At 46.2% G+C, this 72,089-nt stretch overlaps 1 protein-coding gene across 2 annotated transcripts; it reads right to left on the bottom strand.

Moving 5' to 3' along the window:
• Window positions 1-6,385: 6,385 nt before the first annotated feature.
• Window positions 6,386-44,331, bottom strand: LOC126516812 (phosphatidylinositol-3,5-bisphosphate 3-phosphatase MTMR14-like). 2 transcript variants are annotated; one of them, XM_050166916.3, is made up of 21 exons: window positions 44,182-44,331; window positions 35,913-35,978; window positions 34,818-34,897; window positions 31,721-31,829; window positions 31,384-31,456; window positions 31,084-31,131; window positions 29,922-29,990; window positions 28,454-28,553; window positions 26,608-26,724; window positions 26,234-26,307; window positions 22,324-22,394; window positions 21,270-21,347; window positions 14,005-14,068; window positions 12,316-12,478; window positions 12,192-12,228; window positions 11,494-11,558; window positions 11,002-11,048; window positions 10,678-10,858; window positions 8,617-8,772; window positions 7,922-8,026; window positions 6,386-6,873 (listed from the first exon to the last, which is right to left on the bottom strand). In XM_050166916.3, the coding sequence occupies exons 1-21, from the start codon at window positions 44,296-44,298 to the stop codon at window positions 6,753-6,755; spliced, it is 1,941 nt and encodes a 646-aa protein (XP_050022873.2). In that variant the 5' UTR covers window positions 44,299-44,331; the 3' UTR covers window positions 6,386-6,752. The 2 variants fall into 2 exon arrangements, with proteins under 2 accessions (XP_050022873.2, XP_054919846.1); XM_055063871.2 differs by having other exon boundaries at window positions 31,721-31,825; window positions 34,814-34,897.
• Between the last annotated feature and the right edge of the window lie 27,758 nt (window positions 44,332-72,089).

Here is a 72,089-nt window from a genome sequence, read left to right on the forward strand (position 1 = left end):
GAGGTACGCCGTAGAGGGCGAAGTTATCGCATTTCGCGTTCATCGAAATGCGGCCGCCGTGGCCGGAATGTGATCCCGTGAGAATGTGCTTAACACCGTAACGCCATAATCATTATTTCACCATGGCCAGGTGCAAGAAAAGTTGTTTAATTGCGATGAACGTTGAAGCATACGTTAAGTAATCGACCGATTACAAAATGACACAAAATTTATTGAATGACAAGTAAACAAAGACATGTAATTTCTTACGCACAGCCTGCGCCACGCATCTCCGGAGCACTGTGTAACCTAGTGCTGTAGAAGAAAAAAACACTGTTAGCATTCTCTGTTTTCAAGGTGCGGTATTCGCATCGCGTGATTTTGCTGGAACTCGGAATCTAGCACTATTTCACATTGCTGTGCCATCAATAAGCATCAGTTGCCAAGAAGCTTGGACCGGTGGCGCCATCATGTGGCGGCACCGCAAAGTAATGGCATGTGACTGCTGGGCCTGGAGGCGCAGGAGCAGCAACAAGCTACGTTTTCTATGTTCCGTAGTAGCATCTAGTTTTCTTGCGATAGTTTTATTGCTATTCCTTAGAATATCAATAAACAGGACACTTTGGGCGCATTTCTGTCATCGTCGTCGCCGTGACGTTCCGTATAAAATCCAAGGGCGATAGCATCGTCGACGCGCGCCGTTTGCCATATGTGCGAGTGAACGCGTGCGAGGGTGAGCTGATGATGGCGGTTCATTGTCGCGCGCGCAAGGGAGGAAAGCTGGCAGTCTTCAGTGTGACGCAATGCACCGGTGGTTGGGGAGGCACGGGGGCTCTACTGCGACGGCTGCTGCGTGTGCGGGCCTTGAAAACGGTCTCCTACTGCCAAGCTTCCTCTTTCCAGCGTTTTGACAGAAACTTTCCGCGGTCATCGAGTGATGTGTTCATGTCTACAACTACGTGCCATTACTCCAAAGAAGAAACCCCTGCCGAGGAACAATGTGCACCGTATTGGAGATGTGACGCTTCCAGAAAAGGTGCAGCATGTGTTAGCCCTTGGGCCAAAGTTTGCCGTCAGCGCTGTGTATGTCGTCTATCACTGTCCTTGTCCTTCGCGCTGTACGTTATTTTTGATCACGAATTACCAACTAGCCCAAGAAACCACCCTTGTTCATGTCTGTTCGTGTGTGCGTGCGTGACACCATGCTTGTTAATTTAGTTAGGAAGCTGACGTTTACGAGTTCACACGGCCGATAAAGCTACTATGCTTACTTCATATAGCTGTCTACCAATGTGCTATCGAAATAGATGCTTCGCTTTTCGGGCGAAACTGACTTTTTTTTGCGTGCACCTACCGTCCCTCGCACGGCGTTGGAGCGCAGCTCGCGTGACGAAATGATCGTGTACACATCACTCTTCAGTGCGTCCTGGAACCATACTACGCAGAGAAATCTTACGTGAATATCTTGATGGGCTTCCGAGGCTAACCTCCATCCGCGTTATTTATCGCTGCAGCCCAGGGAACAGCATAAAATGAGACTTTTCGTCTATGATGGTTAATCTTATTGATGAAGCGCAAGCTTCTGCAGACACCACTGTCCGAAGAGGCGTCATTGCCAAGCGCTTGCGCTCGTATCCGGGTAGCCAAATGCAGATATCTGCATATATTGAGAGATTTACTGTCTTGCATGCATTCAAGGAAATTACTTCTACGGTGTTGAAGTTACATTCGGCACTAGTGGTGAATCGCGTCCTTCTTCATTTGCCGGTAATGTCAACATCAAATTCCCAGTGTAACAGATCGGAGTCGCTACATCGGAAAGGTCTCAGGACAGTTGTTGGCGTGCCAAAGACAGTTGCTAGAAAGAAGGTTTTGCCCGAGTCACATTCGTTCTCTCCCCACCTCCTTGCATCTCAACGTGTGCTCTTGCAGCTGAGCCGCCTCAGCAGGATTTAGGCACGAAGAGCCCGTTCCATAGACTTCGGAGGCAGATGGAATCTAGTGCTCTTGTAGAACTCAACACACGTCGTATACTTGGCGAGTAATTTACTAAAAATTTCGAAAGTCAGATGCCACCGTAGTCATATGAGAGTGAGGAAGGTCAACTTAAATTTCGATATGTATCGCACCAAGCACCTTACACTTGTAGCAAAGGAAAACCCTTCCTCGGTAGAGCACCTCTACAGAACATACAACAGCCATCTCTAATTATACATGGGCGGCTCTGTTAAAGGAAATAGAGCTAGTGCAACGGCGTAGGGGATACCGGCTCTCAATGTCATGGGCTGCCAGACTTAAAAGTAAGGGTTTTACGTGCCGAAACCGTGATTGGATTATGAGACACACTGTATCGAGTGACTCTTGAATAATTTTGGCCACCAGGGTTTCTTTAATGTGCACCTAAATTTAAGTACACGGGTGTTTTCGCATTTCGTCTCCCATCCAAATGCAGCCGCCCTGGCCGTGATTCGATCCGACGACGTCGTGCTTGGCAGCTAGCCCAACACCATAGCCACTAAGAAACCATGGCGGGTGCTGCCACGCTTGACCATGTCGTGTCTGCTGCAGCATGTGAAAGTGCCATTACAGCAGCCTTGTGGAAATCGGATTCGATCAGCCTGAGCCTGTTCTCTTTAGCGACTGCAAGGATGTGCTGTAATTATTACTGCACGGGCTTCCCTTTCACAAATAGATTCAGCGTGCATATAGAAGCTATTAAAGAATTGCAGAACATGGCAGTTACCATCTTGTTGCAGTGGATACCATCCCGTACCGGCGCAGCGGGCAACGAGGTCTAGCGTACAAGGCGATGTAGTTCAAGCCAACAAGGAAGGCTCCAAAGGACGCAAAAAAGAGAAAGACACGAATGCAGTCTTATGCTACTTCCGTCTCTTGTGGCATCCACCTCATCAGCCTTGCGTGAGTAAGGGACTTAAAAAAAGACTCGTGCCGCTCTCAAATATCGCATTCATACTGAGGCAGGAAAACTTGAGCTTGCCGCTGCGAGGCAGGACTCGTCCAGTCATTGTGTGTGCGTTGTCAAGATCTTGGCGACACTCAACATTACAAACTAAAGTGCCCTGCATTTCAAGTAGAACGTAAGCCATAATACATGGACTGAAGCGCAAGACGGCTCCACACTCAAATGCAAGATATCTTGTTCCCTCGACGACATTGGATATTTTGAGATACTTTGGCTCCTCTTCGATGTTCTCTGCGATACAAGGTTGAAAAGTAAGTGGTAAGCCGGGTGAATCGTCATGGTTTGAAAAAAGTCGCAGATTCGCCCGAAAGGCGAAGCATCGATTGCGATAGTGAATTAGGAGATAGCTCTACGAAGTAAGCATATTAATTTTACCGGCCGTACAAATTTGCAAACATTCGCTTGCTAACTAAGCTAACAAGCGCGGTGTTACGCGCGCACAGGAAAATAAGAACAGAGCTCGCTCGATCACCCCGGAAACTGTCAAAACGCTGGAGTTAGACAACGTGGCAGCAGCAGCGACTAAATTGTCCTTCGCGCTGTCTCTTGCTTCAACGTGAACTCTAAGTCGAAAGCACAGCGCATAGGATGCTACCTGCACTCGGCGGGGTGTACTTTGTCCACGCCGCAGATCGCTTTCAAGATACGGCGCCCACGCGACCGCGCCGTATCAACACCACCTAGTTAGTACAAGGACTGTTTACTCTGATCCATGATGTCACCATACCTGGCCCGAAATTTCCATTGACAAGGCTGGCGTGATGAAAGCGATGACGTCAAAATTACTGTTGCCTACTTGTGAGCATTCCCATTAGATTCTACGGCAGTCGGGCCAGGTAACATGACGTCATAGATCGGAGTGAAAAGGCCTTGTGCTATCTAGGTAGTGTGGGCCGTATGCAGCAGCAGCCACCGGAGTTGAACGACCCCCCACTCCTCCCCATGCCACAAAGCGGCGCTCTTCCGGCCTCCCTCCCCACCTCCCTGCGTTAGACTGAGCAACTATCGCCGGCTGACCCTCGCGAGCTGTCACTCGCACATACAACGTACGGCGATGATTTTATCGCGTTTAGACTTTACACGGAACAACACGGCGACTGCGTCAACGATGGCAGAAAGAAACAAAAGGATGCATAGAAATTAGGGCAGGGAGGTTAACCGGAGGTAGTTCCGGTTGGCTACCCTTCATAGGGGAAGGAGTAGGGGGACAAAAAGAAAACATGAGAGGGGAGGTAAACATAAAGGCAAGCACATACAAACTGCGTGCACTACAGAGTCGTAGGGGCAGCGTTCTTAAAGTCTTTCGTGAAGGCCCGCAGACCGCGGAAACCTTAGTAACGAGAGTAGGACCTTCAGCATGGATGTCCTTTTGGAGCACTGACCTAAAGCGTGGAAGAAGTGCGCTTAGAGTGTCTATAATTGCTATGGCAATAAAATGCGCAACGTATTGGACCTCATGTAAACTTGTGCGATACCTGCTGTTAGCTGGACTGAAGCCGTTCAGGCAGACTCGCGCTTGGTAGGTTCACCAAGGCTAATTCCACCTGCAGCAAGCAACACGCCTGTTCCGCCTGTTTTGTGTTGTCGAAATACACCATGGAACCAAATTCAAACAAACATGTTGAACTTTCGGGTGCTCGAACAGTTGACACTTGCCTGAAGCTGCTGAGAACATTCAGTTTCATTAGTTTTTATCATGGCCTCATCAGATGGAACAGCGGAAAGGAGCATATATGAGCTTTCTTTAGGTAACGGCGAGTACATTTCTAACGCTGCCCTGCTTTCGCATAGTTGTTCGAACAAATCAAAGCCGTTCATTCGCAAGAGCTTTATGTTGCAAGTAAATTGTGTGCATTATAGGGGTTTGGAGGAAGATCCCACCGCTGGCATAAAGTTGTAAGCGTTGACGGACGATCTCGCCGCTGCCACCAGTTGAAAGAGTTGAAGGTCGTAGAGAGGAACTTGGGATGAACTAGGCGTACAGGGTTTATTTACAGTATTTACATTTTAAACAAGAGATACATTCGACAGTCTAGCGTGGCTCCCAAATGGAGCACGCAGGACGAAGCATACAGCATACGAGCAGGAAGCTTCAAACCCGCAGCACAGAGCACAATGACGAGCACGAAGCTCACGAGCACATTGAAGAGCACCTTGACGAGCACACCCTAGCAGCCGACAAACAGCTGCTTATATCCACTCAGTTCTCCCTAGATCCCTAGGTGAGGGAAACGGCCGTTCACTGCCAATTCGTAGCGTCCAACGTCATCGAAGTTTACCCACCTTTTTGGAGCAGGAGGAGGGCTCACGCACACAAACACACACACACACACACACGTACGCACTTTAGATTCCTAGAACCCGAGTTGAGCGCGTCCTCGTAGCCAGGTGGTCACGCCTGACGCCAGCCGGCACCTCTATATTCCAGAGCTGCCTTTCTCCTGTAGTCCCCACGAGTGTCAGCAGACTGCGACGAATCCTGCGGCCCGAGGAAAACGTACTGCAAAGCACCCTTTTGTTAGGGAAGCCCTTCTTGCTGCAGAGAGACCATGAAGACCCGGCAAATCGACCAACAATACATGGGGTACCAAACGTGGCCAGCCCTGCTGCCGTCACCGATTCTCGGAAAGGAGCGCATGGTGGATTAACGCTGCCGTAGTCTCCAGTTCTCCGAAGGATGTTCATGATCGGTTAGCGCTGTCGTCCTCGCTGGTTCTCTGAAGGGCGCCACCACCGCGAATCGATCGAAGCATGTGCAGCGGGCCGAGATAGCTTTGCAGAACAGTAGCCGTGCAGGCCGATCCTAACGGCATTCACCTCCAAAGGTGTGACAGCTCCGGCTGAAGCTTGCATGGGCATCGGAGACGAACACGCGCATTAGTCATTGCTGTGCTCTCAGTGGCTCAGTTTCTTTTGTAGAGTATATTTTCTTCCCTCGCGTTCCCAGCCTTGGCTGCGCTGGGACAGTACAGTGCAAACGATTGTGTGCACTGCATTCACTGCGAACGACACTTAACACAGCTCCGCGTATTCACTCACTGTCAACGCCAGCCCATGATGCCCATCGTGCTAAGCTGTCAAGCAGACCGCAAGACTGAGAAATTTGCAGAGCTTTCTTTTTTTTTGAGCGAAAGCCACGATTTAGTTATGAACCACGCCATAGTGATGGACTTCGGAGTTATCTTGACAACCTATGATTCATTTACATGGATCTAAATTTAAGTACGCGAGCGTATTTCCATCTTCGCCGACGGAATCGGCTAGGACAGAAGGACAGATTGAGGGTTTTTGGTCTTGCATTCACTGGCCTATTCCTTATGCCCACGCAAAAATAAGCTTTACAGGTTCATTGTTGTATCCTACCCCCTTCCTCATTCTTAAGATAAGGACATCTAGGCATGGAGGGAATTCTACAGGCACATGAAAAGTTTGCATGCATTTATTGAAGCAAAGTGGATAACACACAAAAGGTACAACGAAGCCAGGAAATGGCAAATCTAGCAGAAAAAATACGTATACATCGTGAACGAATTAATCTGTCGCAGCTGTCACGCTGCCTTCTTCAAATGCCACCAGGACTTAACGCACAATATTAGACGGTCACGAGCCTTAGAGCGGTGAAAGTAAGAACTGCAAACAATCTTGCCGAAAACTTCGGTAGTTCACTCCATGTACACGTGTCGGACTGCAGCTATGACCGGGCGTGTCCAAGTGCTGAAAACAGCACAAACTGTTCTGGTGATGACGGGCATGGTGGGCTCGGAAGCAGATGTGGTAGGCGGAGTTTGCCTCATGTTTTAAGATAGAATTTTCTCACGAGACGGCGGATCTCTTGCAGCCGCTCGGTACGACGTTGTAGCACGAACTCGATGCTCCGTTTCTTCTGGTCCTGGCCACTGTCGGTGGCTTCACTGAAAAGAGTGCTGTGATTATGAAGAGTTATACACAATGCTACGAAGCTTGGCATATGCGTATACGAGGAACCCAAATCGTTTTACGAGCCCTAGACGCTGGAAAGCATCTAGGGCTCGAGCTTTGCAGTGAAGGGTGGGTTCATCAGGCGTGAATTCGCATTAAACCAAAGTGGCTATTCTACGCTCGCGACGTGTTCCTCGTTCCCTGTGTGTCGTGCATTCTTCGCCAGTATGAATCTCGCATCAACAGCACTACACTAGTTAGAATCCGGGTGAGAAATATTGTAAACACTGCCGAAACGTATCCGACTGCGAAGTTGCTGTTCGCTGCAAACAAATTAAGGAACTTGACAAGAAGGTGCACCCAAATAATCACTACCTTTACGCAGTCGAGGAATACAGATATTTAATGAAAAGGAATAGGCTATATTACAATTACACTGCTTGGACGCAGGGACCGCATTATCGATCCCTCTTGGACTCCATTAGGTCAGCAAATCTTTTTTCATTCATTTAATCATCCTTAGTCACCCCCATCCCATACCCCTGTATGCCCTGAGGCATTTACCCTCGCATTAAAAAAAAATGCTATATTACTGTGACGAGTGGCAATGTGTGCAGAATGAGAATAGTGAACGTTTGCTTGGCACAGCTGTGAAGGAACGCACAATAGAAAGCCTCCTGCAAGGTTGTATTGTAGCGTTTATAAAGGGTCTGGCATGAAGACCAGAGTAAGCGTTGCCTGAATGGTGAAGCGCTCATGGTTGCAAATGCGAAGTCCAACTGAAACCATGAATTTTATAAGGTGTCTGCGAGAGAGAGAGAGAGAGAGCACCTGTTGTCGTTTTAAGTTCCTCGCGGTAAACGAAACAGGTCATGGCGGAAAATGCAGCTGTTCACCGATACTCCTCGACACATGTAAACATAAGTTGTGTCGGTAAGGAAACCGATTATTGGCATTCACAAAGAAACAAAGGAGCAGAATTAATGCACGACAAAATTGCGCAGCAATCCACAATCCTCGAATGGTACAGAATATGCTTACATGCTTGAGCAGCTTTGCCTAGATAAAGAACGCTGGCGAGCTGCGCTTTCTGGAGATGAAGCAGAATCTGTGGATTCGACACACTCGATCATGGCCCAGGAGCGCCTGAAATACGTAGAGCAGCAGGTGATGCTACTCAGTAAAGGTTCTCTTGAATGCAGCGCTTCAGTGGCTACTAATCTGGAAAAACGAAACTGTTGGGCAATGGCCCGGTGTGGTGCGCGAATTAAGGCCATGTAAACTGGGGTAAGAGCGCCTTGGTATTATAAATAAATGAATTTTATTCCATGCAGTAGGAGAAATAGCAGACGTCAATGCTCAGACAGTTGAACATATAGAGAAGGCCGCACATTTGGAAACTCGGATGAAGCCGCGGACAAATGGCAACCACAGCAGGTAACAGCCGATGTCAGCGCATGGCTGAATCTTCTAACACAGAGGCAAAAAGGTCAGCTGCATTCGTATTACAGTTGAACATTGCACCCTAAAATAGGTTAGTGTCGCACGCAGTCCCCACCCTCTGCCGTCCTGCCATCCTGCAGTTTTGAAACCTAGAATCTGTCAAGCAAACGCCTGAGAAATCATAAAGAAGGCTTCGAAAAACTCTGGGCTGTGTTGCAGCTGGGGAAGCCATAATTTCTATCCCTCTCTTTAAGCAACGAATGGCAAACGTTAAACGCCATGCAGCAGCTCACTCTGAGTGATTGCTTGGAGATCCGTTTGCTGGAGATAGCGAGGCCTGCGTAGGGGCCGTACTTTCTACTGTCAGATGTGTGCCATTCGACATTTCCAGATCGGATGAACTGTCCGCACCGACGGGGGAAGAGGACGCTCCGATGACGGGCTGCTTCCTGCGGGAAAAGTCATCAAAATTAAATTATGGGGTTTTAGGTGTCATAACCACGATCTAATTATGAGCCACAGCGCAGTGAAGGACTCCAGAATAATTTCGACCACCTGCTCTTCTTTACCGTGCACCTAAATCACAGTACTTCTCGCATTTCGCCCCGTCGAAATGCGGCCGCCGTGATCGCGAGTTTACCCCGCGGCCTCTTGCTGGGCAGCCGAACACCTTAGCCACTAAGTAACCACGGCGGGCGGCAAAAGTAATGCGAAACACGCTAGAGCAATGTTCAGCAGCGGAGACATGAATTTGTGTATTACCGAGCGCTGAGAAAGGTACTAGATGCAAGGGATGGTGTTTGGCGAGGCGTGGCTATGAAGGCTCGAAGCGATATTATACCAGCAGCTGTTAAAACAGTGGTGACATGAGCGGCGACCTGATGGATCCTAAAAAATTTTACGCATTTGTTTCCACTATCAGACAGCGTATGAGAATGCTGTGAAAAGACATTTTGCCGATAGCACACAAAAGTATATGAGGATTCAATATTGTAGTAAATTGCTGGCGCGAATGTGGTGTTGAAGGCGAATGCATGAAACAGAGGCAGCCCTTCTACACTAACTTCAGTCACCGCATGTGTAACCTGTGCCAGGCTAACGCTAGCAAATAACGTGGTACCAATGCTTGACACCATGAAATAAAGTAACAAGAACGCCACTACAAAACAGGCACACCTCATCAAGAGCAGTAGGAAGTGGTTACGTATGGAGACCGCAGGAAGGCCTGTCATGGCAAAGTTTTAGGTTCTGCGCACTAAACAGTGAAAGACCGGTTGCTATAGCGGAGGAAAGCGCCACAACAATACAGCGCTCTTCATCCGGTTACTGGCTTCGAGAATGGCATACCACAGTGGAAGAATTTATTTTGTTAATTTTGTGAGCCTCGAACACCTTCACATTAAACGGGGCATTTCGTTCTCTATCATGCGCTATGTCGAAGTGCCACTGTGTCTGCGTTTGTACTCGGCCCGTTACCAGGAAAACAAAAGTCTGCAGTAACGGTGTAGCATCAAATTTCGTGAGTACGGAACCGTGAATGCGCGGATATAGTTCGGCTTAACCTTGGGGGGTGCGCCACGCACGGGGCAGTTGCACTACGCCAGGGGACTATTTCTTCCCGCTCCTTTATGAATGCGATGCCAAGAAACAGCAGCAGCAGCCGAGAAAAGTGGACGCTCTACAGCGTAGCGTCATGAGGCACCTGCAGCGTGGCCTGCGGGTTCGGCGGGAAGGGAACATGTCTGAATAGTCTATGGTGCATAGTAAAATGGTCGGTGACATGCTGATCAGTTTGGGTGCACTGAAGAGATTGCGCCGACTTCAACGAATAAGTGCAAGCTCGCCACAAACCGGTGCGCATGCGGCGCTGCGGCATCAGCTGGTCCTCGCGATGCAGTAGGGCACGTTCAATGCACCTAGCTATATCGGGCGGTGAATTTTCGGTGATCTTCGCGTCGCCTGCGTGACCTATCAGACTTCGCTGGCTGATGCCTGGCACGCAGACCTAGATCCGCTACTGAAGCGGCGTAAGACGGCGGCGTAAGACGGCAGCAGATTTCGCAAACAACCGTGAGGGGTGTAATAAAGTTTTAGTAAGGACCATATTATTTATTTTGAAAACATACACATGGCAGGAAAGGGAAAGAGGAGCAGGCGGGCAACTGCTTACACAACCTCTGCCTACTCTTCAGAAAGGAGGGGGCATAGTAGTCTTCGAGAATAACACAGACAGCCATTTGAAGGCTGAAAGCGACACAGGTCAAATTTAACACTGTTCGAAACGCAGTGGCTCGCGCAAGCAAGCCGAATTGCGTCATCTCACCAGCGTATCACGAAGGAAGGAAGCAACTCACCTGGCAAATTGCGTTGTACATGGAACCTCGTCTTCGGAGAAACCGAGCTGAATAAAACTACTTGAGGCGCTGCTGCCACTGGTGTCCATTTGCGTGGCTTCCGCTTCAGGAGGGCATGAGGTAATTACAGGAATAGGGACTCCTGCACAGCTGCTTGCACTGGTTTCGACAGTATCCACCCCTGAAATTCCAAAGTTGGGACAAATCCTACACATCGCGCTCGAGCAAATCTCACAATTCCACAGGAGTGCCCAGCGTAATTTTCCTCCATTAGAGTAAGCACGACTAAGGACGTGCCGCACGTGGCGCTATTCTTTTACTGACCTCGAGTTGGTACTTTGGGGCTTTGTATGTCCACTTTTGGCTTCTTGCTGAAAAAGATAAGGTGGGTTGAAACAGCCTTCAGAAGTTTACCTTACTATACTCGCGGACAACTTTTTGTGCCAATGTAGGGAAAGCTACGGACGCCTGTCTGCCGCCCATGTGTTACGTCGCCAAGTATTCCACCAGCGTTTGACAGTGCTTTTGGTTGCTCGGAACAGACGCCGAATCGACGCAGCTGCACGTGCGACGGTTTCGTGTTTGCTCAGACAAGGAAGGGAAAAGCGGCAAATTAAGTAAACTTTTGCAATCAGCGGTGTGTTTTATCTTATTTAACTGTTGCTAATAAGGTGTTTGTTTTCTCTTCCCCAGCTTAAACTAGGGTGAATGTAAACATGGGGCTCTTCTCAGAAGCGCTCTCACTTGTTCGCGCTTTGCCTACGTAGCTTCCCCTTCATTACCATAGAAAGTTGTCCGCGAGTATAGATGACTTACAGTGTAGCCACTGAGAACGCCTGGTTGCCTATTTGCTTGAGGATATCGAAGCAGAAGTAGAATATCTGCGTGTGAAAAAAAAAATGCAGTGAACATATTTGATGTGACAAAGCAGTTGAATCTTCAGTGCCAGCATTGAGGCTTCTGGAGTAGCCCGTACACATGCCCGCTATTCTGGCAAAAGTCGGACAGTGGAGTATCAGCCAACTTCAATGATCCCTCTAGATACAGACTTCAAACAGTGCGTTCAAGCGGTAATAGTAGGATATATGGCCTCCATTACCGACCGACTCCAGTTCCACCTATTTATGCGGTGCAACACCTAGCAGAAATCACATGGCACGAATGTTGAGGCATAGCGCTGTGGTTGGCGCGTACTTCGACTAAGTGCACATTACCAGATGCTTATGTCGAATACATGTGTGGCAAAACTGTCACAAGACAGCAAGTGCTCATTTGGCTTCCCTGTGCAGGATACCACCGCCGTAGGTAGCAATTACGAAGGAGTCGCACAACGGCATAAGCACAAAGAACGGCCAGACAAAAACACAGTTTCAACATTTGCGACAACTGTCGCGCTATGGCGTAGCACTGTCTCACTGCAACATGCACGCTTTTAACTTAGTATTATTGCGGGTGACTTCGCTGTGCGAATTCTTGATGAAACTACTTTTAAGTGAGAGGTAAAGAGAACTCGCCTGTTCATTCTTCTGTATCCGATTAGGTAAATTGTGACTGGAAAGTAAAAGAAGGCAATGAAGGACAAGAAATGCACACGTCTGAGCGAAAGCAAAGTATTCGTGTCAAACAAAATGAACTTGCCTGAAGAGAAACCAGTCATAAGCGACTGTGAGGTAGGCCATCTCCAACGGAGATAGGTTCTGGTGGATCTCGTTGTCGGCCCACATGGACAGACGGAGCAGTGATATGAACAGTGGTGTGCGGTCCCAGCCAGATATGCAGTGGACCAGTAGACCGGATTGACCTAACTTAGGCCAAGTAAATACGTACGGATCAGTCTCCCATGCGAGGTTTATTTGAAGTGTAACATGAGCCTCTCCGTACGTTGATGTCCGGAGGCGCAAAAGCGCGTATATTATTTAGTAAGAAATGTTTTAAAATGACGTGTCATAATATGCACATAGGAAGTATATGAAGGACCAGCTGTTTAACTGGTTGGTCCATAATTGACATGGTAAGCAAGTATGCATCAAATGCGTCGGTCCCGTGTTTGCCTGCCCTTCTTTACCGTGTTAAGGGATCAGTAGAGGTCCAGTAAGCGAATAGATATTTCGACAAGTGCTTTTGTGGATAACTTGGCTGAGGCCTTGTTCAACAAATCACTGTTGATAACTTCGTCTATCTGGCGCACCGGAGTCTTTATTTTGCTACATGAACGACTATCGCGCGACACAGGGCATGTTTGCCTTGACCTACGAGCGGAATTTACGGATGAAGGATACACACCTCGGAAAACAAAGAAATAAATGTGGAAAATCAAACGATGAGAACTTGAGTCAGAACGACAGCTGTCCACCTTCGATCTTAACTCGGGGTTTTTTGTTTTTTGCACAAAGATGGCTTCGACGTTTTTATTCTGAATGCAGGGAATAGCTAACGAGAAGTATCGGCACAACCTATCTTACGAGGAGTACCTAAGTTAATGCGATTGCCCTTCAAGCGACGTACCCTATTGCTGAAGACACCTATATTTAGAACCTGTATTCATTCGGTTCTATGCGAAATACACTGTCTTCATATGGTATGGCGCTGACGCCATGATAACGAATGTATGACGACGACGACGCAATGACGACAGCATGGTCACGATAAAATTACCAAGAAATAACGACGTCGACGGAACGATGAACGCGGTGGAACAGTTTCATGGCATTTTTGAAATGGTACGACGACGGCATGACGGCAATGGCATGTTGGCGACTGTGCGACGAGAATCGGATGACGAAACTGAAACTACCATGAAGGCATCAAGATGATGGTGTGGCAACGAATGCATGACGGGGGCATGATTTCGGTGGAATAATGGCAGTATGATTACGTTTGAATGACTGAAGTATGACGTCGATGCAACGACGAATGACTGCGGCAATTGTGTGACTACGATGACTGTATGACAACGATGGAGTGACTGTATGATGAAGTTGTAATGACTACTACGGTATCAGGACGACATAGCCGCCTAAGCTAGAAGAGAACTTGGGTTACTCGGTCGTCGTAAGAGGCTACATGAACTCGAGCTTCGAAATTTAAGGACAATGGTGGTTAGTGGTGACTACGATTGTAATATACACGTGCAGCACAGCCAATTACGTGCGAAGTCAAGTGGTTAGCATTTCATGACTTTACACGTTTTGAAGTTCCATTTGCAATTGCGTCGGGTCGTGTTGCCCAAGTAAGGAATTATGGCTCGAAAAACATGAAATTAGGAAATGCGTAGGCCACATACAATGAGCTGCGAATGGCATTTGACAGCGTAATAGTTGATCTTACCGTTTACGACTGCCGCCAGTAATAACCTCAGGTAGTTTGTGGTCAGTGTTTGCAGGTCCCAGTCCTGAAAGAGGTAGGAGTAGGTGGTACTTTTGCATGTACGTGCATGTTATTTGATAAATACTGTCAGCCTTGCACAGGCAGTTACAGGAAGTGGGTTTCGAATTGCACACAAAAGCACATGGTATACATTTGCATAAGAACAACATACAGGCACAACAAAACAAATCATTAAGTCGTGTTAACAGAAAAATGCAGGACAAATGGCGACATGATGGAGTAGCTTACTATTACGCTTACCAAGCACACAAATAAAACGAATATGACTTGTTACTGTGCGAGGAAGTAAGATTCCAGTTTCGCCACAGAGTTGTCTACAGAGCGTTTCGACAACTTTACGTGGCAACGCGTTGCAGACCATTAGATCTCGGAGAAAAAAAATGTTTGAATGATCTCGCATCGTGTGCCGTATGACCTCAGGTGCTTATCATGGCAACTTCTACTGGAGTGGTGATTGGGTTGTGTGAAGTGCTCACGTTGATCTATGTTGACACAATCGCGATAAAGCATGAGAAGCAATTTCATTGCTGCCACTCATCGCCGACAAGGAAGTTTAGGTATTCCTGCTACATTCCAAACAGAAGTCGCACTAACGTGACCAGAATACATGGAATAAAGGAATGGTAGTGTCATTTTGGATGCTTTCCTACCTATCTGCCACGTGTACATGATGAGGGTGCCAAACTATTCTGTCGTATCTTAGGGTTGGTCGCATGAATGTTTTGTAGGCTGCCAGCTTGACATGTGGAACAGGTGCCGCAACCTACTTCCTCCGTAAAATCCCGAGTGTTTCGAAAGCTTTCGCGCGTATATTCTCAATAGGAACATCCCGGTTAAACGTACGTCTAATGGTTAATCCTAAATATGTTATGGCATCTGATCATTTGAGATCAGAACCCATAAATTTTTAATCAAATGTATTAATCAACTTCCTATGGAGCATACTCATTCACTTGTTATATCAGGGTTAATTTCCGTACCCCACGTATTGCACCGTCGAGTGATTTTATCTAATGGTGAGTTTAGTTGCTTCTGGACATCTGTACCGCGCACAGAAGTGTACACCGCGAGATCGTCAGAAAATATTCACACTTTTCGGCTATTCTCCACCCAAGTGACAACATCATTACCATAAGAATCAATGGCTCTAACAGTGACACCTGCGGTACACTGGAGTATGCGTCAAGGAAATTGACTGAATATTGATTGTGACAAATTGCGTTGGGTTGGACGGATAGTCACTAATCCATGCTATTAATTTTGAGTCTATGCAAATGGCCCCAAGCTTCTCAGTTTAAAGCATACAACGCGATAATGTGCCTTTTGAGAAGTCAATAAATATAGTATCAATTTGAAATCGTAAATTACTGAAGCAAAGTTCTTTGTTCTTTGAAAAATGGGCTACTGTCGGTAGTCATGTTCTAAAGCCGTGTTGCATTAGATGTAACCGAATGTTTTGTTCTAAATACGTAACGATTACTTTGGTAATTGTGTGCTCCATCAGTCTGAAACAGTAACTTGCTTGTGATATGGGCCGGTATTTTCGTACAAGTGTTTTCTTTATGGATAAGGGTCCCTTATGCGCATAACCAATGGCCAGGAAGTGTAGCTGGTCTGAATGGCTCAGTAAAAGTAACAAGGGAGTTAACCATTGAGCATACCGTCAAAGAAACTTGTTAAATACCTTATCAGGACCTGGTGCACTTTCGTTATCAATTTTTGAAAGTTCAATACACACACCTCTCTTTGTAACAATGCCTGGAATTAGGATAAGGCTCAGCCAAAGGCGTACTTGTAGGCGATAAACGTGTGAACATCGATTGAAAATAATCAATGAACTTATTCGCTATAATGCATTCATCTGGGAATACTGACCCGGTAATTTCTAATCTCAACGTTTCCTCTGGTTTCGACATGTAACTCAAACATTTGCAATTAGCTCATAAAGCTCATTAAGGTAAAAAAAATATTTCTTGCACTCTAATTTCTTACTTGATTTCACGAGAGCACCACTATATCTTCGCGGTTATTGTTCCTCTTTGCGGCTGCCGTTTAAGGTGACTTACCCAACGCGTCATCCAATGGGACCTTCGCCTAGCTCTTGAGATTTGATTGTGTAAAACTTTTCGGAATGTGGAATTGATTTCTTTACTTTCAAGTATAGTTACCAATGTCGTAAGTATCGAGTAAAAGGTCGTCTATCACTCCCTGTAACAGTCAGCTATGTTTTCATCAGCAGTTCGGCTATAGTTCAATTGGGATACGCGAACGCTTATGGTTACGATTGGTGCTGCAAGTTACGAATTGTCGGCACTAAAATTCTACAATCCGATATGCCTTCCATGCTAATATCCGTTCATAACTATCCTGACAAAAGAGCCAGATGCAGCACTGAAGAGATGGTTCCCTGCACGCGTGTGAGCTCTGACATATTGGGATAATCACAAAATAAACATTGTTACGGTGCATTTGGACAGGACCGTGCGCGCAAGAGGGAGACGAAGAGGAAGTGTTAGGCTGTCTCCTGGAGCTGCGACCTTTGTACCATCCTGCACGATTACCGCTAACTTTTCCCCATGTGAATAGTTGTAAATACATTTGTGCATCGGGCTGCCTCTTCGTAACATTTCGTGGAGGTGGGGGTAATGACTCTGAACGGAGCTTCGCAGTGGCCGCCGCTTGGGTTCTTCACCGATGTCGCAGGAGACTGAGCCTTGTTCGGCAACGCCTGCGTCGATTGTCGTACTCGCGCATCTGCGTGATCCAGGAAGCTTCTGCGGCACCGATGGTGCCGACTGGAGACGTACGAGCGGGTGAGCAGCCACAACAAATGGGATCCCACAGGGATGCTAACGAGCATAATTTTTTTTACTTGGCGGGAACTGCGCGAGTGTGGTGTCAAAACCACGAAGAACTCCGTGATTAGGATACCTGTAAGCAAAAGCTGGCCAAATCTCTTCGTGAAAACCACTGGGTCGGAAAGTCGTCGCCAAGAAAGAGTTGGCATCACGAGTTCAGACGTCCACCGAAGGCTACATACAATATGTGCTGGCACTCTGCCCCAAGGACGACGCTGAAATGCCGGAGTCTGAAAAACGCGGGCATGACGCCTTCAATTTACTCATTTGCAAGAACTGTACTTCGGTTAATGACATGTTCATGAAGTGCAAGCGTTTCAAGCAGTTGAAAAACCGTCGTATTTATTAGTCATTTGAACGACTTCCCAATACGGCGGCAAGATCGTCTTGTGAAACCCGACAGGACTCTCCTTCGCGGCGGCTGCAGTCTTCAGAGCAGCTGACGAAGATCATGCGCCTTGAGCTGGAAGCCTTGTGTCCAGCGGCTCTGTACCAACCTGTCAACGATACATGCGCTCGTACGGTTCCCCTGGTTCAGGCTATTGTGCGCCAAGAACTCGCCAATGTCGGCTTGCAGTCAGTTTTCGCCGTGACCTGTTCCCGACCAACCGAACGTCCTTCGCTCGTGTGTACTCGAAATCAATCAATCCCTCCAGGTTATCACAGCACAGAACACCGTATGACTAACATATTTGCGTCAGTTGTCACCGCGTTGGCCACGTCGCCCGATACGGTCGCAACCACTGGTCCTCGATGCCGTTCTCGAACAGCACTAGTCCAGACGGCGGTATTCGCCATATCCAGCCGCAAGCCGAGGCGAACCTCTACGCCACTGACGGTACGACCGCATGGCGCTGTCGATCACCGTCGCCGAGCAGTCACCAGTCCCGCTCGCCGCAAAGTCGTCGCCCGTCGTCCAGGTCACCCCAGTCCCGTCGCAGTCATTCCGACCTGGGCGCATACCTTGGGAAAATTAAAAGATGCAGCTCCCAGAGGTGACGCTGCATTATTGACGTCGACGCCAAAGCCTCTCACGCTGCCAACCAGACGCAATATTGTCGATGTAGAAATTGACAGTGTATTTGTCCCAACGCTTGTTGATGCTGGAGCCCGCATCTCGGCGATGAGCAACCGTCTTTATTGCCGCTTTAAGAAAGTCCTTACACCTGCCGCATCTCATGATATGCGGGTCGCTAATGGAGCAATGCCCCATTATGCTTGGCAAGTGCACTGCACGAATAATTGTTCGTTTCTACACTTCTGTTTTATTTGCTGTTCCCATGACTTGATCTTCGGCCTCGAATTTTTATCGGACCGTTCTGCACTGAGTGATCGCGCTGCTGGCCTCCTCCTGCTCGAGCTGCATATTCACTGCTGTGATCCGAAATCAACTGAGCCTCTTTCATGTTTTGTAGACTTTGTACGGTTGCCGCCTCAAGCCTCCATGGATACGCCTTTGAAGTGCTTCCCATCTGTTTCTGACGGTGACTATATGCCGACTCCTAATGTCAATGTTCGCCTGCTACGCACAGTTGCCCTTCATAGCATTGCGACTATCGCCGATAACCGCGTATTTCCTCCCGTTTTAAACTTTGGTTTAAGTGTGCAAGTTACCCGAAAGGCATGTCACTCGGCAACGCTTGTCCCATCGACGATTGCACCATCTCTGTATAAGATGTCCCGTGCTCGTCTGCAGTCACCTGCTGCCCGATCAATTCCGCAACGTCCGACCTCGACATATTTTCGAAGATGATCGCTGAAGACCTGCTTTGTTGTGACCCATAAGACTGACACCGGTGATGACACTGGTAAGTCCTATCCACCGACGACCTTAATTATGGAGTTTTGCGTGCCAAAACCACATTCTGATTATGAGGCACGCCATAGTGGAGGGCTCCGGAAATTTCGACCACCTAGAGTTCTTTAACGTGCACTTAAATCTAAGTACGCGGGTGCTTTCGCGTTTCGCCCCCATCGAATTGCGACCGCCGCGGCCGGGATGCCGACGACCTTATGGCGCGTCTCATGCAGAACGTTATGCTAGCCGAGCTGAAGTACACAAGATGCTAACCGAAGTGTAATTGAGCCCTCTTCGAGTCCTTGGGCTTCGGCGTTTGTGTTGGTCAAAAAGAAGTATGGCAGCTGGCGATTTTCTGTCCACTACCGTGAACTAAACCAGGTCACGGAAAAGGGTGTGTACCTTCTGCCGCGAATTGATAACGCTCTCGACTGCCTTCACCAATGGTTCTCTTCAGTCGACCTCCCATCCAGTTATTGGCAGATTTCGGTTGATAAACGGGGCCGTAAGACCGCTTTTGTAACACCGGATGGCCTTTACCAATTTAAGGTTGTGCCTTTCGGACTTTGCAATGGCCCAGCAACTTTCGAAAGAATAGACTCCTTCGGGGCTATAAGTGGTACACCTGCGTATGTTATCTGGACGATGTCATCGTATTTTTCCCTACGTTTGACAGCCACCTCGGTCGCTTAGCCACTATTCTGAATATCTTCAAGGAGGTTGGCCTTCAACTCTTCTAAGTGGCATTTTGGACACCGCAAAGTCAAAGTTCCTGATAACCTTGTTAGTGCAGCCGGTATACATCCTGATCAGATTCATGCAGTCAAGATCTTTTCTTTATCCTGCTCAGCAAAAGGTCTACGCGCCATCGTGGACTTATGCTCCTATTTGAGCAGCTTTGTTAAAAATTTGGCGGATATGGCCCGGCCACTGACTGACCTCAACAAGAACACGGCGTTCATTCGAGGCCGCGAACAGGCCGACGCCTTCGACACCCTCATCCGCTCGTTAACAACGCCTGCGATATTAGGCCACTTTGATCCATCTTCACGAACTCAAGTTCGCACAGACGCCAGTGGCCATCGCTGCTGTCCTCGTCCAACAGCAAAATGGAGTCGAGCGCGTCATTTCCTACGCCAGTCGCCTCTTGTCCTCTTCAGAGCGCAATTTTTCCATCACCGAGCGCTTAGAGCTGCGTTTTTCGTACCAACGGTGAGTCCTTCCCAGTTTATGTCAGATAAGTTGTAATCACCGGTTAATACTACCGTAGTACCAGAAGTGGTTTTATTGTGCAACTAATCACACAAGTGTGGCGGATATTCCTCAGGCGTTCCTGGGCATCTATAGAGTAGCTCCTATGAAGTTCAAGTAGTCATTAATGTTAAACGAACACCAGGTGCTCTCGTGGTTTGTTGTGCCAGTTTCTCGCTAGAAAAGTAGGCGATTTCTTATCGCGACATCTACGGCATGTCCGCACCCATTTGTATAGAAGTGCGCCCCTATTTCTGAATCATTTCTGGATGGAGCCAAGTGTCAGTAATTATTCCATCCGGAGAGTAGAGAAATAGTAGTTCGAGTTCACTTTTATTACCAATGCTACGGGCCCAAAAACAGTAACAAGACCGGTGCAGTATTTTCGTTACATGAGGCGGGTGAATCAGACAGGTAACAATGTACCATACATCTCGTATGTCCCGACCATCCCGTACGTACAGTTTTATCATTCACCTTCAGTTTGCCAAATACAAGGGTAACTTTTCTGCAGTCGGCACGATTATCTGTGGCTGACTGCCACAGCTTTGAGTTTTTCACCAACTTCCGCCGAGTAATCTACCGATATAGATAAGCTGCTACTTTCAACTTGAAAGCATTGCGCAAGACTGACGACTTTTCTGTAAAATCGTAAAAGCCTAACTGGAGGCACCCAATTTTCTTTGGGGTCAACTCAGTGGACACGCTCATTAAAACCTACTTCGATGCCCAGAAACTCTGATGGCGTCATGTACAACTCTCCGCTAGAGTGATACGTTAACTTCGCGATCAGTCTCGTTCAAACCGTAGATAATATTCCTGCCATCACGGTTCTCTAAATTAGTATTTCTTTTTAATTAGGTGTCAACCTGTGTACGTAGTGCACTGGCTTGCTACGCAACCGCCAACTTTTTCATCATACTGTTTTAACTTAGACAGTGATGTGTTCGCATGTGATAGCCTACGCTGCAACTCTACAGTCAGTTTTTTAAAGTCTGCAGTCTTAATTGCAGTGATCATTTCGAGGAAGTCGTCTAGCTTATCCTGACTGCGGTTCTCCTAGGCGTCACCTTTGAGTTGCAATAGTGAGTTGGCGACATTAATGGGCTCGCAACAAGAGAATAGCACATGCTAAAAATAGGTTTGGATCAAACGGGTGCCCAGTTAGGAGGAATTGAAATGCTCAGCGGTTACATAGGGCACGGAACTTACGGCCCCAACAGACACTGCAGACTTCTGTACCGTTGTAACACTGTAGCCTAGCGTTTACCGTGAGTGTAGCGAAGGGTCGCACTTGCCTTGTACTTCGCCCAGTTAATGCCGAGCTCCGAAGAACAACCGATTTCAGGAACTTGCAGCTCGACGTCCACAAAGTTCTGCGGATAGAGTAAGCACAAATTCATCATAAAATAATCAAATACATGTGAAACGCTCTCCAATCTCGCAAATCCGTATGTTCCAATTATGTTGCCAAGGCAAGGGAAAAGAGCCAGTAGAGGCATTGTATTGGCATCAGCACCTAAAAACGTCCCCTGTTAACATCGCAGGGAGCGTTACGAATTTTAATTGAGAGGTAAAACTTCACATCGAGAGCACTGAAATACAGCTATCCCGAAATTCGATTGAAGCATGCCTGCAGGCGTGCGTATTGTCCTTATCAACAAAACATTCTGATGCAGGTAGCTTGAGGCCGCAGTAAACCGGGCACACGCAAATTTGCGAATAGCAGAATGTCATTGTGTGCTACTGCGACAAATGTAGCGATTGTAGTGGACGTAGCGGCGACAGATAATTTAAGGAAAATTTGACTTGATGCCGCGTACACTCGAGAGGTGACAAGCACTAAATGCGTATTAATGCCTGACAAACGTTCCTGCCCATATTCAGTTCGGCGTTGGTAACAAGCGTGTTGAACGTAATTAAACAAAAATAAGAACAATGAAACTTCTGTCGGAATCACGTTACAATATAACATACAATACAAATTGAAAGTACAAGATCGCCCATTCATTTTTCATGCGAAAATAACATCACAAATACATACAGTAATTATTGTTTCCTTCCTTTGCTTTTAAACGCAAGTTTTGAGCAATTCAATTGGATAAAGCTTTACATTTTGTTAAGAATGATTGCAGATTGAAAATTAAGCCTGTTTCCCGTAATTAGTTTTTATTTTCGGTGTGCATCTTGTGATACGTGGAAGGCTGTATTGATGAGTTGTTTCCGCATGAACAGAGATTTCGCCTTGACCTTGCTGAATACAGCAAAGTGCCTCCATGCAGTAGATCTGATCAGCTCTGAGCACAGTACTCGGAGAAGGGAACTGAGCGCAAGTTTGGAAGCATATCGCACCTGTGACCAGTCGAAGCGCAGGTTTCTTGCTTTGAAACCGTACCTTGCGTATGGCTCGAAGAACTCGCAACCTGGAAAGGTCGTGAATAGGACAGTGGGCATTGTGTACAGGAAGACGAATGAAGAAGAGATTGCCTAATGGAAAAGCGGAAGAGCTTGCTTAAGAGGATAGGACAGAAGGACTAAAGTGAAAAGAGATAAAAACTGCAGACTTCAGTATACTTGACGTGTTGTAGAAAACGTTTGTATGACCGATGTAAATTGTGTATCAAACGGAGAAGTAGATATGTGCTGTAGTGTTTATAAGAATAGGCAAGAAAATATTTGTAATAGTGAGATAGATTGAAAACTAACTAAAACCCAGTGGCCACAAGGATCTATACCCAGTGGCCCCTGTGGCACGTAATTGATTGAACTATCACCGGGATCGAGACATTTAAACCACCGGAGACCCGCAAAGAAAAAGTACTGAGAAGAATGAGTCGATTTAACAACGGCCTTAGTTGGGTTGCTGCGCGTGCGATAGCGAACAGTGAAACAGCGTGAAGTATGGAGTTGTTGTAGGATGCATACAAATTGAACGTTGTAGATATGCCTGCAACAACTATTGAACACTTCCAACAGCAGAATTTCAATGAAAATTGTCTATAGTGCCCCGTGAAGTGCAGAAGGCTCGCATCAGCGAGGGCATGAATCATGTCCGTGTCGAAATCAGCAACGCAGTAACAAATATCCAATGTTCTTCCAATAGAGAGAGAGAGAGAGAGAGAAATGAAAATGGAAAGTTAGAGAGGTTATCCATGGACGTTCCCGGTATAATCATGAGCCATTCCACTTTGTCGCGTGTTACACAGCTTCGCTGGTCATTGACCTTGACTAAGATAATAGAATTTTTAACGAAGGTTTGAACACGTTTATTGTCTTGGTCAGTGGTCATAGTGACGCAAGGTACACGCAGACGTTTATTTCTATACATTCGTTGTACACATTCATTATAGGAATTTGTGTTTTCATTCACGATATATTGAGTAAGAATATTTGAGAGCGAAATCACCGCACCGACTGGTAGTGGAAAAGTGCCCCAGCACCTTCGCAGAGGCAGGGGCCGTATGGAACGCGAGCATGATGAGCGGCATCGGAGCCAGCTGTAGAAGACGGCGACAAACGCGCAAGCATTGGCACGAGCCATTGCTGATGATAGTTTCCGCTCGCACACAAAAATTTCATGGAACCGGAGCCATAAACACCTTCGCTTTAATAAAGAGTCATTCGCTAAGAGAGTCAGTCGAAGAGGAATGTCCAGTCTCACAAGCGCTCGTACATTCCAGTAGCCTTCAAGTGCAGAAGGGCTATTGTAGCTTTTCGCATGCAAGAATGTACAGACCATGGATCCCGGGATCTTTCCATCAGAGAGCACCATTGTCTAAGAGGCCGAGTTTAGCTTTATACAACGTTGTTGAGCGTCAAAGAATGGGCAATGACACAGGATGTACTCGAGTCATCACACCCGCACAAATGGCGCGCCGTCATTGGCGAAGGTTGTGGAATCGTTCCCCACCTCCGGCAAGTTCTCTCTTCATCCACTTTCATTTCCATTAATTTATCGTTTCTTTATTTCATTTATTAAGCACAAGTAATTTCCCCTATGTTGTCCTTGGTGTCAGTGTTTCTTGGCTTCTTATGATACGCCACACTGTTGGTCATTGCTATTAGGAAGAAATGGGCGTGTGGTTGGTTGCTCCAATAAGTAATGACAAAATGATTGAGCTGTCTGTAAAACAAAAATGTTACATAAAGGTGGAGCTGCCTTCTGCAGTTAATAGGCTGTGAATGTAGTAACGCAAATAATTTGATGAGAATATAGTGCGATTTTGAGCCTCTCACAAGTCTAATTGTGCAAGCTTGCTGCGACGTTGGCGAGTAGGCACGCCGACGCACGGTGAATGCGTCTTGACAGGACTATCGAACTTGGCCAGGAATAACAGACCTACGAATAGCTAGCGGAATTATTCTCGCAAATATGTACGCCTCGATTTCAGGAAAGTTTTTAGAAAATGGAAACTGGCGTTCATGCGACATGGCCGCAAAAGCGGCGGAAATCGTCAGTACCATAAGTCTGACTTGTTTAGTCCGTGTCGCTTAAGCGCTGCGTTTCGTCACTTGAACGTCATTGCTCGACTCCTTCGCATTTTTTCTCTGGTACTGTAGAATACGCTGAAGAAATTTGCGAGAGCAACAGTATGGGCTCCAGTAAGTGGCTGTGGAATACAACTCTCAGCGGGCCAAATATACACTAATACTGTAGGTGCTTTGCTTCCGACGTTTCGTATGGTGTGCGAGATAAGCGAACTCATTTCATGCGAGCATAGCAGCTGTTGTCATGGAGCAACCCTTTGCAATGAAATTCGCTAAGTCAACTGCCCAACCGCCACTTGAATGTGCGAGAGCGACTTGAATGCCCGAGGACGCTGCAGCTCTCGACAAATTTCATGCAGTTTTAGAATTCTTGCGCACTAAAGCCAGCTTCATTGCCAGCAATACCTACATGTCTGGACATCCACTGAACAATTAGGGATACAACGCGAAATAATATAGCAAAGTCTGGTGGCAACGGCGAGTACACCGGGGCTCTTCGTGCAAGCAGATCATACACCTAGGCAGATATGTGGAGCGCAAGGGCCATTCATGGCGAAAGAGCGCCAAGAAATAGCGTATTGTGCTCGATACTATTACTGACAAATTGCGAGGTCGCTCACAATGTTATCGTGGCTGTGCAGGTGCCTAAGAACACTGAAAATTTTCACGCAGTATAATAATCACAATGGAATCCCCGGGGTTTCCCTTGCCAAAATCGGGCTCTGATTATGCGTCACGCTGTAGTGGGAGACTCCGGATTAGTTTTGACCACCAGGGGATCTTTAACGTGCCCCCAATGAACGGGACATGGGCGCTCTTGCATTTAACTCCCATTGAAATGCGGCCGCCACGGCCGGGATTTGATCCCACGACCTCGTGCTTAGCAGAGCAGCACCATAGCCGCTAAGCCGCGGTGGCGGGTAAATAATGAGAACGACTTGCGAGATGATCTCGAAACCTAAAAAGATATTCTCTGAAAGAACAATACTCTGAAAGCTATAAATGCCAGTAGTAGAACTGTCAAGGCAGACATGAAAAACCCTATTTCAAGCCTCTGAGAGCTCTCATGTTCTTCAGAAACGCAGTGACGGACTAATTAACAGGCGGCATACCGTATTGGTAATGTGCAAAATTAGCGAAGCACGAGGAGACGAGTGTGGCAGAACGCTGGCGCCTTGTAGTTCTCGCGTTATAGAAGACAACCGAGAAAGGAATCAAGACAACATTTCACGTTTGTATTGTTAAATTGAAAAAGGGGAACCATACTTATAAGACAACTGGGAATTGCAGCTCGTTCGGTTTACGATGGGCATTCTGAAGGTAAAATTGCAGCTTTACAAGAATCGGACTAAAATAGAATTTTTCGCATTTTTAAACAAGGGACCCGTACGCGCTTGAAAAGTCAAACTTTATTCTTTGGTTGCGTGTAGTGAGTTTATCTCCGGGGAAATACACGAATTGAAACATCACAATCATTGCACAGGTCATCTGTAATAATACCCTGAAAGAGCTAAGAGAATAGCGCTAACTTGAAACCTGTTGAATATTGATGTCATGAATGTGTATGGATTAGCGCTCCCTTCATAAGCGAAATTTGGTGAAGGCACGATATCAGGTATGACAGTCCTTGCCTTACATTTTCAATGTTACGAAATAAGGGACTTCTTGAAGCGACAAGGATAGTAATTCTGCCTAGTTTGTGCGACATACTCCAAGTGAAGCGCAACAAGCAGACGGAGGGCACAACAGTACAAGTTGGAGAGAGAACACTTGCCTGGGTAAGGGAGCTTGAAAATTGTGAAGTCGCGGTACCGGTTGTACTTGTCAACCTTCTCGGAGGAAGTCACCCTGTGATGAAGTAAGGTTTTCCACAATGTTTAAAAAAAAGCGCTAATGACACAGGACACAGAAAAGAGAATGGGACACACACGGCGCTGTTAAGGTTATTGTTAGAGTAAGCTTGTTAAGACTGGCAGGTTGAATGCGAGTGTAAGGGAAATTTGTCATTTCTGTCTGTGTCGTGGTCCCTGAAAGAAGTGATACAGCAAAAAAGCGCACTGCGTACTGCACAAATATCTGCGCGAAAGTTGCATTGAAGGACCATCATGCGGTTTTGGCTCGGGGAAGAATACCAGAAAGGGGACTCACTTCACATAGCATTTTTCCTTTTTGCCTTCAACCATCAAGTCGCAGATGTTGTGAACGGACAGCGCTTTCAGCAGCTCGATGTCAACCTTTCGCAGTTCACCATGCAGCGATGCATCTCTGCGGAAAAGTGAGAAGCTGTGCTGGGTCACATAAGGAATTGCGCTGTGGTGTGCCGTCCAGGCTATAATGGACAACTGAACGCAAGGGCAGTGCTCACAACTGTCGCCTTTACATGCATGGTGCCAGCCCGAGTGGCGATTCAGCAAAAACTGGTATCGGGTGCAGCGAGTGGCCTTGAGAGGAGAACCCAAGGTTGAAGTTGAAAGTTATTTGCATCATCACAATGCGGGAACGCTCGGGTAAAAAGTGAAAATTCACTTGAGAAGCGCCCGAGCCCCCATATACAAGGGATACAAAAAGGGCTACAATATACATTTACAAGGCCCCCATATACAAGGTATACAAAAAGGGCTACAATAGACATCTACAAGGCATTTTATCTGTTTATCATTGCGGGTAAACTTCTAAACTTAAATTATGGGGTTTTCGGTGCCAAAACCACTTTTTGATTATGAGGCACGCCGTAGTGGACGGCTCCGGAAATTTCGACCACCTGGGGTTCTTTAACGTGCACCTAAATCTACGTACGCGGGTGTTTTCGCATTTTGCCCCCATCGTTATGCGGCCGCCATGGCCGGGATTCGATCCCACGACCTCGTGCTTAGCAGCCCAACACCATATCCACTGAGCAACCACGGCGGGTCAGGTCAACTTCTAGTGTTATACAGTGCAATACAATACGAACAGCTCGAAAATGATTATTAATACATAAATATACTAACAGCAGTGGTAAAACAGTACTGACATCATGTAATGAAAAACTCGTATGTTAAGTATGCTGCACATTCCCACATGAATCTCTTGGAAAATTAGTCTGTTCAACAGAACTGCAAGTGCACGACGTAACATTTGCCGCCCATGCTCAGTGCGACCAAATGGCACGTACCAATGCTCTTTACTGCGGGATGTATATACAATTGTATTCGTTTTCAGCGATGATATGCTAAGAAATACATGCTCGCAGCTATATACAGATATTTTGTATCTTATGCATAGAAAATACTCGTAAAGTTTGGGCATGGGAACAATTTTAAACTGACGAAACAGTTCAACAATGTGTGCATTGTAATCAGCACTAGTGATATGACGTCACGCCTCAAAAGAATTATGCGGTTTTACGTGCCAAAACCACTTACTGATTATGAGGCCCGCCGTAGTGGAGGACTGCGGAAATTTCGACCACCTGGGCTTCTGTAACGTGCACCTAAGTCTAAGTACACGGTTGTTTTCGCATTTCGCGCCCATCGAAATGCGGCCGCCATGGCCGGGATTCGATCGCGTGACCTCGTGCTCAGTAGCCTAACATCATAGCCACTGAGCAACCACGGCGGGTGGCGTAACGCCTTCTTTTGTAGCACATGCACTTTGCTAATGCTAGACGATGTGGTATTTCCCCAAACCATAAAATAGCTAAGATGTTATGTTATGTTAAGATGTTAACTACACATTATGCATAATACAACAGAAAAACAGAAATAGGGTTACTGTGTCAGGAATTGCCACATTTACGAGTATCAGAGTGAAGTTGAAACTGACAGGTGCAGCAGCATTAACGTAGAAGTGCGACCAAACTGAACCGGTTTAAATTATTTTACGACAGTACAAGGTGCACATATCTTAAGTTAGAGGTCAATAGGCTTGCGAATATTTCGATGGTGTAATAATGTTCAGAAAGTTGCATTGAAACAAAGCGGCGAAGCTTCAAGTTGTATTGCAAGTTGCTCACTCTTCTGATGACTGCTGGGTGATAACAGATGGTTGACTCTCATCTTGCTGGTGACCGGAACTGGCGGTAGCATCGGAACTTTCGGACTTGTCTGGGGAGACTGAGGAATTGAAACGGAGTATGGTCAAACAATAGCGACTTCTTAGAGGTTCACGTGATAGGGCGTAAACAGTAGGGGGTACGCGAACACTTGAAACTGCACCATTGACGCGAAGCTAGACTGTCCAATGAATGTTTCGCATTCATGTGCGACTACAATGATTTCTAAATTTTCTCCTTTTATATTGGTCCTGAATTCGGTTTGTATGACAAGTTTTCATGCCTGGGTAGTGCTATGTGTATAGAAAATTAACGGGACATCTCATGTGGTATATAGTTAATAAGTTCGCTATGTGTGCACAGGCGATGCTCGAGTCGCGAAGCGGCAAATTTATGCACAGAACCACAAGGCAGGAAAACTGAATAGCCTGAAGTTGCAGACAGAATATGGCCACTGCCGACAGCACAGAACCGGGAGACTAGATACCCGTACAGAAATATTAGCTCAAGATAGCTCAAGGCCCCCGGAACTTCGAACCCCGATACGCGCATTACAGAAACCACTATGAACTGAAAGGGCTGCAAGGCTTCTCGTAGCAGTTGAACATAGGACAAATCGGGTGCGTATGACGTTCCAGCAGGTTTATGCATGTATGATTGATGGCCTTGCTGGAAGTTCCTTTCAAAATTCAGTTGTACAGGGACCCAGTGCAGTTGCAAAATGGCCATGCAATTGTATAGGATACGTGATACGAGAATATGCTGGAGTCTGGCAGTGGGGAGTAAGGTGTGCTGGATGTCACCAAATGCATGAGTGTCAGGAATGAACACCCCCCCCCCCCCCCCCACCAGGGTAAACCCTAAAAAGAAAAAAAATATGGGACTGCAGTCGAAGCCAGTCAAAATGGTACAGGAGATGGGTAAGCTAGTAAAGATCAGTTTCCTGTAATGGAATAATGCAGACCTTAATCAAAGGCTCATTGCGATAGCTGTTTAATTCAACGCATCAGTTTTCTGCAGCGCCTCGGCTTAACAGTGAAAGTGAGGACGCACAACACCTGTGCTTAGTATGCGGCATCAGAGCGACCCAAAATCATGGGGAAACGTTCAGTGAATTGAGTGACGTAAGAGCTTGCCGCGAAGACACGGCGGACATGTTGAAACTAATTCAGACACCATGAATAACTGGTCTGCCTAAAATGAGATCAAACATTATGCTGTAAACACTTTTCAAAGCATGCTGCCGTACAGTAATTGTTGGCCCGAACTGCCCCGGCAGTCGGAGTAGCCCGGAAATGAGACGACGACGTTAATTAAAGAAAGGGGAAAACCTAGAGTTGAGATTTCAGTGCTTCAAATGTCCCTGTAGTTTAAGCAATCAAGACACACCCGAAACACGTGTTCTGTGGAGCAAGAGGCTTATACTTGCCTGATGACTCTTGTGAAGCCTCTTGGCTTGACGTTGCCGTGCTTCCACCGCTGTCTGAAGGAAACGCAACTGAAAGTAGAAAGTCGAGTACAGGAAGTAGCATGTACAGAATGCATGTCCTGAAGTATCGTTATGTGGCCGGGAAAGATGAAGCCCGAGAAGTGCGGCCACTTCTAAAAGTTGTGCGTTAAATTGCTGCGAAGCAATTTTTATCGGCGCACATTGACCTTTTGAGATTTCGGATAGCAGAACGGAGGTGCTAGAGCGCCTTAACACACTATTTGATAAGAGTAAGACAACGCAGCGGATCTGTTAACGTGGCTCCTGTGAACGTGTGAGCTAAATGTTGCGTTGCATGTAGCAGCAGATTTGCAATCTCGTGCGTCAAAAGGAGTAAAAAATTGCTTTCTGTCCTTCGCAATGTCGTCATGCAGCGTTATCACAAGCAGCGAAGCCCAAAAGAGCTATTCGCCGATTTCGGTATCGCGACAACATTTTTAGTAATACAATTAAAGTTAGTTTAAGTGAAAAATATATATGTGTGCGATCTCAAATCGCCAGAACAGCCATTTCATCTTTGCACTGCCGGTCTACCCACGACAATTGAGCATTGCTGCGTTTGCTGCGCCTGAGCACCGAGATGAATACCGTAGCGCAGATGCCGTAGCGCAGATGCACCACGAGTCGTCTAGCCACCAAGGTGTTCAACCTTTGGGCGAGGTCAGCAGACCATTGCTCCCTTCAGACTCTTGCACTTGCCCTGTTTACATTCCACTGCACTAGTGGAAATGAAAGGAAATAGACGTAGTTAATCGTGCCGATGAGCGCCTTTCTAACTTCCTTGTGCATTGAGGATTCAAAAATAATTGTGGCAAGAGATTCGAGAAGTGTCGTAATGTAATAGAGATAATCTGCTAGTTAAGTGTTTCAAGCCCCTACAAGCCAGGGATGCACAGTCGGTTGTACGACGCTAGGTGTCATCGCCAGGATGTCTGGTACCAAAGTAAAGCAATTGTATTCATACTTGTTTGCAACCGAAGACACACCCTGAGCGCAGCTGTAAACACAACATGTTTTATGTGAATTTATTTGCTAGTCTAGGAAGTTGCGCATGTGAAATCACTCCTATTACAGAATGTGAACATATCATGAGAACACTTACTCTTTCGCACGGAATCCAATAATTGTGTGCCCAGGCTGGCTGAAGCCCCTGCATATATGAAGGTCGTTGTAGAATCAAATTGGGGCGAAAAATTTGCATCGATCAGGGGTGCTGCGAGTGTTCGGTATGCAACGCCCGCGCTAAACATTAGGACAATGAGCGTTGATAGCGCTCGTCGGCTGCACCATCGCCGAATAAAATTAATTTTCCGAACTACGAAAACTAGCGCTGCTTGATCAGCGTAAGAAAGGTCTTGTCAAATGACTACGAAAAGGGGGCAACAAACAACTCAATCCTTACCGTAGACGAACTCTGTCACAGTTCGACCGAAGATCTCCATTCCTCCAGAAAGCGTGGCTGACCTGCATATATGCTAGGCAGGAGTAGAAAGGAAGATGGTTAATAAAGTGCTTATATTTGGCGGCATGCACATAACTACTCATACGCATACGCTGCCAAGCATAAGTAATGGGATGGGGTTTGAAATAGAGTAAGAGAATAAATGAAATAGTCCTCAGAACACAATGAAACATTGTATGTTAGAATAGAAGCTTGCTGCATAAATCTTGCCGGAGTACTTGAGCTTCCACGCGAAGCATAGGATAATGTACACGCTCACGACAAGAAATCTACACACCTTGCCGTCATAAAGGATAACCGGAACGACGAAACGCGTCCGTGCCCTGGCAACTCGAGCTTTCTCCATGTGTTGCCGTAGTTCTTTGGCACGTCTGTCGGTACTCTCCCTGCACAGAAGCGCTCTGTTACATCCACAAGAGAAAATCGGGCTATGTAGGGTGCAAGAAACTGTTAGAGATGCTTGCGTACGCGTGCGTTGGACTGGAAGTTGTAAGGGAAAATTTTTATAGACGTGTTCGTTAGAACAGGAACAGCAGCCAGTTCGTGACTATTCTATTCAAAGAGGGATGGGCTGCCCCTGCCGTCTAATAATCTGAAGTATAACGATGGAGAAAGAGTGCCAAGGACTCACCGGTGCTCTGGGCATCTCGCCGTTATGCAATTCTTTACGTTTTCTTTTTACTAGTTCTGTTGAAGTACCTTTATCAAGAACGAGCTAAATGCTCGTACGATCACTCGAACAGGGTCAGTCGTCTGCTTTATCGCTCATTTTTAGACGACGGGGCTTTGGAAGTGCGGAAATGCTCAATTCCGGGAAGAGCTCAACGCTGGAAGTCATGAACTCGGACAGCGAGTACACCGTAGCTATTATCGCCGCTGAATGAAGAAAAAGATGCGCCGGATCTCTACTCGGCAGTTTTCATTGAATCGTAGTGAGCAGGAATCTCATGGTTTCTTACGTGCCCTTCTCGGCGTCACACAACATGAACGCCCTAAGCAGGCAATTTCTAACAGAATATTTTGGAAGTGTGTCCCCTTGGCAAATCAACTTGATCAGGATCAGCGCTCGAAATAATATCCTCGTCATACATGCAAACACATTTTGCAGGAATTGAGCCGTTAAACGCTATTTAGACATGAAGCGCAATCCCCATTCGCTCCTTTATTTCTTGCGGGAAGGAGACGACGACTGGCGATTTCTGATAGGGAGCTTCAAATAAAGTATGCGGCGGTAAGAGCGAAAAGCATCTGCGGTGTGAATGCTAGTTCTAAGCAGAGCACTGACTGGATTGTCTGATTGGGCTGCGTTGTCAATGCCGGTGCTGCATCAACAAACAGTAGTGGCAGTCGGGAAGAATTTCAACGATATCGGGCAAGAGTTGGACCAGTGGATAGCGCCCTCAATTTTTAGCGGAGCCCTTGACCTTCACCAAGCCATCAATAGCTAGATATAGAACATGGGCATATGAAAGTTGGGTGAAAGGTTATCAATGTCAACATTAAGTTCACATTACTAAATTAGACATGCCATGTCACTTGCCTTAAAACAACTTGCGCTAGATGCAGTAACGAAGGCATACTTCATAACAAGCTTGCACGACGCTATTGCCAGCAGACAATACGAGGCTGCAACTTTGCGATACAAAAAAAAAAACTCCGCAGATATTTTTGTTCGTGTGCATTATCACAGTGATTAATAACGCGAATTTTGTGCGCACCTTCCCAGACATTAGCGACCGTGGCCGTTGCAGGTGTTGTGCTGAGAACCTCGTATTACAAAAAAAAAATGAATTAGATGTCCAATCCAAGGGTCGGGCTTGGCACCCCAACACAGCAGTCCGATGCTTGGGCCATTGGCCACAATCGCACATGAATTTTTATCGTGACAACGCGAACTAGCTACAACATGACCGCTGTGTCCTGGTTATAGTGATGATTTCCACACAATGGCACATAGCAACGACGGGGCAGTGGTCATGAAGCGGGAGGTACTTCTTTATTCTGACTGTACATACTGCAGTGCAATAAGCACTATTGTAGGAGGGGGGCAACAGGGTAATATGAACAGCAAAATACCATACAGAGATAAGAATTATGTGCCAAGACCCTACATCTTGAATGGCGGATGCAACACTTCGGATAGTTATAAACGAATACACCCAGGTAAGGAATTCTAGTCTTCTCATGAACGAGTGAAAAAGCTTAATATTGTTACGGAACAATATGTGCGATCACGAAAAGGCGAGCAGTGTAAAGACGACGACGATTATAAGCTACCGCGGGCTGTTGCCTCTTGGCCAAGCCCAGCGTGTTTTCTTGTAAATATATTTGTACATAGCTTTTCGTCTGCGTCTTCCTACGTAACAATATAAATATGTTAGTGCATGCAAAGTATGGCATCACGTTTTAAGTTGTGATGTCTCGTCGGTGACTCTGGCGCGAACTAAGTATAGTTTTTTGAAAATCTAACCGAGGAGTTCACAACGCTGTGCAAGAAATCTAATGATGTTATGCGGCCACGTGAATAGGGCGAAGCTAAATTCGAGGAACTAAATGCAGAAGAGGCTGAAAAGTCATAACTATGGCAAATCTTACCGCTCTTTTCTGAACTGCTTCTAGCCTGTTAATCTCACACCGTTTATAAGGGTTCTAAACGACAGATTTGTCAACAGCAGGACGGATTAGAGATTTGTGTAGCAGTAGCTTAATATCTTTGGGAGAGTTATAGTTTACGACGTAGGTAAGGTATTTTTTTAGTGCTTTGTCACATATGCAGTAAATGCGCTTAGACCATAACATGTTATGAGTAAAGAATGACACCGGTATACTCGTACTCTGATACCCTACCAACTGCACGGTTATTGAAGGAGTAATGAAAAAGTGAAGATTTGTTACAGAAGGAGCTAAGAACGGTTTTATCAAAATTGACGTTAATTTTCCAAGTTTCGTGCCAACTGCAAAACCTAGCAGATGACTCCTGAAGGCTGTAATGGCCATTAGAACAGTGAATCAGTTCATAAAAAAATGCAAAAAGGCGAATGTTATGAGATTTTCAACGCCGGGCAAAATAAATGAACACAAAGCAATATGAGAATTGTCACACTGCGTACCACAAGTGCTCGAGAGCAATCTTTTTTTGTAACTCAAGGACAATGAAATAAGCCAACTTTTAGACTTTCATTAACAGCTTCACTAAAGCTTCACTTGACTAGCTCCAAAATGTGCGTTGGATCTGCATAACTTTTTTTTCACTAATGAGATTCTAGCTAGGCTTAGTCATCTTGCTGAAAAAATGACGCCAAGTCGGCACAAGAAAACGTCGAGTACAATAGGATAAAGACAGCAAAAATAAAGCAGAACAGATATGAACTTGCCCGTCATCAGCCGGAGGCGCCAGGAATACTATTTTACTAGGATAAGTGGCACTCAATGAACCGCTTTTGTTGTCAATGATCTGTAGGAGAGAAGAACAAGAGGACTTAAAACATGCGTTTATAGCAAAAATGCTTGTATTGAAGTCAAATTATTTTAAATAGTCTTCAGTAGCGAGTCAGCACCATTTTTTCGTAACGGGCAAAGTTCTAGCCTTTCTCGTGGGCCAATGCCGAAGACAGCGTCATCTAAAATATGGGCCGATATATGTGCTATTGAGTTTGCGCCACTTGGGCCACCAGCGGCCGTGGTGTCCCGGATGCGACTTTACAATTGCTAGTAAGTACAGCGGGGCGTGGCACTTCCGGCGGCGCCGGACGTGTGTGCGCATGCGCGAGTAACAGCTGCTGCGACAGAAAATGTGGGGGCTTTTGCTCCTTGAATATATGACTCCGCCCAGACACTACGGAGGAGACGTTTCTTAGCGCGTGTGGTATGCGCGTGTCCCTATACGTGCCGGCATTGCGGAGTGGGGTCGAATTTGTTTACGCTTGGATGCTGGCTGCCGGAGCGGTGAGTCAGTGGGCACGTTAAAATAGAACGCCAGTAGCACAAAGTAGTCCAGATTTTTAGACTGCACTATCTCCATGATCGGCTCACGAAAGAGGCTGGAAACCTACCCGATATTCTGAAAGCGGCGACAATTCGCGAAGAATTACCGCTTGAGAAATGGCATTCCTATGCTTCTACTACCCTCACGCGAGGGGTGACGCGATCGAGTGCCGTGCGAAGCGACTCCGCTCCATTCTCTCCCAACTCGTTCAGGAAGACGGTGGGCTTGGTAGACTAACTGGAGGTTCACGCGCCTTCGAACTTTGACAGTGGGCTCAACAGCTTTCGGACCGAAGCTGAAACGAAGCGAGTTAGTCCCAGCCGCAGTGTTTTGGAAACTCAAGCGGGTGAACTCAAAGGTCTTGCAATATGCTGTCAATTAGATTTTTTTAGAAGTAATCGTGGTTTCGGCGCTACGACTGTAGGTAGTAGGTGCTGGTGGCTTCAAGATATGCATTTGTATATTGAGACGATATTTTCCCTACCTTGACTGTATAGTCTTTATCAAACAGCTCCACGCATATCCGCTGAATTTCATCAAACGTGGAAACCTGGAAAGCAGAAAGACAGTGGAGGGTGAGCTTATTAAGAAGCATACTGTGTGCGCAGAAAAAGTACCCGCCGGCGAACTGCGGTCCTGTAGTCACACCAGCGTTCAACTCCTGCTTTCGTCCAGCTGGTGTGCTCATTCAGTACGTTCGCGCGAGCCGTGCTGTGTACTATAGCGCGCAGTTGACTCCTGCACGATGGAGGTTAAATTACAAATCATGCGGCGACTCTGGAAATTACACTTAACAGTATAGCTGAAATGGGACACCGCTGCTAAGAATTCGAGCGGCTGGGGTGCAACAATAAAAAGTAGGGGGATATTCGTGCAGCCAAGCTTGAACTGTCCGGATATCTTAGTGCTCTCGCAGATGGCTAGTAGCGATTGAGACAGCAGGTTTAGAAATTTGACGTATCAACGCAAGGCGTAAGCAGAACATCCAGGTATTATCCTTTCAAAGGAACCTGGGAGGTGGTTGCTGGAATCGGGCGGGTAAAATAAATGCGCACAGCCAATTCCGAGTGAAAGCGTCTATACTCGCAAGGAGATGATTAGAAAGGTTGGAGCAAGATATGAAGTTAAACGGAATTGTGGAGCACCGGAAACCAAAGTACAGCGATGGCATCTAAAGAAAATCGAAGTCAAGCGTAAAAACTGAACCTGTTAAATTTTACTTTCGGCAACGCTATTTTGCTTTATTGAGTAAACGCTTTCGACAATTCACTGAAAATCAGGCGTAGCATACGCTTTGAGCGGTATGGAGAACAGCAAGGAAATATTGTGAGCAGCACACCGTCGTGGATGCACAATTGATCTACTACCGGCTACGAGTGAACCGTTAGAGCAGCCGATATTCAGGCAACAGCGAGAGCCTACTAAGAATCCAACTGCTGTACGGGATGAGTTTTTAAGTTGTCCGGAATATTTCGAAAGGGGCTTGCGTCAGATAATATAATTCTAAGAGACTGATATTACTGGCACGAGAAAGCGGAACACGTTCAACCAATTACCAAATATTCACCGATCAACCTTATTTACCGCACACTGCAATTTACGAATTGTAGCCGGTGAGCTGGCAAGACGCATTAAGTTAGTTATTTTCCAGGATGACACCAGCTTCAAGATACTCCCCAAAGTGTGGGACGAAATACATGGGCGTTGCTGTTACTTTCGTGTTTCAATTAATGCATAAAAAAGGCAGATTATGGGTTTTACAAGTTAAAATCACGATCTGATTATGAGGCACGCCGTAGTGGCGGACTCCGGAATAATTTGGACCGCCTTGTATTCTTTAACGTGCACCTAAATCTAACCACATGGATGTTTTCAGATTTCGCCCCCCAACGAAATGCGGCCGCGGTGGCCACGATTCTATGCAACGACCTTTCACATGACCCGCTGCCCAACAATGACGGCAGGTCAAGAAAGGGTTGTTAAAGAAAGAAGTGAAACCACAGTGCATTTTTACGGCGAATTTGATGGCGCATATTTCCAAACTAGGATTATTCTGTAAAATCATTCCAAATGGGTACGCCTTGCAAACTCAGCCGCTACAATTCGTAAATCGCAATGCGTCCCGTAAAAAAATAAAAAAAATCAAAAATGTTTTATTTCCAACAAACCTGTTGGGGGTCCTCCAGGCGAAAAGCTGCGACATACAGCTTGAATGTGCCTGAAGGCCCTCACATGGCAGCAGTACAAATACAGTATACAATGCAATGGGTTACATTTACAATAATTACAAAGATCACATTTCAAAAATTTCTTTACAATAATATGCTCTAAGCTGTTTTCGAGTCAAGGTATTTGTCATAACAATTTCTTTCCCAAATTTATTGAACAGTGAAGGCAGCGTGTGTCTTAGCGACTGCATGAGGTAATTTGTACGCCTGTACGGTACTAACCACCTGTCTTTGCTGCGGGTACGCGCATCACTTCTGTCATATTCAAGTCGTGACGTATTTTTTAAAAATATTTGAAACTTTTCGGAGCCAAAGCAGAAAGAATACAGTAGCCTGTATTCGTAAATGTTAGTTACTTGTATTATGGTATAACTTTCAAAAAGTTGCGCAGTAGAATGGAAATAAGGTACATTCGCTACATGTCGAAGTGCTCGTTTTTGAAGTTGAAGAAGCGCATGAAGATTACGTTTCGTGGTGGTAGCCCATACAAGCGCACAATAATTCAGATGCGATTGAAACAAGGCATAATATATGTACAACTTTACTTTCTCTGGGAAAAATGACGGCAACGGGACAATGCACCTGCGGCAGATGACAATGATTTCATAATTTGTTCAATGTGATATGTCCAGTTCATATCTTCTGACAGCGTCACGCCCAATACTTTGTATTTGGTTACAATCTCAATGAGCGCGCCATCCAACAATAATTCTTCATTTAAATAAGACCGCCTGCCTCTTGCCTTGAACAATATGGCCTTTGATTTGGAGCTATTAATTGTTAGAGCGTTATCACGAGACCAACTCGACAGTTTAGAAAGGATACTGCGAGATCTTTGTAACAGATTATCAAGATCATTGTCAGAGACAAACAGGCTCGTATCGTCAGCGTATAGTACAATGGATGTGTCACTTATTATTCCAGCAATATCGTTTACATAGATATTAAACAAAATCGGGCCTAAAACGCTACCCTGGGGCACACCTGACTTAATTTCCCTATATGAAGAGCAGTATTTTTCGATAGCAACGCACTGCGTCCGCCCAGACAGATAAGATTGAAAGAGCTGATTTGCCACGCCACGGATACCATATCCTTCTAGTTTACTTATTAAAATTTGATGACTTAAACGATCAAATGCCTTGCTGTAGTCAATAAATATACCCAACGTTAGTTTGCCCGCATCAATATTATTAATTATTAGTTCTTTTTGGCGTAACAAAGCTGTTTCGGTTGACCTGCCCCAGCGGAATCCGTGTTGACAATCAGAAAGAATGTCATTCTTCGCAAAGAACTTGGTACTGCGTGCAGAAATCAGTTTTTCTAAACCCTTAGAAAAAGCGGATAAAATGGAAATAGGCCTATAATTCCCCAGGTCATTTCGGTTCCCACCTTTGAAAATAACTGACACCCTTGCTTTCTTCATATTTGTTGGAAAATGTCCAGATTCTATAACAAGGTTAAACACAAATGCGAGATGAACTGCGATGACATCAATTACAAATTTTATAGGTCTGATTTGAATGCCGTCTGCATCAACAGCATTGCCGTTTTTTAAGCCCAAAAATATACGACAAATTTCGGCATCGTCAGTAGGCTCGAGAAAAATGCTGTGCGTACATCTCTTAACAGTAGTACCACTGACCGTGTTATTTGATGATGCCGTCATGTTCACAAAGTGTTCATTGAAACGTTCGGTTAAGAGGATGCCCGAAACCTTTTCATTATTCACGGTTATCTCACCCAAACTGCGATTCACATTCCCCTGTCTGATTGCATCATTGATAATTGTCCAAGTCTTTTCTGGATTTTTTCTCTGCACGGCTGCAAAAAGGCTCTCGTAATAGTGCTTTAGCTTTTCGCAGTTCTTTATTTAGTGTATTCCTTAACTTCCTAAATGCAGCGAGATCACTTTGCTGACGCGTACGGAGAAATTTATTGAGCATCCTATTTTTTTTGTTAATCATTCGAACATGCTGTGGTTGCACCCACGGCTTTCTAATGCGTTTCTTTACCTTTCCTGTTTTAAGCGGGAAAGACAAATTGTATAGGCGACTGAATATGGATAGAAATTCATCGTACGCTTGACTAGCATCTTTATTGTTATAAAGAGAAGACCAGTCTGTGCGCAAAGCAAGTGCGCGAAAGTGTTCCATATTTTCGCCTGACAGGCATCTGTAGCTGAACGTGGTATCAGGTAAAGTTCTTTCGTGAATATAAAATGAGCATATTATGAATATCGGACAATGATCACTGATATCATAGCTGATAGTCCCGGCTGTGTATATCTCTGCACCAGCGTTAACAATGAAATTGTCGAGACCTGATTGACAAGATGGTGTCACGCGAGTAGGTGTCGTAATAACGCTGCAGAAACCGGAAGATTTGATTACATTAGTTACTGCACGAGTTTGAGCGCTTTCATCAAGCACGTTAATGTTGAAGTCACCACCAAGAAGCACTTTGTAATTGTGAAAAGTAGCATGCTCTAATAGCTTTTCAGTAAATTCTAAGAAATTAGATATATTACCAGTAGGTGGTCGGTACATCACAACGAACAGGTTATTGTCAGATTTAACGCTTGGCACTTCGTAATGTGGCGTGACGCAGGTGAATTCCTCAAGCACATCACACTGTATGCCGCGCTTGACATGCAATGCTACACCGCCCCCACGTTTATCGGTGCGACTAATAAAGAAATGTCTGTAACCATCTATGATCAGCATTTCACTGTGTTCCTGATACCATGTTTCAGAGAACATGATAATGTCAAATGGAAAAGTAAACTCGGCTAGAAACATAGTTACTATGTCGTGCTTATAGGCAAGTGAACGCGCATTCACGTGAAGCGCGGAAATGTTTTTTGCGTGTGCGGGCAGAGAAATTCCGCTTGGAAAGCTATACTCACGATAAATCGTGTAGTCAAAAGAGAGCAAAGTTTAACTTCTTTAGACGCTGCAGTTTAGGCAATCTTTTGAAGGTCAGTCTCTGAGGCAATGTGGACAACACTACTGGCTTCAGTCTTGCGTGCAAGTACTTTACCATTTCGCGTCCAGACAAAGCGCCACTGACATTCGCGCTTTCTTGCTAGTGTTTCGTTAATTTTTAAATTACTTGAATATATCTTCCTATTTCTCGGGCAAGCAATGTCCGCCTTTCTGAATATTCGTGCTCAAAGATTGGACTTAAGTTATTCTCAACAGGCGAATTTTTGAAAAATTCGCGGAAATATTGAGGTCGTTCTGTATCTTAGGACAACTGCGGACAAACGGCATCTGAAGCGTTAAAGGACGAAACACGAAGCGTTGCGTGTACTTTTTAGACGTCATCCCAGTGGTGTGGCCTTCACGGAGTCCGCTATCACCGCTCGCCTTCACTCGGCGTTATAAATCCGGATGTACACCAATGAGAAATTAAGCACGAGATCCTGATAAGCCTAGGCGGCAGGGAAGCAGTTGTGGATATAAGATACTGCACAAGACTGCGTACGCAACACAGTCAGCAAGCAGCAAAGTCAGGACGTTGAACTACGCAGCAGCCGAGATTAAGTCCGGTCCAAAGAGTTATGTTCATTATGAGGAGAAATAATGGGTGAAGTGAACGCTCTGTATTAGCATGTACAACTGAACATTGCTCATAACGCTGAAATTTGCGGAGGTTGAACAAACTAGCGTGAAAAATACTTTTAAGGGGCTCTTTTAAGCTCGGTGGCATATATAAACAAAGAAGACGACTGCAGATACCCCTCACTGCAGACAATAACGTTAAGTGCAAGGAACTAAGGGTGGTCAAAGCCGTCAGGAACAGGAGGAAAATCAGGAGGTGAAAGGCAGAGAGCTTAACCAGATTGCACTTAAACCGATTAAGTGTCCGGTAGGCTACTCTGCACAGGGTGTGGCCTAAGGACAGACAAAAAACAAGAAAACCTGAATAAAGAGTGGAACGCATCAGTTCTCACGTTCTTTCCTTTTTGTACGAGTCCCACACTCAGGGTTTGCTATGGCATCGAAATGCGATAAATGTGAACAGCCGTTCTTTCGCATGCCAAGCATAACGCCGTGTTCTTGAAGAGCAGAAGCGAGACGTGCGAATGTTCAGCGGGCATGGTAACGTTTTGCTGGAATGCCGTAAAAGCGACAAGTTGCGATTTAGTGGTAGCATTAGGTTTAGAAACACAGGCAACCGGCCGTTTTGCGCTTCAGCACAACTCCAGAGAACGGGGTTCTTTCTACCATGTCAAATATCAGTCGAAATGGGTCACAGCTCCGCCCAAGTTGCGAAAACTAATACTGGACAACGCAATCCAAACATAGTGCATTGTGTTTCTCTGCTCGCAGGCCACAGCAATCGAAAGTACACTACCGAACTTGGGACGAAGCTCAAGTACGAATTGCGCCAACGTACCATGTCAAGTGCTCAGGAATACCGAGTCGGTCTCCGAAAGCTGTATCGCATGCTGAAACAAGGCGTCTGAAATAAACGGGCATTAACAAAATCGCCACGTCTCGCGCGCAGGCAGTGACGACACAAAGTGAGCGAAAAGTGCCGCAGTATATGCAGGGAAGGGCGAACGCTTTATAGCCATTTCGCAACAACCAGCACCGCGGCTGCGCCTCTCAGCTGCGTAGCGTACGCGTGACGGTGTGTGCGATGAGCTCGAATGAATCACGGGGAAGAGTACACGGTTGCTTTCGCTGCCATTCCGTAATGGCCGAGCGCTTCGAGGAGCGAGTACGGTAACAACCTGCGCACCAGAACGTGCGGGAGTCTAGGCGAAAGGCACAATGCATTGCTCGCGTGTTCCGCTTATAGGCGTTATCTGCGGAAAATCACGCGCATAGGGACAAGTCCTCAGTTGTTAGGCTAAGTTAGCCCTCGGACGGTAACCGCCGTACATGTACAGCGGCGGAAACAAAGTCCAAATGGTCATGGCCGTATACATATATATGCGGTGGCGAGTGAAAGTCTTGACAGAAGAACAAAAAAAAAGGGGGAAGGGGAACGCCATTGTAAACGAAGCGCCGCTCCAGAGGCGCTGCAAGCTTCACATACTTTTAGAGAATTCTTAATGTGCGACCGCTCCTTGACGTAAGCGAAAACAGATTCTTTTTTTCGCGGAAGCTGTATGCTGGCAGCCAAGCGCAGTGGTTTGGGATTGTTGCCGCTTCTCCTATAGCTGACTGTCGCATGTGCTCACAACCACACTAGCGCACCTGATAATCGCCATTCTCGCGACTTGCGTTTCGTTCCTCGACAAAACGAACCCTCTCTAATCAGTCGAAGCGTTAGGGCGACATTATCGCCCTCATGGTCTGTCTTGTATGCATGAAATTTGTTCCCAGACGGGCGCTAACGAACCAGCTATACTGCCACGCGTGCATTTTATTTTTTATTTTTTCTTGCGAGACGCGCGATAACCGATTTAATCTTGCCTATAGTAATCGAATAATACATAAGTGCAATTTTCTTACTCGCTTCGTTTTTTTACGATGGGTTCGCGCCGCTGAGTGTTTGCGGACGCCCGCATGGTATGCCTCACGCTATGGCCGCGCGTCCGTGGGGCCGTATTATCTAATGAACAACTTCGTTTGCCGGTCTTCGGGCCGTAGCTGTGTCAAACGAAGTGAAAAAGAAAATTATGCAGTCTAGTGTACTTGTGAAAAGCTGTGCTTTTTATCCATTCATTCAACAATAAACCATGTATAAAACGGCATATAAAATATTTGTCGCTTTAGTGTCACCTAAACAATTCCCTCGTTTTTTCTGGAAATACGTATAAAGAATAAATCTGCATTTTAAAAATGTGACCCGTGGGTGATTTTGTTTAATATAACCGGAAATGCCAACCACTCACGGTGTTGCGAGGGGTATCACACTATAACGACAACCAGAATATGCCTCCGGCGCTCATGCATGACACCATCGCCCTAAACTAATATTTGAATTAGGCCGCGTACGCTACCTATGGAAGTAGCAAGAGCAGCACGGGCAACGGTAAATGCTGGCGATACGTCTTATTTAGTTACAATCAGGAAAATAGCTCCGACACCATATCAGGGGAATAATGTACGGGATGGAGTTGTTGGCATGGTAATGCATAAAGGTGTCCCATGTCGCGAGGTAACAACCGCGAAAATAAAGTATAAAGTTCGAATCAAAAATAATCAGCGTATGAAATAAATATACCGTGGAACCCGCTATTAAAGTTGGTCGAAAAACACACTTCCATGAATGTACGCAGGCCGCATCACGTTAGGCCCGCTGAAACCAGCCAATGGAAGCTGGTGTCAAGGGGCACTTTAGAGCGTCTCGTTAATTCCATCAGAAGCTACTGCAAACCGGTATGCATTGTTACAAAATAAACGAAATTTCGGCGGTACACATGAGACGACATAGTTATACGCGCCCAGTCATTGCTTCAGTGATGCTTGCGCACTACTTTCGTACGCGAAACGAGTGCCGTCGGCCCAGTCCCGTAGCCGAACGTTAGCTGTGTCTTATCTGCGAGTGCACAATCTGGCTTACCATTGCAGGATCGGTAGTATTAGAAGAGAAGACATTTTTAGAGCAGGTTTCCATGAGGCTGCGAAGGTCAGACTCGGTAACGAGTGTCATGGACTTCGACTTGCTGGGCGAGCCCATGTTAGCAGTCGGTTGAGTGCAGAAGCGCCGGCGAATAACGCAGCGCCGCCCCCATTGCAGCATTTATATACCTATAACGGCTGCCACGTGACGCTTCGGATTACGTAGACAGCGTGGGAGCACCCTCTGTCCCCACATACCATAGTGCTATTTGCTGAGGGGGAATAAAAATAAATCAGCTTACCGGACACGATGCGGCTGGCGTGTAAATGATTGAACGTAGTATGACGTCGAATTCGCCAAATACTTCAAACAAATTTTTTTTTAAAACTACTGACTGTGTCATCACCATTTTGACAACGGATAGATAAACAGAAAAAAAAACGATACTGTTGGCCGGTGCTTTATCTAAAAGCGAGGGTGAAAGCTTCATGGAAAGAGGGTCCATGTCCCGAGTTATACATTGATTCAAACTGCAATAACACTCCCCAAGACATGCGAAGGCATGGCTTAACGTTTTCTTCGTTTCCTCCAGACGAGCTCCTGGTCCCGGATTCAGAGAGAACTCAAGAACCGCGTCACCTGGTGGCGTGGTGATGTACGTTGGGCTACAGGCGAGCAGAAGGCGTCGGTGGCATAGACTTTTCTGCACTGCCACAATACCATTGTATTTGTGATGAGGCCATTTCCGGAAACAAATATTTTGGGAGCCTGGCCTCACAGTTCATTAGCTCAGAAAGCAGTTCGAGCGCTTTTTCACTACCTGAAGGCAACAGACTTGAGTGCCCGACTATAGACATCCTAAATCTAACTTAGTGCATGTGAAAGTGCGGTGTAGACTCATGTTTTGTCTCTCTTTATTTCACTCCCCATTCCCCTCCCCACATGTAGGGTAGCAAACTGGACTCAGTCTGGTTAACCTCCCTGCCTTTCCTTCTTCCGTTCTCTCTCTCTCTCGCGCGTTTAGCTTTTGGCTTGAATAAAGGAACTCTGAAGACCCTGTGCTCTATATATATGCCTGTTTTCGCAATGGCGCATGGGCTGTAAATCCTAAAGATAGTGAAAATCATGCTCCGTCATGGTAGAGTCAGTATACGAACTTATAAAGCCTACGTCAGTGCTCTACAAGGGCATGCGCAAACAATAATATGAGGCGGAATGCCACGGAACCTACCAAGTGCCTTTTTACAGCGAAGCTATATATGGCTAGCCGATTTGTCCGTCTCTCCATCTGTTACCTGTGCGCCGAAAACACCTCCGGCTCAATTCCATGCGCATGCGAGAAAAAAAAAGATAAAGAAAGGCGCGCGATTGACCAACACCATCTAGATAGCACAAGGCCTGTTCACTCCTATCCATGACGTCATGCTAACTGGCCCGACTGCCATAGAATCTAATGGGGATGCTCCCGAGTAAGCAACAGTGACTTTGACGTCGCCCCTTTCGTCACGCCAGCCTTGGCAATGGAAATTTCGGGCCAAGTAGAATGACGTCATGGAGCGTAGTGAACAGGCCTTGTGCTATCTAGGTGGTGTTGGATTGACTGCGCCAGTAGTGACGTCGTTGCCCTCCATAACAGCGGAGTGCGCCCGCAAGCAGTTTCTCTCCGGCTCCGAAATGCGTAGGCCACGCGTCATACGGATACTGCTGAGGAGCAGGCAGCTTTTAATCAGTAACGCCGCCAGCAGAACCGGGAACGCGCTTTTCTACTCCGTGCCGATGCTGCAGCCCAGGCACAAGAACAGCCGAGCGCAAGCCGCAAATGGCTTCCGAGGATCCGGCAGCCTACCAAGTCGTCGTGTAATGACTTGGTAGGCATATATATACATATATATATATATATATATATATATATATATATATATATATATATATATATATATATATATATATATATATATATATATATATATATATATATATATATATATATATATATTGCTACGGAACAGCCGCCAGTGTGGCTGCACTGAGGAGGACGAAGACGACGTGTGTGCCGGCTTGATATAGCGTCGCCATTTCGGCCTCCGTGAGCTTCCCTGCAAATAAATTGTAAATAGTATTCGGCTTCAGCTTCACGTAACATTAATATGGTGGAGGTGGACGTTCCCCGTACCCGTCATGGAGCTTCGCAGCGGTCGCAACGGCGGCAATGCAACTTCGGCTCCTGCTGGCGGCGCTTCATCTACGCAAGCGTCTCCGCCTGCAGCCCCGACCTACGTCGCCATTTTCCCACCTCGGGATCCTGGTGTTTTAAACGGAGCCAGAAGTCCTAATGTTTACGACTGGCTCCGCTTATACGAACGTGACAGCACCTAGTCACAGGTGGGATTCGACTATTATGCTTGCCATCATGCTTTTCTACCTCGACGGAGCTCCATTAGCGTGGTTCCAGACTCACGAAGAGGAGATCTTGAGCTGGGATCTCTTCAAAGACAAACTACGCGACCTTTTTGGCAATCCGTTTGGTCGACAAGTCAATGCCAAGAAAGTCCTTGCCACACGTGTACAGACGTCTACCGAGTCCTACGTGTCGTACATTCTCGACGTCTTGGCCCTTTCTGCCAAGGCCGACCCGAACATGACTGAAGACGATAAGGTTAATCACGTCCTCAAAGGCATTGCTGACGACGCCTTCAATTTAGTGGTGTTTACGAACGTCACCAGCATTGATACCATCCACAAGGAGTGCCGCCGCCTCGAGCATGCTAAAAGCCGCCGGGTATCCCAGAACATCACGCGAGTTCCCAACACAGCTGCTACGTCATCCTGTGACGACCTCTTCCAACTTGACCCGCATCACTCGTCGTGAGGTCGAAGCGGCAAAACCGGCGGTACCTTCATTCCCGTTACCTGACCCTTCTCCGGTGACAATCTCCTTGATCGAGGCCGTCGTCCGTCAAGAGTTGTCCAACGTCGGCTTGCAATCCATTCGTTCCGTACGCTCGGAACCTTTGTCCCCACGCACGTCCCTACCGCGCTCTTCTTACTCCTCTTATGGACAGCGCAACCCCTCCGAATGGCGAACCGTGGACGACAAGCCGATCTGTTTAAACTGCCGACACATTGGACATGTCGCTCGCCACTGCCGCGACCACTGGACTTCTCCGACGCGCCATTATCCTGATTACACCTTCGCCCCTCTAGCGCATCCTTTTCCTTCGTCCCTTCTATGCCCGCTCCATCATCTGACCCTGCGACACCTTTGACACGACCCCGCTACTCCCGCTCGCCTTCTCCCTCCCGCCGCCAATCTCGCTCGCCCCCGTCACGCCGTGCTCCTTCTCCGACCTACTCGCTGCACCCCCGACCGGAAAACTAGACAGTGCAGCTTCTCGAGGTGAAGCTGCATTGACGACATTGGCACGAAATTCTCGCTTCACCTTACCCACGAACAAGAATCTTTTGGACGTTCTCGTCGACAATGTTCCGGTGTGCGCGTTGATTGACACCGGAGCGCATGTGTCCATTATGAGTGCTGCTCTTCGCCGCCGGCTCAAGAAAGTTCTGACGCCTGCCCCGAACCGAGTTGTACAAGTCGCCGACGGAGGGACTGTCGCTATTGTTGGCATGTGCTCTGCCCGACTCACCATTGCTGAGAGACACACCGTCGTTCTCTTCACCGTCATCGAGCATTGCCCTCACGAACTCATTCTCGGTCTGTATTTTCTTGCCAATCATTCTGCCCTCATTGACTAATCGGCCGGCTCACTTCGCCTTGACTTGCCTCTTCTTGCCGACCCTCTGGACCCGCCTCCAAGCCATCTGAGCTGCATGGATTTTATTCGCCTACCGCCTCACTCTGTGACACACGTCGACTTGTTGTCCTCACCAGCTGTACCTGACGGCAATTACGTGGCCGCACCAATTCCGGCCGTTATGCTTACACATGGTGTTACCGTGCCGCACACTGTGCTGAAAATTACTGGCAATCGCACCTGCCTTCCACTTGTCAATTTCGCGCTAACCGCGCAAGTTCTGCCTCAGGGGATCTCCTTGGCTATAATTAGCGCTTTGCAGGATGATGAGGTCGAGCCATTCACAGTGGAAGATCGTTACAGCTCAGCCCATACCGTAACGTCATCGCACGGTACTGACGTCGACATTAAGAAGATGGTTTCCTCTGACCTTACACCTGCTCAAGCTGAAGCTCTTTGCCGCGATCTTGAAGGCTTTCGCGACATTTTTGACTTTGGCAATAGACCCTTAGGTCAAACGTCCGCCGTGACCCATCGCATAAATACTGGCGATGCGAACCCTATTCACCGACGTCCATATCGTTTTTCTGCGTCGGAACGAGCTGTTATCAGACAGGAAGTGGAAAAGATGCTTGAAAAGGACATTATCGAGCCTTCCTGTAGTCCCTGGGCATCTCCCGTCATACTTGTCAAAAAGAAGGATGGAACGCGGCGCTTTTGTGTAGATTATCGCCATCTGAACAAAATCGCAAGAAAGGACGCGTACCCTTTGCCACGTATTCATGACTCTCTAGACTGCCTGTACGGTGCCACGTATTTTTCTTCTATAGGCTTACGGTCCGGCTACTGGCAGATATCCGTCGATGACATGGACCGAGAGAAGACTGCATTTGTTACCCCTGACGGCCTTTATGAGTTCAAGGTGATGCCTTTCGGTCTCTGTAACGCGCCCGCCACCTTCGAACGAATGATGGACTCTTTGCTTCAGGAGTTTAAGTGGTCCACCTTTTTGTGCTATCTGGACGACGTCATCGTTTATTCGCCCACATTCGACACGCATCAAGACCGTCTTTCAGTGATTCTTGACATGTTCCGCCGCGCCGGTCTCCAGTTGAACTCGTCAAAATGTTATTTCGCTCGCCGCCAAATCGCCGTCCTTGGACACCTCGTAGACGCCAGAGGCGTGCGACCCGATCCGGACAAAATTCGCGCCGTTACGAATTTTCCTGTTCCGAAGTCTACCACGGACGTTAGTAGTTTCGTAGGGCTGTGCTCTTATTTCCGACGCTTTGTGAATGATTTCGCGACAATCTCACGTCCCCTTACCGACCTCTTGAAGAAAGACGCCCCTTTTTCTTGGTGTCCTGACCATGCCGCATCTTTTTCGCAGCTGACTACTCTCCTTACCACGCCTCCAATTTTGGCCTACTTTGACCCGTCTGCCTCAACGGAAGTTCGAACTGATGCCAGTGGTCACGGCATAGGAGCAGTGTTAGCACAGCGCCAGCGTGGACATGATCGCGTTATAGCCTATGCCAGCCGACTTCTATCACCCGCCGAGCGCAATTATTCAATGACAAAGCGCGAGTGCCTCGCTCTTGTGTGGGCTGTTGCGAAATTTCGTCCATACTTGTACGGACGCCACGGGACGGCTCGCTTGCTGGGCGTTACGCCTGCGAGGATATACCTTCTCCGTGGTATATAAGGTTGCACCAGGATGCCGATTGTTTGTCCCGCTACCCCGTCGACCAACCGGCTGATGCGGACGCCATCGCTTGCGTTTTCTCTGTGTCCCAGTTGCTTCAACTCGGCAACGAGCAACGGCGCGATCCTTCATTACGAGCCCTCATCGACCGTCTGGAGTCAACTCCTGGCGACGCCTGTCTCCGGATGTTTCAACTTAAGGAGGGGGCACTATACCGCTGCAATTTTGATCCACACGCCCTTGACCTTCTGCTCGTCATTCCATCGCACCTGCGTTCGACTGTCCTCCGGCAACTTCGCGATGCTCCCTTGGCTGGACACTTGGGCGTCTCGCGCACATACGACCGTGTACGCCGTCGATTCTTTTGGCCGGGTCTCGCCCGCTCCGTGCGGCGCTACGTTGCCGCTTGTGAGCCCTATCAGCACCGGAAGAAGCCCTCCACGCCTCAAGCTGGATGTCTCCAGCCGATCGACATCCCATCGGAACCCTTTTTCCGTGTTGGTCTAGACCTTCTTGGGCCATTTCCTCTCTCGCGCTCCGGAAATAAATGGGTCGCCGTCGCTACCGATAATGCTACGCGGTACGCAATCACCAGAGCCCTCCCGACAAGCTGCGCTACTGACGTTGCTGACTTTCCGCTCTATGACCTCATTTTAGTGCACGGTGCTCCGCGCCAATTACTCACTGACCATGGCCGCAGCTTTCTGTCGGCAGTCGTCGAGGACATCCTCCGCTCCTGCTCGACAAAGCACAAGTTCAGCATGTCCTACCACCCACAGACCACCGGCCTCACGGAGCGCCTCAAGCGGACCATCACCGACATGCTTTCGAAGTACGTTGCGACCGACCACCACGACTGGGATCTTCACTTACCATATGTGACGTTCGCGTATAATTCATCGCGTCACGACACCGCCGGCTATTCACCATTCTATCTCCTATATGGCCGAGAACCCGCGTTGCCCTTGGACACTTTGTTGCCCTCGGCCACACGTTCAACCACTGAATACGCCCGCGACGCGATCGCACACGCCGACTACGCGCGCCAGCTCGCCCGCAGCCGTCTCGAGGCCTCACAGGAGCATCAGAGATGCCTCTATGATTGCCACCATCATGACGTGCACTTTTCTCCGGGTTCTCTGGTGCTTTTCTGGTCACCCGTTCCACGTGTGGGCCTTTCCGAAAAGCTGCTGCCGCGCTACACTGGCCCTTACCGTGTGGTACGACAAGTGACCGATGTCACGTATGAAATCCCCGCCGATCTCTCAGCGTCATCATCAGCTGCAAGTGACATCGTTCACGTGGCAAGACTAAAACCGTACCACACGCCTTTCACCGCTGATGTGTAGATTAAACACCGGGATGGTGCTTCTACAGCCGGTGATGATGCTACGCAACAGCCGCCAGTGTGGCTGCACTGAGGAGGACTAAGACGACGCGTGTGCCGGCTTGATATAGCGTCGCCATTTTGGCCTCCGTGAGCTTCCCTGTAAACAAATTGTAAATAGTATTCGGCTTCAGCTTCACGTAACAATATATATATATGACATGTTGCATTCGCGTGAACAACGGGAACCTAATGTATCCGAAAAAGAAAAACAAAGAATAGCGAGCCAGTAAACTTGGCGTTGTTAACAGACGCTACATACTGATGCATCGTGCTTGGCACCAGAATAGTTTTATTTGTTCTACACTACACCCAGTCAAGTTCGAACCATGAGTATGAATCTTAATAATTGACAGTTTTAGTTTGCCGTTAGCGTAATAGCTGGGTTAGAAGAAATAGCGCTACCATTCCGCAAACGAACTTTGTAGGTAGCGAGTTTCAGTATAGCGTGATAGCATACATTCCGTGTCGGGACGCCTTTCAACTATGCTTTAACTTTCCTATACAAGGTTCACATAAGTGGTTTCATCTATTCGCTAGGTCTTGCGTGTGCGTCGAAATAGTGCGCGAGACGGCGCAATGACAGCTGGGAGCGCGTTGCATTGGCAATTTCCATGTCTGCCGATCTGCGCCGAAATCAGTAAAAGTCTTTCGTCAATGGCCTCCGAGATCTCCCGATCTCAGAGGCTTTCAGCCATCGCGCCTATCTTTCGACTTGACCCACGCAGACATCCCGGAAGTTTCACTCGTTAGGCCTTGACGCGTTGGAAACAATAAGCGATATCGAAAAGTTCGCAACGTTATCCATACTACTCTGTCGTCGAAGGGACCCAAGATTAAGCGAAATCCGTTTACAGTCTTTTGCTACGATCGAAGTAAAAAACAGCGTACAAATCAGGCCTGGCAGGCCTGATTTGTACGCTGTTTTATTTGTAACTTTGTGCAATCAATTATTATTATTATTATTATTATTATTATTATTATTATTATTATTATTATTATTATTATTATTATTATTATTATTTCAAAGCAGCGCAAAATTCTGTTCCAAGGGGGCGGCCGGAACCACCGCCATGTTTTTACATAGACTACGTAAGCCACGCAAAGACGGTAACGTTAAATGTGAGCACTAGCGTGCGTACGGTAAACTCTATGGGTCGTTAAGCGTACTGCGCATGCGCATTTCGACCCCGCTACTCCGCTAAGCCCACCACTACGCTTAGCACGCTAAACTAAAACTGTCTAATACTAGCCTTGGTTTAGACACCATGAGCTCTTATGACATCAAGTAAATAATTTACAACATATGTGAAGCATTCAGTCATCAATTTAATTTTCAAAATATCCGCTGTTTCGAGTGACCTGAAAAGAACAACTAATTATCGTGTTCGAAAAAGGAGACGTGACTTTACCAACAAACTACAGGCCTATATCGATCTTAGCGTGTTGTAGTAAAGTTGTACAGAAAAACTAATTGAAGGGCGCCTAACTACTTCAATAAGTTCAAACTATCGACACCAAGCACTTTGCTTTTCGTCTGGGATATTCTACTAACTCAGTTTAATCACATTCATTGTAAGGGTAAAAAGACAAATCGATCGAAGCAGATTCGTAGGACCTTTCTTTGGTGATTGCAGAGAAGCATTTTATTCCATTACTCACGACGTCATCTTTACTGATCTAAACGCCTACGGGGCATGACCCTATCATAATATAGAAACACTCCACAGTATTGGTTTCATGAGTTCCATCACTAAACAATTCACACTGATGTACCACCGGGACCCGTACTGGTTAATCCATACTGATTCCATACTGAGTACGGATCCATACTGGTTTACCTTTTTCATGACGACATTCGCACACTAACTGAGCATTTAGGTGATGAACTAAATAACATCAGCAGATCGCGCAAAAAAATGCCTATTAACCTCCAGAAACAAGGTTTCTGGTTTTCAGTTGAGTAAAAAAAATCTAGATGTACTCTTCTACCAGTACATAAAACGTCTCACTCAATATTGCCATCTGATGAGTGCCAATTTTTAGGTGTTGAAGGAGAATACTTGCTAAATTCTTAAAAAACAAGACAGAATACTTTTAAAGGCTAGAAACTACATTGAACTACTATGCTTTCGTTTATAGTCATGTCAATTCTTGGATCAAGTAACATGGTCTCAAACGCCTCTGTCATATTGCTCCATTGCAGCATATCCAAAATAATTCTGTTCGTATGATTGCATCGCCTCGTTATTACACTCTTGTTGCCCCTATCTTCACTGATTAAGAGCTCATTTCACTAACTAAAACTATCTTGCACAACCACGACATCATTACATATCACCAACTTAAAGATCTGCATCTGAAAATATGTAATTGACCAGAAATAGTCGCCCTAACCTCAACACTGCTACATTTTCTTTACAGAATAATATTTTACTCCCAAAACTGCGCAGCAACTGTATGGCAAAACCACTGTTGCTTTTGAGGGTGTGAAAATTTGAAATAATTTAACGGACATATGTAAAACTTTCGCCAACGTTATCATCGATGCTCATTATCAAGCATTATCACACCAACCTTCACTTAGAACTTAAGCTGCAATTTTGTAAACTGTATCCATACTCCGATATGTTTCGCTTTGTCCATTTTCTGTGGTTACTCAATATATGCGGTGGTTGTGTTGAAACGTTTGCGTTAGGTTTTACTCTTTCAACATTGTTGAGCATGTGTAAACGCTCTTTTGTTTATTTCTAACAGCAGTTGCTGCCTTTTTCTTAATACGTTCTTCGGCCACGGCGGCAGAATTTCAATGGGGCGAAACGCAGAACGCCGGTGTGCTGAGCATTGGGTGCCTGTTAAGGACACCCCGGGTAGTCGAAATTATTTAATAGGCCCCCACTACGACGTGCTTCATAATCACATCGTCGTGCTGGCATGTAAAACCCCAGAACGTGATGCAAATAATGTATTCTCATGCAACTGAGCACAAGAGGTCCCTCTGCAGCTTATAACTTTGGGAACTGCTTGTGTTCAACACCTCCTTTATATATGTACCTCTAATGAAACAATAAAACAGAATAAAGCTGAATCAGAATGTTTCAGCGGTCATTGCAGTGAAGCTACCGCGGCGAGGCATTCATGGCCTTTCCTATTCGCACCGCATTGCACTACAAAGGTGGTCTTATGCACTGCAACCATTTCTCGGTCCGGCTCACTTTTGTGCATTTGAAAAACTGCATGTGGCACATAGCACGACCCTTATTCCTGAACTGTATAACTAAAAGAGGCGGATATCACTTGCACGATAAATCGAAGGCCGTAATCAAGTTATTAACAAAATTGCACTAATTCAATTTTCCACTAATTACTCTACGGTACATATTGCAATTGACGCATTGTAGCCAGTGAGTACGCAAGGCTAATGCCCTAAGAAGAATTATTAGGATGACCCCACCAGTTTCGATATATTCGTTAACAAAGCGACTCATGAATTACATTAGCCCGAGTTACTTTCGCGCTTCAGTGCATAAAACGGCGTGTTGTTGAAAAAGTACGTGTAACGACTGTGCATTTATATCGCAAGTTTTACGGCGCATTTCTGGAAACCGGTGCCATCATTAGAATTCATTTCAAGTCGATATGCCTTGCAAGCTCACCGGCTATCTTTCGTAAATTCTAAAACGTATGTACCGTGATCTCATTGGGTAAAAAACATAGTTAGTGAAATTTTGTAAATTATGCAATTACGCGTTCTGATTTCTCGTTGAAGTGACGTCTACCTCTTCGACTAATCTATTTCAATAATTATGATTGCGCTATTCGCAGTAGACAATCTAAAAAAGAGTTCTGTGTAGTCTAAAAAATACGCAGATCCAACGCTCATATTGAAATATACACGAAATATACGCGAAAATGCTATAAATTTGTCCGATTCATGCCTGTGGCTTTGGCGTAAAAGGCACTGGTACGTGCAGATGGGCTCTCGCGCACCCGTGCTATATGCAATGTGACACACACACGCGGCGATCATCTCAAGCAGCTATAGTTTGCGTTATCGCAATAGAAATGTGTGCGAGCGCTTGTGGCTTAATGGTTCGAGCATCTGTGCTGGGGCAATGATGTTGGATTCCACCATCGGGCGTGTAAAGGTACGGCCTCACTTGCGAAAATCATCATCATCATCAGCCTTGCTACGCCCACTGCAGGGCAAACGCCTCTCCCATACTTCTCCAACTACCCTGGTCCTGTGTTAATTGTGGCCATGTTGCCCCTGCAAACTTCTTAATCTCATCCGCCCACCTAATTTTCTGACACCCCTGCTACGCTTCCCTTCTCTTGGAATCCAGTCCGTAACCCTTAATGGCCATTAGTTATCTTCTTTCCTCATTACATATCCTGCCCATGCCCATTTCTTTTTCTTGATTTCAACTAAGATGTCATTAACTCGCGTTTGTTCCCTCAACCAATCTGCTCTTTTCTTATCCCACCCCCCTTAACGTTACCCTCATCATTCTTCTTTCCATAGCTCGTTGCGTCGTCCCCATTTTAAGTAGAACCCTTTTCGTAACCTTCCAGGTTTCTGCTCCGTAGGTGAGTACTGGTAAGACAAAGCTGTTATACATTTTTCTTTTAAGGTATAATGGCAACCTGCTGTTCATGATCTGACAATGCCTGCAAAACGCACCCCAGGCCATTCTTATTCTTCTGATTATTTCAGTCTCATGATACGGATCAGTGGTCACTATCTGCCCTTAGTAGATATATTTCCTTACCACTCCAAGTGCCTCGCTACTTATCGTAAACTGCTGTTCTCTTCTGAAACTGTTAAACATTACTTTAGTTTCCTGCAGATTAATTTTTAGACCCACCCTTCTGCTTTCCCTCTCCAGGTCAGTGAGCATGCATTGCAATTTGTCCCCTAATATACTAAGCAAGGCAATATCATCAGCGAATCGCAAGTTACTAAGGTATTCTCCATTAACTCTTATCCCCAATTCTTCCCAATCCAGGTCTCTGAATGCCTCCTGTAAACACGCTGTGAATAGCATTAGAGAGATCGTATCTCCCCGCCTGACGCCCTTCTTTATTGGTATTTTGTTGCTTTCTTTATGGAGGACACGGCGGCTGTAGAGCCGCTATATATACCTTTCAGTATTCTTACATACGGCTCGACAACACCCTGGTTCCGTAATGTCTCCATGACTGCTGAGGCTTTGACTGCATCAAACGCTTTCTCGTAATCAATGAAAGCTATATATGGGGTTGGTTATATCCCGCACATTTCTCATCACCTGATTAATAGTGTGAATATGGTCTATTGTTCAGTAGCCTTTACGAAATTCTGCCTGGTCTTTTGGTTGGCAGAAGTCTAAGGTGTTCCTGATTCTATTTGCGATTACCTTAGTAAATACTTTGTAGGCAACAAAGAGTAAGCTGATCGGTCTATAATTTTTCAAGTCTCTGGCGTCCCCTTTCTTATGGATTAAGATTATGTTAGCGTTCTTCCAATATTCCGGTACGCTCTAGGTCATGAGGCATTGCGTATACAGGGTGGCCAGTTTTTCTAGAACAATCTGCCCTCCATCCTTCAACAAATCTGCTGTTACCTGATCCTCCGCAGCGGCCTTCTCCCTTTGCATAGCTCCCAAGACTTTCTTTACTTCTTCCGGCGTTACTTGTGGGATGTCAAATTCCTCTAGACTTTCCCTCTTCCATTATCGTCGTGGATGCCACTGGTACTGTATAAATCCCAATGGAACTCCTCAGCGACTTCAACTATTTCATCAATATTAGTAATGATATTGCCGGTTTTCTCTCTTAACGCATACATCTGATTTTTGCCTATTCCTAGTTTCTTCTCCACTGCTTTTAGGCTTCTTCCGTTCCTGAGTGCATGTTCAATTCTATCCATATTATACTTCCTTATGTCAGCTGTCTTACGCTTGTTGATTAACTTGGGAAGTTCTGCCAGTTCTATTCTGGCTGTAGGGTTAGAGGCTTTCATGCATTGTCGTTTTTTAATCAGATCTTTTCTCCTGCGATAGCTTGCTGGTATCCTGTCTAACGAAGTTACCACCGACTTCTATTGCCTACTCCTTAATCATGCCCATAAGATTGTCGTTCATTGCTTCAACACTAAGGTCATCTTCCTGAGTTAAAGCCGAATACTTGTTTTATAGGTTGATCCGGAATTCCTTTATTTTCCCTCTTACCGTTAACTCACTGATCGGTTTCTTATGTACCACTTTTTTCCGTTCCCACCTCAAGTCTAGGCTAATTCGAGTACTTACGATCCTATGGTCACTGCAGCGCACCTTGCCGAGCTCGTCCACATCTTGTATGATGCTAGGGTTAGCGCACAGTACGAAGTCTATTTTATTTCTAGTCTCGCTATTCAGGTTCGTCCACGTCCAATGTCGGATATCCCGCTTGCGGAAGAAGGTATTCATTGTCCGCATATTATTCCGTCCTTTACTGTGCAGCCGCGGTGTAGAGGTAGAGCATCGGCCTCGCGCGCAAAAGGACCGTGGTTCTAATCCCGGTGCCACGCAATTTTCCACCGGAATTAAAAAAAAGTAAAAAAAATTCGCGTGTTGATAAAATTGCATAAGCAGGCCTGGAGTGCGGCCTGATTCCGGCGACCAGAACCGGTAACGCACTCCCTCACCAGAGCAGGATTGGGCACCCTGGTTCAGTACTTGGCCACAACCTCCTAAATGAATGGAACAATCAAATCCCGGCCCTCAGCTCCCAGCGGCTGCGAAGCAAATGACCACGGCGGTGGTCAGACCTGTGACGCAGCAGAGGGTGCTAAGAATGGCACGGATATGGAGATCTAATACAAATGGCCGTAAAATGCTTGCGGGTATGTGGCGCTGCTTAGTGTCTTAGGAAATTAATTACTGTTGCGGATAGGTAGCTCACAGCAAACGGAAAGAATGCGTCGGATAACTTCAAATAAACAAAGCACAGAACAATTGCGCTGAGAAAGAAAATTATCCTGCTTGTACACCTAAAATTTTAGCTGAACTGCACTAGGCGGTTTTGCATCTTTACTGTTTCTGGCTTTAAAAGAGGCATCTTTTTCACTCCTGGATACAGGGCTAAGTACAAGTGCGTGTCTTAGCACGCCCTTGTCCCGTGCATTGGCGGCACGTTCAAGAACCCCTGGCGAACAAAATTAATCCGGAGTCCCCCACCACGGCGTGCTTTTTAATAAGATCGTGGTTTTGGCACGTAAGACCCCAGAATTTAGTTTTCAGACTGTCTATTGTGTAATTGCGAATGCATGCAGCTGGTATTCTGATGGTTTGTGATGCATTTTATTTGGGGGGGGGGGGGGAGGCGGAGCTAGAATAAACTACACAACTTTCCATTCAAGCTGGTTCAGCATTTTCAGACCTGTGCACTGGCGTAAGCGGCATCAGCCACGTCCGTAGTAAGTACTTCATTATTCTGTGGAGTTCTCGACCTGTCAGACGGCTCAAAGAGACAGACACAACGAGACAAAATTGCTTGACTTGTATTGGTCGGAGTAAAATATTGGTAGATTTTGTTTACTTAATCTAACGACCCGAATCAGGGCAAGGGGCAATAGAGGTGCCGTTAGTCGAGGGCACGGTAGAATTTTTATCATATTGGATTTCTTAACGCTTATCACAACGTAAGGATACACGTTCCTGTAGTACACCTTTAAAAAAAACCGACGCAGTAGCCATGTTTCATCCCATGACATCATACAAACGGCAGACCATCATAGCCACTTAACCAACGCGTTGGCTTTCGCGAGCTTTAAATTGGTTCTGCACATGTAGATGAGCCTACGTTCGGTTTCATTGTGGTTTCACCAGCTCTTAGCAAAGATGCAAGGACGCGCTGTGTAGCATGCCATGCGCATAAGAATATAAATGACTTCCGACTTCACCCGCCGTGGTTGCTCAGTGGCTATGGCGTTAGGCTGCTAAGCACGAGGTCGCGAGATCGAATCCCGGCCACGGCGGCCGTATATTGATGGGGGCAAAATGCGAAAACATCCGTGTACTTAGATTTAGGTGAACGTTAAAGAACCCTAGGTGGTCGAAATTTCCGGAGTCCTCCACTACGGCGTGCCTCATAATCAGAGAGTGGTTTTGGCACGTAAAACCTCATAATTAAGTTTTTTTGTTTACTTCCGACTTCTACATTCAATGTGAGCTTGCGACAGGAACGGAACTGTTCAGGGTTGTTCAAAACTAATAATGCGCCTTACTTGAAGCCCTTCTGTGAAGTAGGTCTTTGAACATCGATCAGCTTCAAATTAATCTCTGACTTCTCTGTCGCTTACCAAGCCGTCAGAAAAAGTAACGGCTTGTACTTGTCACCTATTCAAAAAAGAAAAAAAAGAGGCTATCGACTTTTGTGCCAGCGACTATAACGGGACCAGGCGCTTTCATCCAAATGCGCAAATGGACTCCTAAACTGAGAACACTCGAGACTAAGGGCGTCAAGCCTTCGGCTGCATGTCCTGAAACATGGACCCATCATGGACCCATCATTTGTTGAGCTTGCATTATTCTTTTATAACCGTTTTTTTTTTTTCAGATTGCAACAACTCCAGCGACGAAAGGGCGTTTTTTTGCTTTCATAGGACGCCGACTCAAGCCGCGCGACAATCCGATCGGACAAAAAAGTCGGACGAAGCATTGGATGCATGGAGTGGGAAGGGGTGGTCAGGTTGCTTTCTGACATTCCGCACTCGCTTTCTCGAAGCGCAACCGGCCTCTTGTACGCTTGTAAATTGTGCCCAACAGCTGATTCACAGTCGACCAGACGGTCACTCTTCTTATACGCGCGGTGGTTATCGGATCAGCGATTTCAGATTTTTGCTCGGTGGTGCTGTGGTCGTGCTTCTTTATGTGTATTCTATTTTTATTCAGTGCACTGCGTGCGTCATCGCGCGAATTTTGAATCTTGAAGCAGTACGCCACGTATTGTAAAAGAGGTGAAGTAGAGGCACTGTCCGGAATTTTTGCAGTATAGTGTACATATTCTCTCTGAAAATCTATTTCTTGCTTACTTGTAAATCTTCGTGGACTTTTTTTTTCATCCTTTGCATCTTATTAACTCTCTCTGTTTCTCTCACTCTGATGACTCCTCGTTGTCTATTTTTCCTTTAATCATGTACTTGTATAGGGTGAAACTTACTTTGTACTTGGTTGCCAGTTTTCTTGACCTCTTCACCTATTCTGTGTCTACGCTATTGAGGTACAGATACGTGCGCACTTTACCCGTCCATTAATTTTCGTTCATATGCTTGAGAGTTCCTTCAAAAATATTTGTTTTTTCTGCGCGTCTCTGACTAATTTCAACCAATGTCTCCCAGCACTGCTTCACTTGTGGTTTCTCCTTGGGCCCCCCATTCGCATTGACCCACCGACATTTGGTTAACATAAAACCCCGACAAGCTGACTGTAGCCCCAAATTGTTTCGCGTTTCTTTATTGCTGCATTCCGCTTACCTTTAGTCCTCGTCTTATTTTGGCTCAACACACCGACCCGCGTGCGGCGACGCTGTCCACCGGGCATGCTTATCCAAAAAGAGGAGCTGCACATGCGGAACTCCCACTTCTGAGCGCATGCTCAGAAGCGCCTATGCGTGATCAAGCTTCCAGGTGGGTGGAACTGGGGCCTCTGTTGCGCTGAGATCCCCATATTAGCACCGCTCCCGCGCTCTAGACAGCCGTGACGGGGCTGTGCGTATACTTCGAAAAGACTTTCCATTCCATGTTTACTGCTGTTTTCGTTTACTATGTTACTTTCTTCTTCCTTTGGTGTCCCTGTTATCTTTCTTTCGAATTATTTTCTCTCTGAATCGTTGAGTGAACGTTCTCCATCTGTGTCGTTAATGTCCATTTATCTGAATGCAATAATGCACAACTTCGGGATTCTTTTGGTACTATTTTTACGTTTTTTCTTCCTCTTCGTTTCATGTCGACAATTATAATTAACAATTATTATTATTATTATTATTATTATTATTATTATTATTATTATTATTATTATTATTATTATTATTATTATTATTATCATTATTATGTCGTTTCCTTAAAACTACCGCAATCTCGGCTTATCCCACATTAGGGGTACATGCCATATCTCACTCTGATAATAATCATAATCATCACGAGCTTTCCACAATTCACGCGTCGCAACCTGCGGGGAACGTTGGGTTCGCCGCACGCGTTCATTCTAACACGAGCGCCCAAAGAAGAGGCTGCGGAAGAAGACAGAAACGAAGTGAACGATGCGGTCCCGAAAGCAAACCGCCGTCCCTGCGAAGACATCGAGTGCTTCGGACGATAAAGGTGAAAGGTACGTCCACGACGGCCCGTCGGAAAAAAGCAAGAGACCCGCTGTTGGACACGAACCAGAGGTAGACGAGGAACCAGCTCGGATGGCAGCGCCCGCGCCCTCCGCACAGCAACCCGTACCATCGGGGAAACCCGAAGCGGCCCGCGGTCGAGTCAAGAGGCGTGCCCGCTACGCTCGCCTCACTACCGGTGGCAAAGGAGCCTCATTGGACGATGTAGAACCCGGGTCTGCGATCAAGCATCCCGCGGAGCAATCCGATCTACTGCCGCGGAAGAAACAAACCTCGGATAACGACGAGCGGCGGTCCGAAGACAGAGGCCGGCGCCACCGCGAGAAGTCCCGTAGAAGCAAGTTCCCTGGTCAACGAACTGTGCCCGGCTTCCACCCTTCTGACAGAAAGGCAGCCCTTGACGAGCCTGAAGCAGTCGCAACGCCACTGAGGCACAAGCGACCGCCCGCCCCTCAGATGCAGGATCAGGAGGGACAAACTACCGAAACGGAACAGCTCAGCTCAGTGACTGAGAAAGATAATTATTATGAGCAGGTAAGCATTCCGAATAGGACAGCGGCTGGCCATTAAAGAATCAGGAAAGAAAAAAAGAAATCCGTCTACCACGTTTTCTAGTATATGCATTGGTTCTTAACGACTCAAAAATCACTGCCGTAGTGCAGATTCTGTCTACGGGTCTCTCGGCTTGTAATTTCTATCTTTACATTCTCTATGTGCACGGCATAGGTGAACTAACATTCTGGTGCAAGCAATTGAATGAGTGGAGACATTTCTTTGAGGAAACTATCGAACCCGCACATGAAATTCTATAGTGTCACTCTCGCATGCTTCGTTGATTGACGGGACTTAGTTCGATGAACTGTATAAATGTCACTCGCGATCAAACTTGTCTTCAAATCATTTATCAATCGCTCGACATGTTCCAGAACAGAGCTGTGGACAAGATACATAAGTACTCCTAGAGGACCTGTTTCACCGCCATTTAGAACATGGCCATGCTTAATCATTTCGGTGCCTGCGGCCTAGGTTATGTCTGTTCACTTAATTTGCCGCTCCGTCTAGTCGTATTGTCGCGTTCTGGTGATGGATAAAAAGCAAACGCTGCTAATAATGTGAGTTAAGGATCAACGCTTTATTTAGCAAAAACAATGTGCGCTTGACAATATGTTGATTCATCTGCTAAAAAAAATTGTGTTTTGAATCTATGCTGTTTCGCAACTGTTTCGTACTAAACTGCATAATTACTAATAGGACAGTACTTATATGAATGATAATCCCCCCAAAAAACACTTTAATGTCGCCATGAGCGAAACCCTTGCGCGCTAGGTAATTTTGACAAGATTTACCGCGGAAACATATAAAGAAGGGACACTGCAAATAACTATGATGAAGATAGGTGCATCTTACGCTCGCCGTCCTTTGTAGCTGCTTTCTTTTTGTTACTTAAACCTCTCAATACTTTTTAGGTGATCGAAGTTATAAGTATGATAGGATAACCACTGCTCTTAAGCTTCGTGACCTGCCCCTGCATACTATCGTTGATACTGTGGTCACATGACTTTCTGATGGTTTGGTTAATTCTCGATTTCGCAATGGTACTTTTTATTAGCTTAGAATGCCCTGAATCGTAAAGGAGCAGACTTTTTCACTTCTCGTTTTGTACTCCCAACAAGTGTGTGTTGCACTGAACGTAAATTTTAAGTCTAGGAATGGCAGGCAGTGCTATGAGCCATTGCATCTTTGCTTGCTTACAGGGGTATGAGCCATTGCTGATGATGATATTTTTTACCACTCGACTAGACGCCGCGTTTTTTAGGTATGAACCATTGTAACGAGCCCATTAAGGCTTTCACCTTAAAAAGCACCTTGGACCAATGTACAGAAAAGTAAAGGAAAACATGACACAACCGCTGCTCCGTTATAATGCGCAACACCCCTCGTGTCTTCAATTCAAACTAATTTTTAGTTGTTCGTGACAGATAGTGGTGTTGCGCCTTTTCAGGTAGGTATTTATATGTGTATGTATGTATGTATGTATGTATGTATGTATGTATGTATGTATGTATGTATGTATGTATGTATGTATGTATGTATGTATGTATGTATGTATGTATGTATGTATGTATGTATGTATGTATTACAGATCATATCTCCCGTATCAAGTAAAGATCCTGCTTTATAATTCCCTAGTTTACTCTCATCTTAATTACTGTTTCTTGGTCTGGGGCACAACCGCCTGTACAAATTTGCAAACGATATTTATACTTCAAAAAAAGCTTATCAGAGTACTTTTTAATCTACCATACAACAGTCACTCGCAAGGTCTTTTCTCAAAAGCATACATAATACCAGTATTCAATCTTTACCATTATAAGCTAGCACTTGCATTCCAGCGCAAACTAAAATATCATCTTGAATCTCTGCATGAGTTGTCATTACTGAAAAAGAGCACTGTGTTTTACCCTACCCGTCATAAAGAGGAGTGGATTGTACCAGCTCCTAGAACCAATAACACAATGGAAAAAATTATTCTTCACACTTCCAACTGCATTAAACAACTGTAAAAAATCCGGGACTGACCTACTTAAAATATCTAAACGTGAATTACGACAGCTTCACTGCACACATTCTCAGTAACTCCACCTGTATTCCTATAATGTGTATACTTAATCCTGTGTTTATTGTACAGCTTTATACCCTCTGTACTTATTGTATTGATTGTTGTTCTATTTTCATTGTTTCTATTTTTATTTCATTTATGAAATGATCCTGTTATTTTTGGCTCTGATAAATTGCGAATAGATTATACGTATACGTGTGTGTGTCTTTCCCTGCTTTGCTGTTGTTGCCCTGTAGAAGGGGCCTGTGGGCCTTTGCCAAGCTGCCGTTTACCAGCAGCTTTTATCCACAACCTCCTCTATCATCCCGATGGAAATAAAGATTATTATTGTTATTATTATTATTATTATTATTATTATTATTATTATTACGATGTACGCATGATAAAATATGCCCACTTGTTATGGTCTCGATCGAGAGTGGCGGTATTGTAAATAAATAATAAAAATAGCAAATGCTATAATTTCCTTTTTATTAAATTCATTCTGGGGCACATGTTGCTATTGCGATATTTAAGCCGAACAGCAAAGAAGTCCTGTATGCCTTTTGCAGAAATTCTAAGACAAGCACCACTTCGGAGTTATCGGTCCCTCTAGAAGTTCGCGATTATCTTAAGTGAAACGCCAATTGATGTATTTTTGAGCAGACTGTGGGAGGCGCTAATCTGCAAGCCGTGCTAGTCTCAGGAGTTTTCCTAAGCCAGCACCACTTCACCACTGCTCAGGTTAAGTTTCGCAATCGCAAATTGTGCCCCAAAGTGAATAATAAAAACTTAATTCGTGAACATTATTAACTAGTTACCTACATAATGCGACTCGTGCATGTAATGCCTGCATCTTCATGCAATCCACCTGAAGGCCTGGATTCCTCTGTGTGGCTCATGTGAATTGAATAATACGTATATGTTCGAAAGGGAAACATATACGGAAGTTCGTGCCGCTTTTATTAAATGATCAGGCACCAACTAATCAAACTCTTTATTTTACTGAAAAGTCCTCGGACCTTCCTATTTGAAAGTATAGCCTAACGGAATTGGCCAACTCAGGTCGTGCCGCACAAGGCTGCCATGGAGGTGGCGAGTCCAGCCGCTACCAAGGCTCCGCGGAGTGCGGCCGAGGTGTTGTCGGACGATGGCGGCTCCAGCTTATCGGCTCGTGGAGCTCGCAAGAGCGCCCAGTCGACGGAAACCACAGGCCTTAACCGCACGGACATGAGCCGCGCCGTCTTCGTGGCCGTCCTGTGTGCAGCGATCGTGGTCATCGTGGTACTCCTTGCGCGGCACGCCGTGATGCACGGGTCGGACGCCGCCGCCTTCAAGGCTTCTACCTGGCTCAAGGTGCGTGGCAACGTGTATACAATAAGTTGCACGACGACTCCGCAGCAGCGCCAAGAAAACTGAACGAACTGCCAAGACTACAGCGCGAGATTTCCAGGTTAAAATTAGTGGTTGTTTTTCCCATTGCTATAGTATATTATATACATACTCCGTACGTTTGTAGAGGCATTGAGGGTTGGTTTTGCTCGATACACAGACTGGCTAGAACGTTTCCTTTCAAATGGGCCAAAGTGACCTAGGATATGTTTATTCACACTCCCTGAACTGGTTCAGGATCTGCAGTCACTATTTATTTTTCACTTCAACTTATCGGAATCTGCACGCAGGTATTCATTTTACACGGTGCACGCTTCGTACATAACGAGTTGACAGCCTTCCCCGCAATGATCGCCTAGGGCGACTCTACGAATTCACGATGGCTCTGGGATTGGCCCACCGCAGTGGCTCAGTAGGGGGCTACGAAGCTCTACTTCGGAGCACGAGGACCCAGGTTCCATACCTGGGTACCACAGCAACCGGAATCACGTGGGAGTGATATGCGGAGATGCGTTTATCAAACTTTGGGTGCACCTAAGAGAAAAACCTACTTGGTGAAACTTAATTCGGTGATCCTTCCACTACGACATCTCTCATGGCTTCTGTGTTGCCTTGATATGTTAAACGTCACGAATATTTCGGAGACTGCACCTACCGGTCGCCTTGTAATGACGGCGATATCGGCTTGGATTACTTTGATTCGTATCTTTGAAGGCTCAATGAGCTAAACGGCATCTTCTACAACTTCTGTTCAGGAAATGGACAAGCAGTGTAACTCTTCCGACTGCCTTACTGCCGTGAGGTTCATCGCCGCCGCCATGAACGTTTCGGCCGAGCCTTGCACGAACTTCTACGCGTTCGCGTGTGGTCACTGGCGGTCGTCTGCGCCGCTCACTAAGAATGAGCCAGATTGGGCGTGGCCCGCCGATCGCAACGTTTCCTACATGGCGTCCGTGAGGAGCGACTACGTGGCCGCCGCCAACGAGAGCCTGTTGCGCGCGGCGCAGGGATCGGCGTCCTCTGACGAACAGGTCAGTCACATGGGCAAAGTCTACGCATCGTGCCTGGCATTCTTCGTTGACAGGGTGAGTACAAGCACGGTGCAAGTTAGTTCCTCCGAGTCGCAACACTATACGCAGCTGCGCTTGCTCCAGTAAAGCGGTCGGAAGACGAGCTCAGAGACGGTAGGCGCTTCCTTGACCCATGGTGACGGCAGCAAAATACGAGCAGCGATGGGTATGCTGTTGTGAAATGTCGAGAACCCCCTTGTTCTAAAAAAAATGTCAACAGGTCTCTTTCAACGTGTCCTGTAATATCGACCCAGTGTGCTGACTCGGGCGGGAAGGCTTTGCCAACCAGATAATCCCAGCAGACGAAGCGGAATCAGCAGGTCAATTTGCGGGCTGTTTATTTACTGGGTGGTTTATGGATGATGTAAGTGAGCATCACAGGTTGCTTTGCTATCCTTAATCAGCTTGGTAGTGTACGCTTAGGTTAAATTTAGTGGGAGAAAGAATTTAGAAGATTCGTTCACCAAGATCGTACCTGGTCAGCTACCCTGCATCGAGAAGGCGAAAGAGGCAAAAAGATAATGTGACAATACAGTCAATGACAACTTCACGCTTCCGGGAAGACTAACCAACAGAGTTATGGCTGCCGCAGTCTCTAAGTGTCGCTAGCTTTACCTTAACTTTGTCCTAAGAATTGCGTGTACTGAGATTATTTGGATGATTGCTGTGAATAAAGAACAAATTGTGAAGAAACCATCCACAATGATTGCCTATGTAAAGGAATAGCACGAACTAACAAGCGAGAGACCGAACGAACTAGTGGACGAGCGAGTGAAAGAACGAACGAATAAAAGAACCAGCCAGTGAGTGAACGAAGAAACGCTTCCCTTGCCAAAGCTCAAGCTCCACAACGCTCATGCACGACACTCGTTACGCTTACAAGGGACCCTTCAGGGCGACAGCTGGGCCGTGTTGCCATTTTAGCTATATTGTCGCTATATAGTGAGCTGTTGGTCTTAATTTTAGAAACAATTTTTGTTGTTGTTCAGCGACTATCGACTTTTTGTAGCGACACAACCGGACAATTTTGCGACATTTTAACGAGTTCAAAGTTAAAAACGTTCGTTTGAGAAACAGTTTCTCGAACGGACTTTTTAATTAGCCGCTACAGGTAGGCGGCCGAAAATGGGAGTTATAGGCGTATGCTCTCTGACCACAATGATTTAACTGCGCCTTCACTAACGGAGACTGTACGCTGACGTCCATTATTTTGATTTGACCCACAAGATGTTGATATCACACTTAAGTTTCACTGGAAAATCATATTTTCGCTTCTGTAATAATACTTTACGGCAAGAGCTACTGTGTAGCTTTCGTGCACGTGATAGCACGCTGGGCAGGGTGCCGAAATTGAAGTATGCTCAGAAATTCAGAGACCAGTGGCTCAAGGACCCACTTTTATGCAACGCCTAAAGCAAGAAGCATCAAGATGCCGCAGCACTTGACATGTCGAAGCAGCCGCAGATGATGTTTCTAAAAGCTCACACTGCTTCGTGTAGTGTAGCTCAACGTAGAGTAGCGGTCTTTATTGCTGAACGCTGCAGCACTGCTACTGCTGATTATCTATCTCATGTGATAAAGCGATCCTTTCACGACAGCCCTGCATCGAGGGACTATATAATGAAGCGCATGAAAACACTGCAGCGCTGCAGTCTCGCAGAATTTACCCTCATTTTGAAGCGGATCCTGCTGAAGATTTGGGACACAGCAAGTTCAATTTAATAATAGAGTCTGCTGACGCTAGCGTGACAAACCACTTGCGTTTGTCACTTATATATAACAGCTCAGTTAATGGGAAAATAATGACGAGGTTCCTTTCTTTTTGAGCGTTTGAGGCCTGCAATGCGGACGGAATTGTTACTGGAATCAAGAGCTCTCTCAAGCACTTCAACCATGAGCTGTGCAGTCTGGTGGAATCAGCATGGACAATGCAAGTGTAATGACTGGAGTCTGTCATTCATTACAGCTAGCCGTATCTGCAACTGCTGTGTGGTGGGAGATATTCCTGGGAAGCTTACGTACCTGATTTATTATGCATATAACTGGTTTTCCAGTTCACGTGCCCAACAGGTGGCTTACAACAAGCTCTGTAACTATCTGAACGAGGGTCACTACCCACTGAAATCTGTGCACGGTGGCGGTCAATAGAGCAAGCTATATCGAGAATTTTTCATCATTGGCTGAAACATAAAACGCACTTTCAAATTGTAAGGTCAGCTGACAGGTGCTACAAAGCGGATGTTCTATATGCAATGCATTCAAACGACGTAAACCAGGCGTACCTTCTTATCCTGAAGCCTCTGCTCGCGGATGTGCTAGCAGTCAATAAGTAGTTTGAGGTTAAAGGTGCTGGTCGAGCAAAGTTGAGCATCAGGTGTAATTGCGGACACAGTGTGTGCAGTTGCTGGCGTCCCTTGTGCAACATAAATGCCAATAACTTTCTGACAGTATTCAAATTTCGAGGAGAGTTGCTCCGTTCTTCGTTGTTTACGATAACACGATGTGAAGCCCCCCCCACCACTCATTCCTATACTCGTATCTATGGGCATGGACGGTCCCCATATCGAAGAAATAGAAAGTCAGTGAGAGGTGACTATACTTATGTTAAATCGACCAACACGGACACAACAAAAACATTTTGGCCTCGTGTGATGGCGTTAAAAAATGTCGTCTGAAGAGAGCCCAACCAGTGTCTGGCGAATTTTGCGTTGATGATACTTGTGATATGCTAGTGAAATGCCGAAGTGGAACAATCATTCGGCGACCTCAAGCTGGTCAATACAGAGCTACGGAAGAAGCACAGCCGGCTTTTCTGGATATCAGCGTTTAGTTCGCGTGAGGGCCACCACGTGGCTACTGACTTTAAGCTTTTCAAACTTCCCGTGTTGACGTAGTGATCACGTCAACGAAACAGAAATGAGCTATAAAAGCTATCCATGCGCACAGAACTTCACTGCGAAGCTTGTTCCGCCGGCGTTATAAGTTTTTTTTTTTTATAAGTAGTTGCCACTCGTCGGCTGGAAATGACGTATCATGCTAAGCGCGTTTAGTCACGACAAAGAAAACCAAGCGATGATGGATTCCAGGCATTGCAGAGGCTTCCCAAGAAATGGTCATTATTTTTCAATGCTTAGGAGTCAACGGGCTATGATAATCGTCGGAAGCACTCTCCGACAGTTTCGTTTTCTCAGTTGGAACACATTCTTAGCGTGAGAACGTCGCACAGAGTCTGCGAGAGACGCCGTCGTGCACGGCTTTTAATTTTGACCTATCGGTTTCTTTAAGGCGCCCCCAATTATTTCCCTATCAATTTTCTTATTCGCACTCATGGGCAACCGCAACAGCTGCAAATCGAAAAAAAATGTGCTGAAGTATTAAAATGGACACGTGAACAAGTTAGTTCTGCACCTTGAGGCAAAATGCACGACACAAGAATTGTGCGAACTCTCTCTGTGTCGTCATCGTTAGCTTGTCATGGCCGAAGCTGCTCCCAATATTACGTCACATTTACTGACCACCGAGCCAGGTATACATTTGGGTACGCCATATGCAGTACTTGTAGTTAGTTTTCAAATTATTGTCCTGTCCCGGTTATCCACGTGCGTGAAGGAAGACCAGTGTTTATGATTATTGTGCAGTAATACATGTGGAATTTGTCTGTTCTCCATATTGTCTACCATGTTGCCGTTCCGCCTTTATAATACAGCTGCAATGTAGGCTGGGAGGTACCGAACGCTAAAATGGCTGCCCACACCTCGAAAGCCTCGCGCACAACTCCTCACACTTTATTCAAGAGTTGTGCGACTGTCAATGACATTATTAAGGAATTCTTGCAGTTCGAGGGAGGTGACAGTCGGCGAATGAGATAAATTGAGTGCATCTTCATTGCGCGAGAATCGGTACCAGCCGTCGAAGAATCACACCGTAGAGTGCATTATATTTAATATGATGGAGTCCGTGTTCCAAATTCCATGATGGTAGGCATCGCGAAGACTTTCAGGGACACTAAACAAAGAACCAAACACCATAAGCGCTACGGAAAGCACGTCGGAGAGCATGAATCGCGGTAACATCGGCTTGATCAAAAATAATACTTTCTCACACATACGGCCGCACTTGTCGTCTGCTTCCCAACCATTCCGGCGTATAATCGCCCACTCACCATCACTGTTTTCGGCATGCTTCCAGTTAGCGACCACAACTTCCCTGCAGATCGAAAAATTCTGCTAAAAATTGTTCCAAGACGTTTCCCGCGCTACCACTTCCTGATTAGGCACTCTGATCGATGCGCTTTCCATTGCACTAAAAGCAAATGGGTACCATGAAAATTGGTTGTCAGTCCCTTAGCTGATAGACGCGGTCATACTTTTTGTGTCCAGTTACACGATAGTTTCCTTGCCGCGGTCAATCACCGCAGCCCCCCTCCCCCCCTCGAACCTCGTAAACTGGTTTCTCACTGCGCTCTCTGTTCATTGCGCAGCCGCGACATGACACCCTTCTTTCTTCCTCCTTACTTATCGAACTCTTCAGTGAGGGTCAGCATAAGTCCTCCATTTATTTTTATATCTTCTTGCTTTCTTGCGCACGTGGCAATGATATACAAGCGGATTCCCGTCTTGTACATATTGTCTACAGAAATGTCGGAATCTGGCCGAACATCAATATAATCAACAATATCATGAGAGAGAAGTACTGTCATCTACCCAAAAATGGCCTATAGCCACAAAGGAAACCAAGTATGAATTTCAGAAAAAAAGCATCGCCGTCGAAAATATTTTCCTGGTCGGGTCACCAAACCCTGGACCATCGCCTTTCCGGTGCGTTCGCTTCGCCATTTTAGTGAGCCAGGAGGCCAGCAGGTCGTAGCGATTTCAAATATTCAGTGCCCTGTGCTCGAGAGTTGTTGATTAATTCGACCTTGCCCTGTGATGTGCTAGTCTCCTGGTTAGCTCAGATGGTAGAGCCGCTTGCGGGCTTCGTCAGAACTTATTTGCCATGATAAACAGCTGTTTTAAGAAACATTAATGTTTAGCTTATATTTGAAATTTCAAACTCTTCGAAATTAATGAGGGCGTAGTGATCTTCAGTCCCTTATATAAGATACAACCATAGAGATACAGTGCTGGGGGAAGCATTCATATGAAATGTCATTACGATGAACTTAATTTGCAAAAGGCAAAGATAAATAAAGCGTGGTTGAATGATGTAATGGATCTGTCAAGACATCAAAGAAATTCGCATAAATGTTCATGTAAAAGGCCCCTGACGAGGTTTCAGCATTGCAAAGAATCAAGCTCGGAGCGTAGATCACTCGGTGTCGATCGTATCGGCAAAGTAAGAAATAGCTGCGTGGCTCTCGAAGTAGCCACGGTTCGAGTGAGAGTTTGAAAGGTGCTCAAGGTCACACGCAAAAATGTCTCTACGCAAGACGCACTGCTTGCAGCGTCACGACCATGGCACGTGACTTTGGTTAACTACACCACACGGAACGCGCATTGCCGCACTGAAAATGCGTCGTGCAGCTACACAGGCAGAGAATAAAAAAAAAGTCCAGGAGCCATCGACGATGACTGTCAGTATAAGCGAATAGCCCGAAAGAAAGGACGAACGAGCGATCTAGCCACTGTATCCCCCCTCCTAG

The sequence above is a fragment of the Dermacentor andersoni genome, chromosome 1 (assembly GCF_023375885.2).
Source record: "Dermacentor andersoni chromosome 1, qqDerAnde1_hic_scaffold, whole genome shotgun sequence".
NCBI lineage: Eukaryota > Metazoa > Arthropoda > Arachnida > Ixodida > Ixodidae > Dermacentor > Dermacentor andersoni.

Coding starts and splice junctions, on each gene's coding strand:
- LOC126516812 (XM_050166916.3), bottom strand. CDS start 44,298: ATGGGCTCGCCCAGCAAGTCGAAGTCCATGACACTCGTTACCGAGTCT. Junction 29,991..31,083: donor ATTGGATTCCGTGCGAAAGA/GTAAGTGTTCTC, acceptor TTCTACTTTCAG/TTGCGTTTCCTTCAGACAGC. Junction 8,027..8,616: donor TCTCCAAGCAATCACTCAGA/GTGAGCTGCTGC, acceptor TACGTATTTCAG/GCGCTCCTGGGCCATGATCG.